The sequence below is a fragment of the Callithrix jacchus genome, chromosome 10 (genome assembly GCF_049354715.1).
Source record: "Callithrix jacchus isolate 240 chromosome 10, calJac240_pri, whole genome shotgun sequence".
Taxonomy (NCBI): domain Eukaryota; kingdom Metazoa; phylum Chordata; class Mammalia; order Primates; family Cebidae; genus Callithrix; species Callithrix jacchus.
The window spans coordinates 128480122-128551200 of NC_133511.1; the positions used below are offsets into that span (position 1 = coordinate 128480122).

At 45.3% G+C, this 71079-nt stretch overlaps 1 long non-coding RNA gene and 4 pseudogenes across 1 annotated transcript in view; 3 read left to right on the top strand and 2 right to left on the bottom strand.

The window, feature by feature from the left end:
- The window catches only part of LOC128929127 (uncharacterized), a 17392-nt pseudogene extending 16637 nt beyond the window's left edge, over window positions 1-755 (top strand).
- Window positions 756-6757: 6002 nt separating this feature from the next.
- Window positions 6758-8135, bottom strand: LOC128929128 (uncharacterized; annotated as a pseudogene).
- A 24222-nt stretch (window positions 8136-32357) lies between these two features.
- Window positions 32358-46602, bottom strand: LOC144577929 (uncharacterized; annotated as a pseudogene).
- Window positions 46603-55906: 9304 nt separating this feature from the next.
- On the top strand, window positions 55907-60401 carry LOC128929129 (uncharacterized; annotated as a pseudogene).
- A 10471-nt stretch (window positions 60402-70872) lies between these two features.
- Window positions 70873-71079, top strand: part of LOC144578203 (uncharacterized) — a 4409-nt gene continuing 4202 nt past the window's right edge. Inside the window, exon 1 of the long non-coding RNA XR_013523602.1 lies at window positions 70873-70954. This is a non-coding gene — a long non-coding RNA (uncharacterized LOC144578203). The remainder of the gene's footprint in view (window positions 70955-71079) is intronic.

A 71079-nucleotide genomic window follows, 5' to 3' on the forward strand; every position in this document is an offset into this window, starting at 1 on the left:
TCCAGAGAAGCACAACTCAAAACTGCATCACAGGTCTGAGATACAGCGTGGCCTTCATCTGAGATCTGGGGCCAAGCATCAGATCTTGCACTGGCAGCACACGGGGACACAGCAGCTGCACTGGGAACAGCAGGGCTTGCAGCAGCTCGACTGGCAGCAGGATGACCCACAGCCTGAGGAGCAGCAAGGATTGCAGCAGCTGGACTGGGAACAGCAGGGCTTACAGCAGCTGGACTGGGAACAGCAGGGCTTACAGCAGCTGGACTGGGAACAGCAGGGCTTACAGCAGCTGGACTGGGAACAGCAGGGCTTACAGCAGCTGGACTGGCAGCAGCCACAAGAGCCACAGCCTCCCTTAGAGGCTCCACAGGAGCCACAGCCCCCCTTGGAGCCCCCACAGGAGCCACAGCTGGAGCAGGAACAGGCTGGCACACAGCAGCACACGGGCTTGCAGCAGCAGACAGGCACACAGCAGCTGGAGCCACAGCCCCCACAGCTGGAGCCACAGCCCCCACAACTGGAGCCACAGCCCCCACAGCCTCCACAGCCCCCACAGCTGGAGCCACAGCCCCCACAACTGGAGCCACAGCCTCCAGAGCAGCCACAGCAGCCCATGGTTCTGGTGGGTCGAGGGTGGAGCAGGTAGAGGAGCAGATGAGAGGGAGGTGCAGATGTGGAGCCCCCTGAGCCCGGGCTCTTTATATACCGGTCCAGGGGTCAGGTGGGCCACAGGGACCTTTCCTGGTTCTTATTGATGTTTTCTCTGTAGGGAACTTGTGTGTCATTTAAAATAAAAACACTGTGTTGCCTCGTGACCCACTTCCTCCTCCTGCGTTGTTTTCCTCTGAAACCTCAGGGCCCAGGTCCTCCCCTCTGAGGACCCCTGGAATGAGCGGAGCCTCCCCCGGGTGCGGCCCCTGCCCTCACACCCCAGCCTCCCGCCACTGTCCCAGAGGATTCACCTTCAGTTTCTGTAAGTGGTGTCTTTGCCTTGTGTTTCTATCCGTGCTTACACTCCGGGTCTTCTGGCTCTGGAGTGAAACGCAGCATGATCACGATCTCGTTCACCAGGTCTAGGGGCAGGACGCTGCTAGACAGTGTCTGCCCCTCCTGGGGTTCTGGAGAACCCAATTCCCCAGGCTCCGGCGGCCTGTGACCTCCAGACTATTCTGGCTTCCTCTGCCCTTCGGGCTGTGCCCCCCAGGACTGTATCCTGGCCTCTCTGCCAGGCGAACGGGCACTGGGAGTTCCCTTTGCTCTTCTCCTCTCCGCCCCTGCTCCCTGCAACCCTGATCTTTCTCTCAATCCTCCCTACAGGTGTGGTCTGGGGCTCCTCCCAGCGCTCCTTCCTCTCCGGCTTTCTTGGTTGACCACAGATGCCTCGTGGGGAGGTCCTCAGCTCTCCTGCCCGGCTCATCTCCAGAAGGCAGCTCCTGGCTCTGTCCCGGGGCAGGAGCCTCACGCCCTCCTGGGGTTCTGGCCCACCGCCTGCCATGCCCCAGATTTAGGCACTTCCTGTCGAAACCCTCAAAACAGAGCCTTGGGGAGGAGGCGGCGGGTGGTCATGGACCAGCAATCCGGGCATCTGGGAATCTTGTCTGAGGTGCCAGCCCTCGGACATGGCTTCACTTTTCCTCCGACGTCCAGCAGGCCCCTCCCTGCCTCAGTGCAGTTGCCCCCCTATCCCAGCAGGCCCCTCCCCATCCCAGCACGCCCCTCCCTGCCTCGGTGCAGTCCGCCCCTCCCCATCCCAGCAGGCCCCTCCCCATCCCAGCAGGCCCCTCCCTGCTTCGGTGCAGTTGCCCCTCCCCATCCCAGCAGGCCCCTCCCTGCCTCGGTGCAGTCCACCCCTCCCCATCCCAGCACACCCCTCCCCATCCCAGCAGGCCTTGGCAGCAGCCACAGCCCCTCCTCTCTGGGAGGGCTCAGCTCTGTCCTGAGCTCATTCCTTGGAGTTTGTGTCCTTGCCTCCGGTGGGCTGTAAAACTCTCTGTGGCTTCGTGGCTGTTTTGGGGGTTTATCTGGCTCATTTCAATTCATGTGATAAGAGCGATGGTCCCTGGTGACGTTGTGTGTTTGAATCCTCTGTTGTCACACGCACACATGTGCACACACACAGTCACACAGACACACACTGACACATAGACACACGCTCACACACACTGGAAATTGTATTACAGAAGGGAAAGGAACACCCACATCTAGATGGAACTCGCCATGTTTCGTGAACACGGCTGGTCGCCAACCCGCTGTGGCTACGGAGCATAGACAAGAAGGGGCCCTTTGGAGACGCTTCTCAGAGGTGGGAGCTGCTCCTCGGTGATCATTCTGTTACCTTGACTATTCTCACTCGCCTAATGACATAGCTCATTAAAGAAATTGATGTTTAAAATGTCTGCTTTTAAATGTGCTGTTTAGAAGCGAACACACGCACACGTAGAAATGAATGCGGACGTGTAAACAGGAGGATATGTGGACAGGACCCCGCAGGCAGCAGAGAGAGGAGATGGGATCCAGGGTGGGAGAATTGCCGGGACGTTGGTTTAGCTCCAATGACACTTCCAGGATGAAACGACAGCGACTCCGGTGAGCAGGCGAAGGGAGAACAGGCCTTCCAAACTCAACAGTCAGACGACAACACCCCGATGTGAAGCGCACAGAACATTGGAATCTTTTTCCAGGGAGGGTGTATTAGCGGGTACTGCTCTGTGAAAAGATCTCAACATCCCTGGTCATTACAGAAAAGGAAATTCAGTTTCTCTGGTTTGCCTTCTCGAAGGCGGTCTGTTGGGGGAATCGCGTGAGATGGATCTTCTGTGCCAGGCTTCTTCCACTGGGGATAACTTGTTTGCGGTCCATCCGTGTTGTGACATTATGCGGTGTCTTTTTTTTGAGACGGAGTTTCGCTCTTGTTACCCAGGCTGGAGTGCAATGGCCCGATCTTGGCTCACCACAACCTCCGCCTCCTGGGTTCAGGCAATTCTCCTGCCTCAGCCTCCTGAGTAGCTGGGACTACAGGCACGCGCCACCATGCCCAGCTAATTTTTTGTATTTTTAGTAGAGACGGGGTTTCACCATGTTGACCAGGATGGTCTCGATCTCTTGACCTCGTGATCCACCCGCCTCGGCCTCCCAAAGTGCTGGGATTACAGGCTTGCGCCACCGCGCCCGGCCCAACATTATGTTTTATTCCTTCTTTGCTGACATCGTGCCCTTGTATGCACCGACCTCACGTGTACATTGGTCAGCAGCGGACACTGGCGACCGCTCCACTGTCTGGCCTCTGTGAATCTGCTGCTGTGGACGCGGGTGTCCAGATCCCTGTGGGGTCGTAGGCTCTCACTTCTCCTGGGTAGATGCCAGGAGTGAAACGATGGGCCGCATGGTAAATTTACATTTAACTTTTGAAGAAAGCGCAGCACCGTTCTTCAGGTCGGATGGAGCATGACTCACCGGCGATGCCTGAGGGTTCGCGGTTCCCTGTTTCTCCACGTCCCTGCCAGCGTTTGTCATCATCGTCCTTCAGGGTCGCAGCAGTTGTAGCGGGGAGACTCGGAGGCCTTGTTTAAATTTTCAGTTTGGTAACGACCAGGGATGTCGAGTGTCTTTTCATGTGGCGGTGCCCACGCACATATTCTCTTTAGGACAATGTCTATTCAAACACTTTGACCATTTCATTTTGGTTTTTTGAGACAGGGTCTTCCTCTGTCACCCAGGCTGGAGTGCAATGGCGGGTGTTGGCTCCCTGCAACCTCAGCCTCCTGGGCTCACAAGATCGTCTCACCTCAACAGGGATTGCAGGTGTGAGCCCCCGTGCCTGGCCGATTTTGTCCATGTTGAGTTGGGGTGTCTGTCATCTAGTCGTGAGCCTGAGAGGCCCATTCTTCCTTCCCCTGCTCTCCAGTGTCCCCGTTGTCTCCTGGAACTCTCAGTGAACCCACGTCCACCGTCACACCTCATCCTCCCCACAACAGATTCTGTCTCCTTCTCTCTCTCTTGCCGTCTGGGTCATGCGGGCATGAGTATCTTCCAGTTTACCAAAGCTGGATTTATTCGCATCTAAACAACACTTTAATGCACACACGGACATTTTAGAAATAAGTTTAATTATTTTTTAATAATTTTTTTAACTTTTATTTTAGGGTCGGGGTACATGTCCAGGTTTATTACATAAGTAAACTCGTGTGACCGGGTTTGTTGTACAGATTATCTCATGACCCAAGTACTCAGTCAAGTACCCAATAGTTATTCTGCCTGCTCCTCTCCTTCCTCCCACCCCCACCCTCAGGTAGACCCCAGTGTGTGCTGTTCCCCTCTACGTGTCCGTGTGTTCTCATCGTTTCGTTCACACTTAGAAGTGAGAAAGTGCGGCATTTGGTTTTCTGTTCCTGCGTTAGTTTGTAGGGATGATGGTCATAGATGGCCTCTCGCTCTGTCCATTTCCCTGTCAGTGACATGATCTAGTTCTTTTTTGGGGCTGCAGAGTATTCCATGGTGTATGTGCACCAGGTTTTCTTTATCCAATCTGTCACTGATGGGCACTGATGTTGATTCCATGTCTTTGCTGTTGCCAACAGCACTGCAGTGACTTTGTGAATGGGCCTCATGCCCTGCACTCTGTTGCGCTCATTTCTTGGGCTTCACAGTTGTGTTGAGCTTGTTTTTCATATGCTTGTTGGCTGTACGTATGTCTTCTTTTGAAGTGTTTATTCACGTCCTTTGCTCACTTGGTAATGGGGTTGTTTTACTCTTAGGAATTTGTTTAAGTTCTTTATAGATATTGAGTATTAGACATTTGTCAGGGGCATAGTTTACAAATATTTTCTCCCATTCTGTAGGTTGTCTGTTTACTCTGTTGATAGTTTCTTTTGCTGTGCGGAAGCTGTTTAGTTTAATTAGGTTCCTCTTGTCAATTTTTGCTTTTGTTGCAAAAAAAAAAAAAAAAAAAAGCAACATGTCTTCGTTGGTGTCTTCATCATGAAATATTTGCCTGTTCCTATGTCCTGGATGGTTTTACTGTGGTTGTATCCCAGGTGTTTTATAGTTTTGGCTTTTATATTTAAGTCCTTAATCCATCTTGAGTTGATTTTTATGTATCGTGTGAGGAAGGGGTCTAGTTTCAATCTTCTGCATATGCATATGGCTACCCAGTTGTCCCAATACCATTTATTGAATAGGAGTTTTTTCCTATTGCTTCTTTTTCTTATCTTTGTCGAAGTTCAGATGGTCATAGGTGTGTGGCCTTATTTCTTGGCTCTCTGTTGTGTGCCATTGGTCTACATGCCTGTTTTTGTACCAGTACCATGCTGTTTTGGTTACTGTAGCCCTGTAGTATAGTTTGAAGTCACGTAGCGTGATGCCTCCAGCTTTATTCTTATTACTTAGTGTTACTTTGGCTTTTCAGGCTCTTTTTTGGTTCCATTTGAATTTTAAAATCGCTTTTTCAAGTTCTGTGAAGAATGTCAGTAATAGTTTTATAGGGCTAGCATTGAATCTATAAATTGCTTTGGGTGGTATGGCCATTTTAAGAATATTGATTCTTCCCATTCATAAACATGGAATGTTTTTCCACTTGTTTGTGTCATCTCTGAATTCCTGGAGCAGTGTTTTATAATACTCATTATACATAAATTGATTTTTAAAATCAATTTCTCTTTAATGAGCTGGGTCACTAGGCTGGTCAGAATAGTCAAGGTAACTGAACAGTGAGAAGCAGCTCCCACCCCAGATAATCACCTCCAAAGGGGCCCTTCTCATCTACATTCTGGGTATGTGGCTGATTGGCAACCTGCTGTGTTCACGAAATATCTCAATTTTGAGAGGTGTGGCTTCCTAAGAGATGTGTGTGTTCCTTTTCTCCTCTGTAATACAATTTCCAGTGTGTGTAAGTGTGTGTGTCTGTGCACACATGTGTGTGTGAAACAATGGACTTTCCATTCTGATTCAAACACAGAAAGTCACCAGAGACCATTGCTCTCATCACATCAATAAAAATGAACCAGATAAACCCAAAAGCATCCACGAAGGCACAATAGTTTAATAACCCACCAGAGGCAAGGACATAGAGAAACTCCAAGGAATCAGGTCCCAAGAGAGCTGAGCCCTCCCAGAGAGGAGAGGCTCTGGCTGCTGCCAAGGCCTGCTGGGACCGGGAGGGGTGGACTGCACCGAGGCAGGGAGGGGCCTGCGGGAACGGGGAGGGGCCGACCGCACTGAGGCAGGAAAGGGACTGCTGAGATGGGGAGGGGCAGACTGCACAGTGGCAGGGAGGGGCCTGCTGGGATGGGGAGGGGCAGACTGCACCGAGGCAGGGAGGGGCCTGCTGGGATGGGGAGGGGCCTGCTGGGATGGGGAGGGGCAACTGCACTGAGGCAGGGAGGGGCCTGCTGGGACGGGGAGGGGCCGACTGCACAGTGACAGGGAGGGGCCTGCTGGACGTCGGAGGAAAAGTGAAGCCATGCCCGAGGGCTGGCACCTCAGACAAGATTCCCAGATGCCCGGATTCCTGGTCCACGACCACCCGCCGCCTCCTCCCCAAGGCTCTGTTTTGAGGGTTTTGGCAGGAAGTGCCTAAATCTGGGGCTGGCGGTGGGCCAGAACCGCAGGAGGGCATGAGGCTCCTGCCCTGGGACAGAGCCAGGCGCTGCCTTCTGGAGATGAGCCGGGCAGGAGAGCTGAGGACCTCCCCACGAGGCATCTGTGGTCAACCAAGAAAGCCGGAGAGGAAGGAGCGCTGGGAGGAGCCCCAGACCTTCCACACCTGTAGGGAGGATTGAGAGAAAGATCAGAGTTGCAGGGAGCAGGGGCAGAGAGGAGAAGAGCAAAGGGAACTCCCAGTGCCCGTTCGCCTGCCAGAGGGGCAAGGACAGAGCCCTGGGGAGCACGAGTCAGTGACAGCAGTGCCCTGAAGGGAAGAGAAAACAGCGACAGAAGCCTGGGGTCCTAGGAAAGGGGAAGAAATAGACCGGACTCTACTCATTCCTGGGGGTCCTCAGAGGGGAGGTCTTGGGCCCTCAGGGTTTAGAGAATAAAACTATGTAGGAGGAGGAAGTGGGTCAGAAGGCAACACAGTATTGTTGTCATTTTAAATTACACAGAAGACACAAAAGTTTCCTGGGGAAGGTACTTTAGCAGGAACTAGGAAGGGCCCCTGTGGCACACATGACCCCTGGACAGGTATATAAAGAGCCCGGGCTCAGGGGGCTCCACACCTGCACCTCCCTCTCATCTGTTTCTCTATCTGCTTCACACTCAATCCACCAGAAACATGGGCTGTTGTGGCTGCTCCGGAGGCTGTGGCTCCAGCTGTGGGGGCTGTGGCTCCGGCTGTGGGGGCTGTGGCTCCAGCTGTGGGGGCTGTGGCTCCAGCTGCTGTGTGCCCGTCTGCTGCTGCAAGCCCGTGTGCTGCTGTGTGCCAGCCTGTTCCTGCTCCAGCTGTGGCTCCTGTGGGGGCTCCAAGGGGGGCTGTGGCTCCTGTGGGGGCTCCAAGGGGGGCTGTGGCTCCTGTGGGGGCTCCAAGGGGGGCTGTGTTTCCTGTGGGGGCTCTAAGGGAGGCTGTGGCTCTTGTGGCTGCTCCAAGTGCATTTGCTGCAAGCCCTGCTGCTGCTCCTCAGGCTGTGGGTCATCCTGCTGCCAGTCCAGCTGCTGCAAGCCCTGCTGTTCCCAGTCCAATTGTTGCAATCCTTGCTGCTCCTCAGGCTGTGGGTCATCCTGCTGTCAGTCCAGCTGCTGTAAGCCCTGCTGTTCCCAGTCCAGCTGCTGTAAGCCCAGCTGCTGCTCCTCAGGCTGTGGGTCATCCTGCTGCCAGTCTAGCTGCTGTAAGCCCTGCTGCTGCTCCTCAGGCTGTGGGTCATCCTGCTGTCAGTCCAGCTGCTGCAAGCCCTGCTGTTCCCAGTCCAGCTGCTGTGTCCCCGTGTGCTGCCAGTGCAAGATCTGAGGCTCTAGAGAGAATTCTCAGGTAGCTCCTAAAGATCTCTGCTTCCCAAAAAGTGACACCCATGATGCATATCCTCTTCCAGAGCTGAAAAATGAGTCTCCTGCTCAGGGCTTCTTTCTCCAGCCCTTGAGGAAATGGATCAACAATTCCCTATGAGGATATCCCATGACCCAGGCACTCTTGCCCCTCCTTCCCACATGCCGCGATGTGTCTCAGCCAGACTGCACCTGGACACGGCCCTCATGTCAAGGAGGTGCCTGGAATTCCCCTTCCTGATAATTCCATGGGAGACAGCAAACCTTTCTTTCCTGTGTCTGCCAGGAGTTCCATGGCATTTGCAGCTGGATGTCCTATAACCCAAATGATCACGTGTATCTATGAAAATCCAAAATGGGTCTGGGTGCAGCACTAAATAAATTCTCCACCCCTCAGCCTGGGTCGCACTGACTCTTTTCTTCCAGTCTCTGTCTCATTGGCAAACTGGCCACGTGTCCTTTCCCCCACTCCCTGAGAGTTTATTCCTCCCACTGCTGTGACTGTTTGCCAGGCCCAGATCCCATTCCCCCCGGAAACAGTCATTGAACTGCTTAATGGAGGAATCACTAGTGTCCTGGATGAATGAATGAGGATGAGTGAATGAATGAGTGAATGAGTGAGTATGTCTCATTAGTACACAGGGAGCCGCAGCTTGTCTCAGTGGAATTCAGTCTGTTTTGGTCGGAATCGTGGACTCCTGGTTCTTCCCCATAGGAGGCTATGTTTACGGGAGAAGGAGACTTTTGCCCTCAGTGTCTAGGAAGGGATGTAATGGGTGGTCTTTGTGCCCAGCGAGGGCCCAGAGTGGGGGTCAAGCCGGGAGAGGGGGAAGCGGGACCACAATGAGCTGTGTCCCTAAGATGCTCTGTAGGACAGCACTGGGAACTGTGCTGCTCCAAGGACCCAAGGTGCTGTGGCCGAGCATAGGCTGAGGTGCACCCGCCATCTCTGGGCTCAGAGTGAGGAGGAATTCAGGTGCCCCATGACAATCCCCAGGCTGCACAGCTTTGGTGTGGCACAGGGAGGAACAAAAGGGACTATTCTCAGCCTGATAACGGACATCCACCAACAACAGACAACACACTTAATAGTGAAGACCCGAATGCTTCCCCCTAAGATCAGGAGCAAGGAAAGGATGTCCACACTCAGCACTTCTATACAACATTTCACTGAAGCTCTAGCCAGAGTAATATGATGGGAAAAGGAAATAAAACACATCCAGGATAAAGAAAAAGGAAGCCAAACATTCTCTATTTACACAAAACCTCATCTTATATGTAGACAGTCCTAAGGGACACACACACACACACACACACACACACACACACACACAACATTAGGCCCAATAAATGAGCTCAATGGACTGCAGGCCACAAGGCCCATACACAAAGTCAGCTGTATTTCTATGACCAGCAATGAACAAGCTAACCAGGATGTAAGGAACAATCCCATCAAAACTAATGTTATGTTTAGGAACAAAGGCAACCAAAGCAGTGCAAGGCCCGGACCTTAACATGACAAAACGTAGCTGGACCCAAGTAAGTAGGGGAATTTCCATGTTCATGTACTGAAAGATCTAATATTGTGAAGGTCAAAACTCTCCAGAAAAACATTGATCTACGAATTCAACATAATTCCTATTCACATCCCAGGTCTCCTTTAGCAGAAATTGACAAGGTGATTCTAAAAGTTATGTCAACATTCAAGAGACCTTTAATAGCTAAAACAACCTTGAAAAATGTAAAACAAAGTTGAGGACTCAATGTTCTCCAATTTCTAAATGGGCTACAAAGCAAGCAGTAATCAAGGCTGATGGTGCCTGTCTAAGGATAGAAAGATGGATCAGTGGAGTAGATGCCAGAGTCTGGAGATAAAGCCTCACAGGTGTGGTCAATGGATTTTCATCAACAGTACAAAACAATTTCATGAGAAAACAGGAAACTTTTCAACAAACGATGCTGCTGTGACAACTGGATGTCCACATGTGAAAGAATGAATGTGGATCTTTACCTCATGCCATATACCAGACCAATGAAAAACAAACAAACAAACAAATAGTCAGTGACCTAATGGACAAAGCCAAACTAGAGGACTGTTAGGAGAAAAGCAGGTCACAACAGAAATGGACACGTGGGAACTGATTACACTAAAGAGCTTCTGCACAGCAAGAGAAACTACCAGGGAGTAAGCACTCATCCTACAAAATGGGTGAAAGTGTTGACACACTGTGCATCTTACAAAGGTCTAATATCTGCAGTCTACAAGGAACTTAAACAAATCAACAAGCCAAAAACAAATTACTTCTTAAATTGTGAGGAAAGGTTATGAACAGACACTTCTCAAAAGAAGACAGGCACATGCCCAACAAATACATGAAAAAGTGTCCCACATCACTAACCATCAGAGGAATGTAAGTCAAAACCACCGTGAGATACCATCTCATATCAGCCAGAATGGCTTTTGATAAAAAGGAAAAACACAAAACAAAATAAATTAAAAACTAAAGAAAACTTCAGGTCAATATTCATGATAGACATCGATGCAAAAATATTCAATAAAATACTGGCAAACCGAATGCAAAAGCACATCAAAAAGCTTATTCATCGTGATCATCTAGGCTTCATCCCAGGGATGCAAGGCTGGTTCAACCTATTCAAGTCCATAGATGTGATCCATCACATAAACAGAACCAAAGACAAAAAACACGTGATTATTTCAATAGATGCAGAGAAGGCCTTCTACAAAATTCAACAGCCCTTCATGCTAAAAACTCTTAATACCGAATGATCAAAGATGGCCGATTGATAAAAGCTCGGGATTGCAGCTCTCAGTCTAAGCGCAGAGAACTAGAGGATGCCACACTTTCAGACAAATTCTGGCTGCTCATGGAGCAGAAGATCCCCAGTGGAGGAACCACACGTGTCGCCAGCGCGACTCTTGTGGCCAGTGCAGCAGCTTCGCCAGCACCTCGGCGCGGCAGCTCTCGGAGCAGAGTAAACAGGGCCGGCTCCCCTTCTGACCGAGGTTTGGAGCCCGGGGAAGGCAGAGTCACCCATTACAGACACAAGAAGGAAGCCAGACAGGAGAATCCTGGGCAGAAAAGCACCATCAGTCTTAACGCTGCCGTTCTGGCCCTGGGAACTAACAACTTGGACGTCCAATCAAGAGACCTAATCTGAAAGTTGGTAATTTCAAAGACGACAGGAGGATAAATTTACAATGATGGGAAGAAACCAGCGTAAAAAGGCTGAGAATACTCAAAATCAGAACGCCTCTCCCTCTACAGAGGATCACAGTTCCACATCAACAATGGAATAAGGCTTGATGGAGAAGGAGCGCATCCCAATAACAGAATCATGCTTCAGGGAATGGATAATAAGAAACTTCTGTGAGTTAAAAGAATATGTTGTAGCCCAACGTAACGAAACTAGGAACTTTGAAAAAAGGTTTGACGAAATCCTATTGAGAATAGACAGCTTAGAGAGGAATATAACTGAATTAATGGAACTGAAGAATACAATACAGGAACTCCGAGAAGGATGCACAGGTTTAAACCCTTGAATTTTTCAAGCAGAAGAAGCGATATCAGAGGTCAAAGTCCAACTTAATGAAAGAAAACAAGAAGTTTTTCTTGTTTAGAAATATTAGAGAAAGATTAGAGATAAAAGGATAAAAAGGAATGAGCAAAGTCTCCAAGAAATGTGGGACTATGTGAAAAGACCAAGTTTACGTTTGATAGGTGTACCTGAATGCGACAGAGAGAATGAATCCAAGCTGGAAAATATTCTTCAGGATATTATTCAGGAAAATTTTACTGAACTAGCAAAGCAGGTCAATATTCAACCCCAGGTAATACAGGGAACACCACAAAGATATTCCTCAAGAGGAGCAACCCCAAGGCACATAATTGTTAGATTCACCAGGGTTGAAACGAAGGAGAAAATACTAAGAAGAGCCAGAGAGAAAGGTCAGGTTACCCACAAAGGCAAGCCTAACAGACTTACAGCAGATCTCTCAGCAGAAACTCTACAAACTAGAAGAGAGTGGGCGCCAATATTCAACATCCTCAAAGAACAGAACCTTCAGCCCAGAATTTCATATCCAGCCAAACTAAGTTTCACACTGAAGGAAAAATAAAATCTTTTATGAACAAGCAAGAACTCGGAGATTTTACTACCACCAGGCCTGCTTTACAAGAGCTTCTGAAAGAGGCATTACACACAGAAAGAAACAACCAGTATTAGCCTTACTAAAAATATACCAAAAAGTAAAGAGCATCAACATAAAGAAGAATTTTCATCAATGAATGGATCAAACAGCCAGTTAACATCAAATGGCAGTAACCCTAAATTTAAATTGACTACATACCCCAATAAAAAGACAGAGCCAAAACCCAACAGCATGTTACATCCAGACATGTTTCACATGCAAGGACACACAAAGACTCGAAACAAAGGAATGGAGAAAGATTTACCAAACAAATGGAGAGCAAAAATAAATAAATAAATAAATAAATAAAAAGCAGGAGTTGCAATTCTCGTAGCGGATGAAATAGATTTTAAAGCAACAAAGAGCACTCCAGCCTGGGCAACAAGAGCGAAACTCCGTCTCAAAAAAAAATAAAGAAAGAAAGAAACAAAGATATAGTGGTAAAAGGATCAATACAACAACAGGAGCTAACGATCCTAACACCCAGATACATAGAGACTTACATTCAATGAGACAGAAAATTAATAAGGATATTAAGGACTCAAACTCAGATCCGGAACAAGTAAACTTAATGAATATTTATAGAGCTCTCCACTCCAAATACATAAAATATACATTCTTGTCAATACCACATCACACCTACTCATAGGTTTAAATTAAACATTGATTGGCCATTATTAATATCCATTTTTTTCAGAATAAAGCAATATTTTCATTCACCCTCCCTCTCTCTCTTCCTCTTTCTTTCTCCCCTTTACTCATTTTTTTCTTTCCTTCTCTCAATAAAAACTCACAATAAACTATGTATCAATAGAACGTATCATAAAATAATAAAAGATATTTATGACAAACCTACAGCCAATATCATACTGATTGAGCAAAAGCTGGAAGAATTTCCTTTTAAATCAGGCATGAGACAAGGATGCCCTCTCTCACCACTCCTATTCAATATAGTATTGGAAGTTCTAGCCAGAGCAATCAGGCAAGACAATGAAATAAACGGTATTCAGTTAGGAAAGGAGGAAGTTAAACTGTCTCTATTTGCTGATGACATGATTGTATATTTAGAAGACCCCATTGTCTTAGCCCCAAACCTCCTCAAACTGATAAGCAACTTCAGCAAAGTCTCAGGACACAAAATCAATGTGCAGAAATCACAAGCATTTCTATACACCAATAACAGAAAAACAGAGCGAAATCGAGAGCAAACTCCCATTCACAATTGCTACAAAGAGAATAAAATACCTAGGAATACAACTCACAAAGGATGTAAAGGACCTCTTCAAGAAGAATTACAAACCACTGCTCAACAAAATAAGAGAGGACACAAACCGATGGAAAAACATTCCACCCTCATGGTGAGGAAGAATCAATATCATGAAAATGGCCATTCTTCCCAAAGGAATTTCTAGATTCAACACTATCCTCATCAAACTACCAAGGACCTCTTCACAGAACTGGAAACAAACCTCTTTAAACTTCATATGGAACCACAGGAAAGCCCCATAGCCAAGACGATCCTAAGCAAAAAAAAAAAAAAAAAATAGCCAGAGGCATTACTGCCAGACTTCTAACTATACTACAAGGCAATAGTAATCAAAACAGCATGGTACTGGTACCAAAACAGAGACATAGACTAATGGAACAGAACAGAGGCCTTGGAGGCAATGCCACACATCTACAACCATCTGATCTTTGACAAACTTGACAAAAACGAGCAATGGGGAAAGGACTCCATGTATAATAAATGGTGCTGGGAAAACTGGCTAGCAATGTGAAAAAAGGAGAAGCTGATCCACTTTGTGACACTTTTTTTTTTAAATCTGGAATAATTAATTAAATATCTTTTTTTTCTTCTTGATATGTATTTTTAAGTATATATCAAATATGTATATATGTGTGTGTGTATAATGTAGACAGAGAGAATGCTGTTATTCTAACTGAAGTAACTTAGGAATGGAAAGCCGAACACTGTATGCTCTTATTTATTTTTTTTTTTTTTTTGAGGGAAAAAGAGAAAAAGAAGGGGAAAAAAAGAAAAAGAGGGAAAAAGGAATATTACTTCATTCCTAGAATGGGTTTCAATAATGGCCGATCAATATTTTGAGTGTTTAAAGTGGTTAATGCATATTTTATGTGTTTAAAATGGAGACCTCTATTGTGTTTATTTGTTCTGGCTCTGAGTTCAAGTCCTGGATATCGTTATCAATTTGCTGTCTCGTTGAATCTAAATCTCATTATGTGTCTTATGTATCTGGGTGTTAAGATCTCTTATTGTTGCATTAATCCTTTTACCCTTGCATCCTTGTAGCTTTGAAATCTATTTTATTAAGTGTGAGAATTGCAACTCCTGCTTTATATTTATTTATTTTTGCTCTCCATTTGGTTGGTGAGTCTTTTTCCATCCCCTTGTTTTAGGTCTTTGTATATCTTTAGATATATTGTTAGATTTTATGGATAATGTATATTTTGTGTGTTTAAAATGGAGAGCTCTATTGAGTTTATTTGTTCTGGATCTTAGTTCCAGTCCCAGATATCGTTATCAATTTTCTGTCTTGTTGAATCTAAATCTCATTATGGGTCTTATGTATCTGGGTGTTAAGATCTCTTATTATTACATTAATCCTTTTACCCTTGTATCCTTGTAGCTTTAAAATCTATTTTGTCAAATGTGAAAATTGCAACTCCTGCTTTTTATTTAGTTATTTTTGCTCTCCATTTGGTTGGTACGTTTTTTTTTTCCAACCCTTTATTTTGAGTCTATGTATATCATTGGATATACCGTTAGATTTTGTCTCTATCTTTTGATTGGGAGATTTGGTCGATTTAAATGTAGGGTTGCTGCCATTTGATATTAACTGGCTATTTCGTCCTTTCGTTGATAAAAATTCTTCTTTATGTTAATGCTCTTTACTTTTTGGTGTATTTTTAGAAAGGGTCATACTGGTTGTTCCTTTCTGTGTATAATGCTTCTTTTAGAAGTTCTTGTAAAGCAGGCCTGGTGGTAATAAACTCTCTGAGTACTTGCTTGTTCCTAAAAGATTTTATTTTTCCTTCAAATGTAAAGCTTAAATTCGCAGGTATGAAATTCTGGGCTGAAAGTTCTGTTGATTGAGTATATTGAATATTGGCCCCCACTCTCTTCTAGCTTGTAGGGTTTCTGTTGAGAGATCTGCTGTAAGCCTAATAGGCTTACCTTTTTGGGTAACTTGATCTTTCTCTCTGGCTGCCCTTAATATTTTCTCCTTCGTTTCAATCTTGGTGAATCTAACGATTATGTGCCTTGGAGTTGGTCTTCTTGAGGAATATCTTTGTGGTGTTCTCTGTATTGCCTGGGGTTGAATAGTGTCCTGCTTTGCTAAATTAGGAAAATTTTCCTGGGTAATGTCCTGGAGAGTATTTTCCAGCTTGAATTCATTCTCTCCGTCACATTCAGGTACACCAATCAAGCATATATTAGGTCTTTTCACATAGTCCTATATTGCTTGGAGACTTTGCTGATTCCTTTTTATCCTTTTTTCTCTATTCTTGTCTTGTTTTGTTTCATTAAGTTGGTCTTTGACCTCTGATACCCTTTCTTCTGCTTGATCCATTCGGCTGTTTAAGCTTGTACATATTTCACTAAGTTCTCGTGTTGTGTTTTTCAACTCCACAAGTTTATTTGTATTCTTCTCTATATTGTCTATTCTTTTCAACATTTCATCTATCCTTTTTTCCAAGTTCTTAGTTTCTTTACATTGGGTTAGAACAAGTTCCTTTAACGCCCAAAAGTTTCATATCATCCACCTTTTAAAGCCTACTTCAGATAATGGAACACAGTCCTTTTCCATCAGGGCTTGTTCTGCTGCTGATGAGTCCTTTTCCATCAGGGCGTGTTCCGTTGCTGATGAGTCCTTTTCCATCAGGGCTTGTTCCGTTGCTGATGGGCTATGATTTTGGGTATACTCGGCCTTCTTAGGCTGTTTTTTTCCCTTCATTGTAGATGAACCGCCTTTCTAATTAGGTTTCTGAGTCGACGTCCGACTTATTGATTCCCAGTGCTGGGATCCGAGCAACCCACTGTGGCGGCCTAAATAGCAGCGATAAGACTGATGGTGCTCTTCTGCCCGGGAATCTCTGGTCTGGCTTCCCTCTTGAGTCTGCAACAAGCGGCTCTGACTTCCCGGAGCTCCAAACTCCAGTCAGTAGGGGAAGCAGTCCCGTTGGCTCTGCATGAAGAGCTGCTGCGCCGAGACGCCGGCAAAACCGCTGCGGTGGCCACAAGAGTCGCGCTGGCGACCCGTGGGGCTCCTCCACTGGGAATCGGCTCATCGGTGAGTGACAAAAATTCGTCTAAAGATGTGGCATCGTCTCGTTCTCTGAGCTTTCACTGGGAGCTACAATGCTGAGCTGTTAGTGGTCGGCTATCTTGGATCGATCTCTCTGTGACACCTTACACTAAAATTTACTCTAGATGGATTAGAGATTTAAACATAAAACCTAACACCGGAAAAACCCTAGAAGAAAACATACGCAAGAGCATCCAGGATGTAAGTATGGGCAAGGACTTCCTGACTAAAATACCAAAACCATTGGCAACAAAAGCCAAAATAGACAAATGGGATCTAATTAAACTCCACAGCTTCTGCACAACAAAAGAAACAATCATTAGAATGAACTGGCAACCAACAGAATGGGGAAAAAATTTTTGCAGTCTACCCATCTGACAAAAGGCTAATATCCAGAATCTACAAAGAACTAAAACAGATTAACAAGAAACAAACAAACAAACCCATTCAAAAGTGAGCAAAGGATATGAACAGACACTTTTCACAAGAAGACATATATGAGGCCAACAAACATACGAGAAAATGCTCATCGTCACTGGTCATTAGAGAAATGCAAATCAAAACTACATTGAGATACCATCTCACACCAGTTAGAATGGCAATCATTAAATAATCTGAAGACAATAGATGCTGGAGAGGATGTGGAGAAATAGGAACACTTTTACATGGTTGGTGGGAGTGTAAATTAGCTCAACCATTGTGGAAGACGGTGTGGCGACTTCTCAAGGACCTAGAAACAGAACTTCCATTTGACCCAGCAATCCCATTACTGGGTATACACCCACAGGACTATAAATCATTCTGTTATAAGACACATGCACATGTATGTTCACTGCAGCACTGTGTACAATAGCAAAGACCTGGAACCAACCCAAATGCCAATCAGTGATAGACTGGACAAGCAAAATGTGGCATGTATACACCATGGAATACTACACAGCCATAAAAAATGATGAGTTTGTGTCCTTTGCAGGGACTTGGATTAACCTGGAAACCATCATCCTCAGCAAACTGACACAAGAACAGAAAAACAAACACTGCATGTTCTCACTCATAGGCGGGTGCTGGACAATAAGAACACATGCACTCAGGGAGAGGAGCATCAGACACTGGGGGTGGGGGGTAAGGGGAGGGACAGTGGGGGTGGGGAGGGATAACATAGGGAGAAAAGCCAGATATAGACGAAGTGGGAATAGAGGCAGTAAACCACCTGGTTATGTATGCACCTATGCAACAATCTTGCCTGAACTGCACATGAACCTCAGAACCTAGAGTAAAATTTTAAAAATGACTGCTACTACACTAAAAAAATAAAAATAAAATAAAAAGAGCTGAAAACAGATGCTGGCAGAACTTGAGAGAGAAGAGAACACTTGTACACTGTTACTGGGAATGTAAATGAATTGGGCCACCATGGAGAGCACTTTGGAGATTTCTCAAACAACTATGAGTTGAATTACTATTTGACCCAGCAATCTTAGTATTAAGTATATGCCCAAAGGAAAATAAATCATTCTACCAAAAAGACGCATACATCCGTCACATACATCCATATGTTCATTGCAATGCTCTTCACAGAAGCAAAGACGTGGAATCAACCGGTGCCCATCAGTGGTGGATTGGATAAAGAAAATATGGTCCATATACACCATGGAATACGACATGGCCATTAGAAAGAATGAAGTCATTTCTTTTGCAGCAATATGGATGCAGCTAGAAACAATTATTCTAAGAGAGTTAATGCAGAAGCAGAAAACCAAATACCACATATCCTCACTTATAAGTGAGAGCTAAACATTGAGTCCACATGGACAGAAAGATGGAAACCATAGACACTGGGGAACCAGAGGAGGGAGGAAGAAAGGGAGTGGGCGAGGGCTGAGAAACTACTGGGTGCTACCGTCACTGTTGTGGTGATGGATTCATTCCTACTCCAAAGCTCAGCATCACACAATACACCCGTGTGACACAACTGCACACAGACCACCTGATTCTAAAATAACAGTTGGAGAAAAAAGTTCTTTCTATACTCTAGATACTAGATGTTTATCAAACGTCGGATCTGTAGATATTTTCTTCCATTATGTACGTGGTTCTCTCACTTTGCTGACAGGTCAGAAGCCCCCTACTCCCACACCCCTTCTGACTCCATGTTTGGATCCCTTCCAGGAACACTCCCTGGTGGAAGCATCTTTCCCTCTCCTGGATTTCCCCTCTGGGTTCCCCTTCCAGGAACACTCCCCTCGTGGAAACACCTTTCCCTCTCCTGGATTTCCACTCTGGGGTCCCCTACCACACTCTCCTGTGGAAGCCTGTCTTCCCTCCTAAACCCCATCTCTATTCCCTTCCACTCAGCGTGGAAGCTCTTTCCTTCCTGGGTTCCATCTTTCTGGATTCTCTCACTCAGTGTGGGAGGAGCTTCCTGCCCTGGTTTCCCCCTCTGGGAACCTGCTCACTCAGCGTGAGAGTTTGCTTTTCTCTCTTTAAATAAATCACTTTCTACAAACACTTTTGAGTCGTATTTCCTGCGCACTGCGCCATGGTCCCCTCTCTCATCCTTGAGAGGCCGGGAGACCACGAACCTGGAGAAACGTCCTCTCAGGGGAGGTGAGGGCACCCTGAACACCTGAACCCCAATATTACATGCTTACTTGTAACAGTTTAATAGATTTCACTCTTCGCCTTTCGCCATGAGGAAAAGCTCGCTGAGGGCCTCCCGAGAAGCCGAGCAGAGGCGGCTGCCCTGCCTGTGGAGCTGCGGAACCATGAGCCAGCCAAACCTCTATCCTCTATAAATTACCCGGCCTCGAGCATTTCTTTAGAGCAAGGAAAGAACGGTCTAATACACCCAGAGAGCTGAGAATGGCGTGAGTGAAGCATAACGACCATGGATGAATTTCAAAATCTAAAAACGTAAAACTAATATTATAGGGGGAGTCAATGCAGGAACATGAGGGTGCTTCGGCAGAGGCTGTCACCCACTGGTCACATGTGGTCAGCAGAGAGCAGGAGACCAGCACCCTGGGGCTCTGTGGGAAGCACCCACAGCCTGCAGCTGAGGTTTTAATTATAGGGGCCAAAACAAATGGGGAAAAAGTCAAATTTAGCACGCAAAGAAAACAGATGCTCATCTGAGTCAGGAGGAAGTCACCATCAAAGAGGAAAAAAATAGAGCTCTGGAAAAGTAGTGAAAAGAGTCACAAGGAAGGGCCCCTGTGTCTTGCCTGACTCTGGACAGGTATATAGAGAGCCCAGGCTCAGGGGACTCCACACCTGCACCTCCCTGTCTTCTCCTCCTCTACCTACTCCACCCTCAACCCACCAGAAACATGGGCTGCTGTGGCTGCTCCGGAGGCTGTGGCTCCAGCTGTGGGGGCTGTGGCTCCAGCTGTGGTGGGTGTGGCTCCAGCTGCTGTGTGCCTGTCTACTGCTGCAAGCCCGTGTGCTGCTGTGTGCCAGCCTGTTCCTGCTCTAGCTGTGGCTCTTGTGGGGGCTCTAAGGGTGGCTGCAGCTGTGGCTCCTGTGGGGGCTCCAAGGGAGGCTGTGGCTCTTGTGGCTGCTGCCAGTCCAGCTGCTGTAAGCCCTGCTGCTGCTCCTCAGGCTGTGGGTCATCCTGCTGTCAGTCCAGCTGCTGTAAGCCCTGCTGTTCCCAGTCCAGCTGCTGTAAGCCCTGCTGTTCCCAGTCCAGCTGCTGTAAGCCCAGCTGCTGCTCCTCAGGCTGTGGGTCATCCTGCTGCCAGTCCAGCTGCTGCAAGCCCTGCTGTTCCCAGTCCAGCTGCTGCTCCTCAGGCTGTGGGTCATCCTGCTGCCAGTCCAGCTGCTGCAAGCCCTGCTGCTCCCAGTCCAGCTGCTGTGTCCCCGTGTGCTGCCAGTGCAAGATCTGAGGCTCTAGTGGGAATTCTCAGGAAGTTCCTAAAGATCTGTGCTTCCCAACAAGTGACACCCCAGACGCATATTCTCTTCCAGAGCTGAACAATGAGTCCCCTGCTCAGGGCTTCTTTCTCAAGCCCTTGAAGATGTGGATGAACCATTCCCTATGAGTATATCCCATGACCCAGGAACTCTTGCCCCTCCTTCCCACATGCCGTGATGTGTCTCAGCCAGACTGCACCTGGACACGGCCCTCATGTCAAGGAGGTGCCTGGAATTCCCCTTCCTGATAATTCCATGGGAGACAGCAAACCTTTCTTTCCTGTGTCTGCCAGGAGTTCCATGGCATTTGCAGATGGATGTCCTATAACCCGAATATCACGTGTATCTAGGGAAATCCAAAATGGATCTGGGTGCAGCACTAAATAAATTCTCCACCCATCAGCCTGGGTCGCACTGACTCTTTTCTTCCAGTCTCTGTCTCATTGGCAAACTGGCCACGTGTCCTTCCCCTCCCTCCCTGAGAGCTTATTCCTCCCACTGCTGTGACTGTTTGCCAGGCCCAGATCCCATTACCCCCAGAAACAGTCGTTGAACTGCTTAATGGAGGAATCACTAGTGTCCTGGATGAATGAATGAGGATGAGTGAATGAATGAGTGAATGAGTGAGTATGTCTCATTAGCACACAGGGAGCCGCACCTTGTCTCAATGGAATTCAGTCTTTTTTGATCAGAATCATGGATTCCTGGTTCTTCCCCATAGGAGGCTATGTTTACGGGAGAAGGAGATTTTTGCCCTCAGTGTCTAGGAAGGGGTGTAATTGGTGGTCTCTGTGCCCAGCCAGGGCCCAGAGTGGGGGTCAAGCCGGGAGAGGGGGAAGCGGGACCACAATGAGCTGTGTCCCTGAGATGCTCTGTAGGATGGCACTGGGAACTGTGCTGCTCCAGGGACCCAAGGCGCTGTGGCCGAGCACAGGCTGAGGTGCACCCTCCATCTCTGGGCTCAGAGTGAGGAGGAATTCAGGTGCCCCATGACAATTCACAGGCTGCACAGCTTTGGTGTGGCACAGGGAGGAACAGAAGGGACTATTCTCAGCCTGATAAAAAACATCCACCCACAGCAAACAACACACTTAATAGTGAAGACCCGAATGCTTCCCCCTAAGATCAGGAGCAAGGAAAGGATGTCCACACTCAGCACTTCTATACAACATTTCACTGAAGCTCTAGCCAGAGTAATATGATGGGAAGAGAAGATAAAACACATCCAGGTTAAAGAAAAAGAAAGCAAAACTTTCTCTATTTACACAAAACCTCATCTTATATGTAGACAGTCCTAAGGGACACACACAGACACACGTATAAACACACACACACTCAGGAAACATTAGGCCCAGTAAACGAGCTCAATACAGTGCAGGCCACAAGGCCCATACACAAAGTCAGCTGTATTTCTATGACCAGCAATGAACAAGCTAACCAGGATGTAAGGAACAATCCCATCAAAACTAATGTTATTTTTAGGAACAAATGCAACCAAAGCAGTGCGAGGCTCGGATCTTAACACGCAAAATGTAGCTGGACCCAAGTAAGTGGGGGAATTCCCATGTCCATGTACTGGAAGATCTAATATTGTGAAGGTCAAAACTCTCCAGAAAAACATTGATCTACGAATTCAACATAATTCCTATCCACATCCCAGGTCTCTTTTTGCAGAAATTGACAAGGTGATTCTAAAAGTTATGTCAACATTCAAGAGACCTTTAATAGCTAAAACAACCTTGAAAAATGTAAAACAAAGTTGAGGACTCAATGTTCTCCAATTTCTAAATGGGCTACAAAAAAAAAAAAAAAACAGTAATCAAGGCTGATGGTTCCTGTCTAAGGATAGAAAGATGGATCAGTGGAGTAGATGCCAGAGTCTGGAGATAGAGCCTCACAGGTGTGGTCAATGGATTTTCATCAACAGTACAAAACAATTTCCTGAGAAAACAGGAACCTTTTCAACAAACGATGCTGCTGTGACAACTGGATGTCCACATGTGAAAGAATGAATGTGGATCTTTACCTCATGCCATATACCAGACAAATGAAAAACAAACAAGCAAATAGTCAGTGACCTAACGGACAAAGCCAAACTAGAGGACGGTTAGGAAAAAAGCAGGTCACAACAGAAATGGACACGTGAGAACTAATTACACTAAAGAGCTTCTGCACAGCAAGAGAAACTACCAGGGAGTAAGCACTCATCCTACAAAATGGGTGAAAATATTGACACACTGTGCATCTTACAAAGGTCTAATATCTGCAGTCTACAAGGAACTTAAACAAATCAACAAGCCAAAAACAAATTACTTCTTAAATTGTGAGGAAAGGATATGAACAGACACTTCTCAAAAGAAGACAGGCACATGGCCAACAAATACATGAAAAAGTGTCCCACATCACTAACCATCAGAGGAATGTAAGTCAAAACCACCGTGAGATACCATCTCATATAGGCCAGAATGGCTTTTGATAAACAGGAAAAACACAAAACAAAATTAATTAAAAACTGAAGAAAACTTCAGGCCAATATCCATGATAAGCATCGACGCAAAAATCTTCAATAAAATACTGACAAACCTAATGCAAAATCACGTCAGAAAGCTTATTCATCGTGATCATCTAGGCTTCATCCTGGGGAGGCAAGGCTGGTTCAACCTATTCAAGTCCGTAAATGTAATCCATCACATAAACAGAACCAAAGACAAAAACCACGTGATTATTTAAATAGCTGCAGAGAAGGCCTTCTACAAAATTCAACAGCCCTTCATGCTAAAAACTCTTAATACCGAATGATCAAAGATGGACGATTGATAACAGCTCTGGATTGCAGCTCTCAGTCTAAGTGCAGAGAACTAGAGGATTCCACATTTTCAGACAAATTCTGGCTGCTCATGGAGCAGAAGATCCCCAGTGGAGGAACCACACGTGTCGCCAGCGCGACTCTTGTGGCCAGTGCAGCGGCTTCGCCAGCACCTCAGCGCGGCAGCTCTCGGAGCAGAGTAAACAGGGCCGGCTACCCTTCTGACCGAGGTTTGGAGCCCGGGGAAGGCAGAGTCACCCATTACAGACACAAGAAGGAAGCCAGACAGGAGAATCCTGGGCAGAAAAGCACCATCAGTCTTAACGCCGCCGTTCTGGCCCTGGGAACTAACAACTTGGACGTCCACTCAAGAGACCTAATCTGAAAGTTGGTAATTTCAAAGACGACAGGAGGATAAATTTACAATGATGGGAAGAAACCAGCGTAAAAAGGCTGAGAATACTCAAAATCAGAATGCCTCTCCCTCTACAGAGGATCACAGTTCCACATCAACAAAGGAATAAGGCTTGATGGAGAATGAGCGCATCCCAATAACAGAAACATGCTTCAGGGAATGGATAATAAGAAACTTCTGTGAGTTAAAAGAACATGTTGTAGCCCAACGTAACGAAACTAGGAACTTTGAAAAAAGGTTTGATGAAATCCTATTGAGAATAGACAACTTAGAGAGGAATATAAGTGAATGAATGGAACTGAAGAATACAATACAGGAACTCCGAGAAGTATGCACAGGTTTAAACCCTTGAATTGTTCAAGCAGAAGAAGGGATATCAGAGGTCAAAGTCCAACTTAATGAAAGAAAACAAGAAGTTTTTCTTGTTTAGAAATATTGGAGAAAGATTAGAGATAAAAGGATAAAAAGGAATGAGCAAAGTCTTCAAGAAATGTGGGACTATGTGAAAAGACCAAGTTTACGTTTGATAGGTGTACCTGAATGCGACGGAGAGAATGAATCCAAGCTGGAAAATATTCTTCAGGATATTATTCAGGAAAATTTTACTGAACTAGCAAAGCAGGTCAATATTCAACCCCAGGTAATACAGGGAACACCACAAAGATATTTTTCAAGAAGAGCAACCACAAGGCACATAATTGTTAGATTCACCAGGGTTGAAACGAAGGAGAAAATACTAAGAAGAGCCAGAGAGAAAGGTCAGGTTACCCACAAAGGCAAGCCTATCAGACTTACAGCAGATCTCTCGGCAGAAACTCTACAAGTCAGAAGAGAGAGGGGGCCAATATTCAACATCCTCAAAGAACAGAACCTTCAGCCCAGATTTTCATATCCAGCCAAACTAAGTTTCACAACTGAAGGAAAAATAAAATCTTTTATGAACAAGCAAGTACTCAGAGATTTTATTACCACCAGGCCTGCTTTACAAGAGCTTCTGAAAGAGGCATTACACACAGAAAGAAACAACCAGTATTAGCCTTACTAAAAATATACCAAAAAGTAAAGAGCATCAACATAAAGAAGAATTTTCATCAATGAATGGATCAAACAGCCAGTTAACATCAAATGGCAGTAATCCTAAATTTAAATTGACTACATACCCCAATAAAAAGACAGAGCCAAAACCCAACAGCATGTTACATCCAGACATGTTTCACATGCAAGGACACACAAAGACTCAAAACAAAGGAATGGAGAAAGATTTACCAACCAAATGGAGAGCAAATATAAATAAATAAATAAATAAATAAATAAATAAATAAATAAATAAATAAAAAGCAGGAGTTGCAATTTTCGTAGCGGATAAAATAGATTTTAAAGCAACAAAGAGCACTCCAGCCTGGGCAACAAGAGCGAAACTCCGTCTCAAAAAAAAAATAAATAAATAAAGCAACAAAGATATAGTGGTAAAAGGATCAATACAACAACAGAAGCTAACGATCCTAACACCCAGATACATAGAGACTTACATTCAATGAGACAGAAAATTAATAAGGATATCAAGGACTCAAACTCAGATCCGGAACAAGTAAACTTAATGAATATTTATAGAGCTCTCCACTCCAAATACATAAAATATACATTCTTGTCAATACCACATCACACCTACTCATAGGTTTAAATTAAACATTGATTGGCCAGTATTAATATCCATTTTTTTCAGAATAAAGCAATATTTCCATTCACCCTCCCTCTCTCTCTTCCTCTTTCTTTCTCCCCTTTACTCATTTTTTTTTCTTCTCTCAAAAAAAAAAACTCACAATAAACTATGTATCGATAGAATGTATCATAAAATAATAAAAGATATTTATGACAAAACTACAACCAATATCATACTGATTGGGCAAAAGCTGGAAGAATTCCCTTTTAAATCAGTCATGAGACAAGAATGCCCTCTCTCACCACTCCTATTCAATATATTATTGGAAGTTCTAGCCAGAGCAATCAGGCAAGACAATAAAATAAAGGGTATTCAATTAGGAAAGGAGGAAGCCAAATTGTCTCTACTTGCAGATGACATGATAGTATATCTAGAAGACCCCATTGTCTTAGCCCCAAACCTCCTCAAACGGATAAGCAACTTCAGCAAATTCTCAGGACACAAAATCAATGTGCAGAAATCACAAGCATTCCTATACACCAATAACAGACAAACAGAGGGCCAAATCGTGAGTGAACTCCCATTCACAATTGCTACAAAGAAAATAAAATACCTAGGAATACAACTCACAAAGGATGTAAAGGACCTCTTCAAGAAGAATTACAAACCACTGCTCAACAAAATAAGAGAGGACACAAACAGATGGAAAAACATTCCACCCTCATGGTTAGGAAGAATCAATATTATGAAAATGGCCATATTTCCCAAAGGAATTTCTAGATTCAACACTATCCTCATCCAGCTACCAATGACCTTTTTCACAAAACTGGAAGAAAAAAAAAACTCTTTAAACTTCATATGGAACCACAGGAAAGCCCCATAGCCAAGACAATCCTAAGCAAAAAAAAAAAAAAAAAAAAAAAAATAGCCAGAGGCATTACTGCCAGACTTCTAACTATACTACAAGGCAACAGTAATCAAAACAGCATGGTACTGGTACCAAAACAGAGACATAGACTAATGGAACAGAACAGAGGCCTTGGAGGCAATGCCACACATCTACAACCATCTGATCTTTGACAAACTTGACAAAAACGAGCAATGGGGAAAGGACTCCATGTTTAATAAATGGTGCTGGGAAAACAGGCTAGCAATGTGAAGAAAGCAGAAGCTGAACCACTTTGTGACACTTTTTTCTTTTAATCTGGAATAATTAATTCAATATCTTTTCTTTTCTTGATATGTATTTTTAAGTATATATCAAATATGTATATATGTGTGTGTGTATAATGTAGACAGAGAGGATGCAGTTATTCTAAGTAAAGTAACTTAGGAATGGAAAGCCGAACACTGTATGCTCTTATTTATTTATTTATTTTTTTTTTGAGGGAAAAAGAGAAAAAGAAGGGGAAAAAAAGAAAAAGAGGGAAAAAGGAATATTACTTCATTCCTAGAATGGGTTTCAATAATGGCCGATCAATATTTTGAGTGTTTAAAGTGGTTAATGCATATTTTATGTGTTTAAAATGGAGACCTCTATTGTGTTTATTTGTTCTGGCTCTGAGTTCAAGTCCTGGATATCGTTATCAATTTGCTGTCTCGTTGAATCTAAATCTCATTATGTGTCTTATGTATCTGGGTGTTAAGATCTCTTATTGTTACATTAATCCTTTTACCCTTGCATCCTTGTAGCGTTGAGATCTATTTTATTAAGTGTGAGAATTGCAACTCCTGCTTTATATTTATTTATTTTTGCTCTCCATTTCGTTGGTGAGTCTTTTTCCATCCCCTTGTTTTGAGTCTTTGTATATCTTTAGATATATTGTTAGATTTTGTGGATAATGTATATTTTGTGTGTTTAAAATGGAGAGCTCTATTGAGTTTATTTGTTCTGGATCTTAGTTCCAGTCCCAGATATCGTTATCAATTTTCTGTCTTGTTGAATCTAAATCTCATTATGGGTCTTATGTATCTGGGTGTTAAGATCTCTTATTATTACATTAATCCTTTTACCCTTGTATCTTTGTAGCTTTAAAATCTATTTTGTCAAATGTGAAAATTGCAACTCCTGCTTTTTACTTATTTATTTTTGCTCTGCATTTGGTTGGTACGTTTTTTTTCCCAACCCTTTATTCTGAGTCTATGTATATCTTTGGAAATACCATTAGATTTTGTCTCTATCATTTGATTGGGAGATTTGGTGGATTTAAATTTAGGGTTGCTGCCATTTGATATTAACTGGCTATTTCGTCCTTTCGTTGATAAAAATTCTTCTTTATGTTAATGCTCTTTACTTTTTGGTGTATTTTTAGAAAGGGTCATACTGGTTGTTCCTTTCTGTGTATAATGCTTCTTTTAGAAGTTCTTGTAAAGCAGGCTTGTGGTAATAAACTCTCTGAGTACTTGCTTGTTCCTAAAAGATTTTATTTTTCCTTCAAATGTAAAGCTTAAATTGGCAGGATATGAAATTCTGGGCTGAAAGTTCTGTTGATTGAGTATATTGAATATTGGCCCCCACTCTCTTCTAGCTTGTAGGGTTTCCGTTGAGAGATCTGCTGTAAGCCTAATAGGCTTACCTTTATGGGTAACTTGATCTTTCTCTCTGGCTGCCCTTAATATTTTCTCCTTCGTTTTGATCTTAGTGAATCTAACAATTATGTGCCTTGGAGTTGGTCTTCTTGGGGAATATCTCTGTGGTGTTCTCTGTATTGCCTGGGGTTGAATAGTGTCCTGCTTTGCTAAATTAGGAAAATTTTCCTGGATAATGTCCTGGAGAGTATTTTCCAGCTTGAATTCATTCTCTCCGTCACATTCAGGTACACCAATTAAGCGTATATTAGGTCTTTTCACATAGTCCCATATTGCTTGGAGACTTTGCTCATTCCTTTTTATCCTTTTTTCTCTATTCTTGTCTTGTTTTGTTTCATTAAGGTTGGTCTTCGACCTCTGATACCCTTTCTTCTGCTTGATCCATTTGGCTGTTTAAGCTTGTACATATTTCACTAAGTTCTCGTGTTGTATTTTTCAACTCCATAAGTTTGTTTGTATTCCTCTCTATATTGTCTATTCTTTTCAACATTTCATCTAACCTTTTTTCCAAGTTCTTAGTTTCTTTACATTGGGTTAGAACAAGTTTCTTTAACTCCCAGAAGTTTCTTATCATCCACCTTTTAAAGCCTACTTCAGATAATAGAACACAGTCCTTTTCCATCAGGGCTTGTTCCGTTACTGATGAGTCCTTTTCCATCAGGGCTTGTTCAGTTGCTGATGAGTTCTTTTCCATCAGGGCTTGTTCCGTTGCTGATGGGTTCTGATTTGAGGTATACTCGGCCTTCTTAGGCTGTTTTTTTTTCCCTTCATTGTAGATGAACCACCTTTCTAATTAGTTTTCTGAGTCGACGTCCCACTTATTGATTCCCAGTGCTGGGATCCGAGCAACCCACTGTGGCGGCCTAAATAGCAGCGATAAGACTGATGGTGCTCTTCTGCCCGGGAATCTCTGGTCTGGCTTCCCTCTTGAGTCTGCAACAAGCGGCTCTGACTTCCCGGAGCTCCAAACTCCAGTCAGTAGGGGAAGCAGTCCCGTTGGCTCTGCATGAAGAGCTGCTGCGCCGAGACGCCGGCAAAACCGCTGCGGTGGCCACAAGAGTCGCGCTGGCGACCCGTGGGGCTCCTCCACTGGGAATCGGCTCATCGGTGAGTGACAAAAATTCGTCTAAAGATGTGGCATCCTCTCGTTCTCTGAGCTTTCACTGGGAGCTACAATGCTGAGCTGTTAGTGGTCGGCCATCTTGGATCGATCTCTCTGTGACACCTTACACTAAAATTTACTCCAGATGGATTAGAGATTTAAACATAAAACCTAACACCGGAAAAACCCTAGAAGAAAACATACGCAAGAGCATCCAGGACGTAAGTATAGGCAAGGACTTCCTGACTAAAATACCAAAACCATTGGCAACAAAAGCCAAAATAGACAAATGGGATCTAATTAAACTCCACAGCTTCTGCACAACAAAAGAAACAATCATTAGAATGAACTGGCAACCAACAGAATGGGGAAAAAATTTTTGCAATCCACCCATCTGACAAAAGGCTAATATCCAGAATCTACAAAGAACTAAAACAGATTAACAAGAAACAAACAAACAAACCCATTCAAAAGTGAGCAAAGGATATGAACAGACACTTTTCACAAGAAGACATATATGAGGCCAACAAACATATGAGAAAATGCTCATCGTCACTGGTCATTAGAGAAATGCAAATCAAAACTACATTGAGATACCATCTCACACCAGTTAGAATGGCAATCATTAAATAATCTGAAGACAATAGATGCTGGAGAGGATGTGGAGAAATAGGAACACTTTTACATGGTTGGTGGGAGTGTAAATTAGTTCAACCATTGTGGAAGATGGTGTGGCGACTTCTCAAGGACCTAGAAACAGAACTTCCATTTGACCCAGCAATCCCATTACTGGGTATACACCCACAGGACTATTAATCATTCTGTTATAAAGACAGATGCACATGTATGTTCACTGCAGCACTGTGTACAATAGCAAAGACCTGGAACCAACCCAAATGCCAATCAATGATAGACTGGACAAGCAAAATGTGGCATTTATCCACCATGAAATACTACACAGCCATAAAAATGATGAGTTTGTGTCCTTTGCAGGGACTTGGATGAACCCGGAAACCATCATCCTCAGCAAACTGACACAAGAACAGAAAACCAAACACTGCATGTTCTCACTCATAGGTGGGTGCTGGACAATAAGAACACGTGCACTCAGGGAGAGGAGCATCAGACACTGGGGGTGGGGGGGTTAGGAGAGGGACAGTGGGGGTGGGGAGGGATAACATAGGGAGAAAAGCCAGATATAGACCAACTGGGAATAGAGGCAGTAAACCACCTGGTTATGTATGCACCTATGCAACAATCTTGCATGAACTGCACATGTACCTCAGAACCTAGAGTAAAATTTAAAAAATGACTGCTATTACACTAAAAAAATAAAAATAAAATAAAAAGAGCTGAAAACAGATGCTGGCAGAACTTGAGAGAGAAGAGAACACTTGTACACTGTTACTGGGAATGTAAATAAATTCGGCCACCATGGAGTGCACTTTGGAGATTTCTCAAACAACTATGAGTTGAACTACTATTTGACCCAGCAATCTTATTATTAAGCATATGCCCAAAGGAAAATAAATCATTCTACCAAAAAGACGCATACATCCGTCACATACATCCATATGTTCATTGCAGTGCTGTTCACAGAAGCAAAGACGTGGAATCAACCGGTGCCCATCAGTGGTGGATTGGATAAAGAAAATATGGTCCATATACACCATGGAATACGACATGGCCATTAAAAAGAATGAAGACATTTCTTTTGCAGCAATATGGATGCAGCTAGAAACAATTATTCTAAGAGAGTTAATGCAGAAGCAGAAAACCAAATACCACATATCCTCACTTATAAGTGAGAGCTAAACATTGAGTCCACATGGACAGAAAGATGGAAACAATAGACACTGGGGAACCAGAGGAGGGAGGAAGAAAGGGAGTGGGCAAGGGCTGAGAAACTACTGGGTGCTACCGTCACTGTTTTGGTGATGGATTCATTCCTACTCCAAAGCTCAGCATCACACAATACACCCGTGTGACACAACTGCACACAGACCACCTGATTCTAAAATAACAGTTGGAGAAAAAAGTTCTTTCTATACTCTAGATACTAGATGTTTATCAAACGTCGGATCTGTAGATATTTTCTTCCATTATGTACGTGGTTCTCTCACTTTGCTGACAGGTTAGAAGCCCCCTTCTCCCACATCCCTTCTGACTCCATGTTTGGGTCCCTTCCAGGAACACTCCCTGGTGGAAGCGTCTTTCCCTCTCCTGGGTTTCCCCTCTGGGGTCCCCTTCCAGGAACACTCCCTGGTGGAAGCATCTTTCCCTCTCCTGTATTTCCCCTCTGGGGTCCCCTTCCAGGAACACTCCCCTGGTGGAAGCGTCTTTCCCTCTCCTGGGTTTCCCCTCTGGGGTTCCCTTTCTCACTCTCTCATGGAGGCGCCTTTCCCTCTCCTGGATTTCCCCTTTGGGGTCCCCTTCCAGGAACACTCCCTGGTGGAAGCGCCTTTCCCTCTTTTGGATTTCCCCTCTGGGGTCCCCTTCCTCACTCTCTCGTGGAAGCGCCTTTCCCTCTCCTGGATTTCCCCTCTGGGGTCCCCGACCACACTCTCCTGTGGAAGCCTGTCTTCCCTCCTAAACCCCATCTCTATTCCCTTCCACTCAGCGTGGAAGCTCTTTCCTCTCCTGGGTTCCATCTTTCTGGATTCTCTCACTCAGTGTGGGAGGAGCTTCCTGCCCTGGTTTCCCCCTCTGGGAACCTGCTCATTCAGCGTGAGAGTTCGCTTTTCTCTCCTTTTTCTCTCTTTAAATGAATCACTTTCTACAAACACTTTTGAGTCGCATTTCCTGCGCACTGCGCCATGGTCCCCTCTCTCATCCTTGAGAGGCCGGGAGACCACGAACCTGGAGAAACGTCCTCTCAGGGGAGGTGAGGGCGCCCTGAACCCCTGAACCCCAATATTACATGCTTACTTGTAACAGTTTAATAGATTTCACTCTCCGCCTTCCGCCATGAGGAAAAGCTCGCTGAGGGCCTCCCGAGAAGCCGAGCAGAGGCGGCTGCCCTGCCTGTGGAGCTGCGGAACCATGAGCCAGCCAAACCTTTATCCTCTATAAATTACCCGGCCTCGAGCATTTCTTTAGTGCAAGGAAAGAACGGTCTAATACACCCAGAAAGCTGAGAATGGCGTGAGTGAAACATAACGACCATGGATGAATTTCAAAACCTAAAAACATAAAATTAATATTATAGGGGGAGTCAATGCAGGAACATGAAGGCACTTGGGCAGAGGCTGTCACCCACTGGTCACATGTGGTCAGCAGCGAGCAGGAGACCAGCACCCTGGGGCTCTGTGGGAAGCACCCACAGCCTGCAGCTGAGGTTTTAATTATAGGGGCCAAAAAATGGGGAAAAAGACAAATTTAGCACGCAAAGAAAATAGATGCTCATCTGAGTCAGGAGGAAGTCACCACCAAAGAGGAAAATAATAGAGCTCTGGAAAAGTAGTGAAAACAGTCACAAGGAAGGGCCCCTGTGTCTTGCCTGACTCTGGACAGGTATATAGAGAGCCCAGGCTCAGGGGACTCCACACCTGCACCTCCCTCTCTTCTCCTCCTCTACCTACTCCACCCTCAACCCACCAGAAACATGGGCTGCTGTGGCTGCTCCGGAGGCTGTGGCTCCAGCTGTGGGGGCTGTGGCTCCAGCTGTGGTGGGTGTGGCTCCAGCTGCTGTGTGCCCATCTGCTGCTGCAAGCCCGTGTGCTGCTGTGTGCCAGCCTGTTCCTGCTCTAGCTGTGGCTCCTGTGGGGGCTCCAAGGGGGGCTGTGGCTCTTGTAAGGGCTCCAAGGGGGGCTGTGGCTCTTGTGGGGGTTCCAAGGGGGGCTGTGGCTCCTGTGGAGGCTCCAAGGGAGGCTGTGGCTCCAGCTGCTGTGTGCCGGTCTGCTGCTGTGTGCCAGCCTGTTCCTGCTCTAGCTGTGGCTCCTGTGGGGGCTCCAAGGGGGGCTGTGGCTTTTGTAAGGGCTCCAAGGGGGGCTGTGGCTCTTGTGGGGGTTCCAAGGTGGGCTGTGGCTCCTGTGGAGGCTCCAAGGGAGGCTGTGGCTCCAGCTGCTGTGTGCCGGTCTGCTGCTGTGTGCCAGCCTGTTCCTGCTCTAGCTGTGGCTCCTGTGGGGGCTCCAAGGGAGGCTGTGGCTCTTGTGGCTGCTGCCAGTCCAGCTGCTGTAAGCCCTGTTGCTGCTCCTCAGGCTGTGGGTCATCCTGCTGTCAGTCCTGCTGCTGCAAGCCCTGCTGTTCCCAGTCCAGCTGCTGTAAGCCCTGCTGTTCCCAGTCCAGCTGCTGTAAGCCCAGCTGCTCCTCCTCAGGCTGTGGGTCATCCTGCTGCCAGTCCAGCTGCTGCAAGCCCTGCTGTTCCCAGTCCAGCTGCTGTAAGCCCTGCGGCTGCTCCTCAGGCTGTGGGTCATCCTGCTGTCAGTCCAGCTGCTGTAAGCCCTGCTTTTCCCAGTCCAGCTGCTGTGTCCCCGTGTGCTGCCAGTGCAAAATCTGAGGCTCTAGTGGGAATTCTCAGGTAGCTCCTAAAGATCTGTGCTTCCCAACAAGTGACACCCCTGACGCATATCCACTTCCAGAGCTGAACAATGAGTCCTCTGCTCAGGGCTTCTTTCTCCAGCCCTTGAGGAAATGGATGAACAATTCCCTATGAGGATATCCCATGACCCAGGCACTCTTGCCCCTCCTTCCCACATGCCCCGATGTGTCTCAGCCGGACTGCACCTGGACACGGCCCTCATGTCAAGGAGGTGCCTGGAATTCCCCTTCCTGATAATTCCATGGGAGACAGCAAACCTTTCTTTCCTGTGTCTGCCAGGAGTTCCATGGCATTTGCAGATGGATGTCCTATAACCCAAATGATCACGTGTATCTAGGGAAATCCAAAATGGGTCTGGGTGCAGCACTAAATAAATTCTCCACCCCTCAGCCTGGGTCGCACTGACTCTTTTCTTCCAGTCTCTGTCTCATTGGCAAACTGGCCACGTGTTCTTCCCCTCCCTCCCTGAGAGCTTATTCCTCCCACTGCTGTGACTGTTTGCCAGGCCCAGATCCCATTACCCCCAGAAACAGTCGTTGAACTGCTTAATGGAGGAATCACTAGTGTCCTGGATGAATGAATGAGGATGAGTGAATGAATGAGTGAATGAGTGAGTATGTCTCATTAGCACACAGGGAGCCACAGCTTGTCTCAATGGAATTTAGTCTGTTTTGGTCGGAATCATGGACTCCTGGTTCTTCCCCATAGGAGGCTATGTTTACGGGAGAAGGAGATTTTTGCCCTCAGTGTCTAGGAAGGGGTGTAATGGGAGGTCTCTGTGCCCAGCCAGGGCCCAGAGTGGGGGTCAAGCCGGGAGAGGGGGAAGCGGGACCACAGTAAGCTGTGTCCCTGAGATGCTCTGTAGGACGGCAGTGGAAACTGCTGCTCCAGGGACCCAAGGCGCTTTGGCCGAGCACAGGCTGAGGTGCACCCCCCATCTCTGGGCTCAGAGTGAGGAGGAATTCAGGTGCCCCATGACAATTCAAAGGCTGCACAGCTTTGGTGTGGCACAGGGAGGAACAAAAGGGACTATTCTCAGCCTGATAATGAACATCCACCAACAACAGACAACACATTTAATAGTGAACACCCGAATGCTTCCCCCTAAGATCAGGAGCAAGGAAAGGATGTCCACACTCAGAACTTCTATACAACATTTCACTGAAGCTCTAGCCAGAGGAATATGATGGGAAAAGGAAATAAAACGCATCCAGGTTAAAGAAAAAGAAAGCAAAACGTTCTCTATTTACACAAAACCTCACCTTATATTTAGACAGCCCTAAGGGACACACACAGACACATGTACACACACAAACACACACACACACACACTCAGAAAACATTAGGCCCAATAAATGAGCTCAGTGGAGTGCAGGCCGCAAGGCCCATACACAAAGTCAGCTGTGTTTCTATGACCAGCAACGAACAAGCTACCCAGGATGTAAGGAACAATTCCATCAAAACTAATGTTATTTTTAGGAACAAATGCAACCAAAGCAGTATGAGGCTCAGACCTTAACACGACAAAACGTAGCAGGACCCAAGTAAGTGGGGGAATTCCCATGTTCGTGTACTGGAAGATCTAATATTGTGAAGATCAAAACTCTCCAGAAAAACATTGATCTATGAATTCAACGTAATTCCTATCCACATCCCAGGTCTCTTTTTGCAGAAATTGACAAGGTGATTCTAAAAGTTATGTCAACATTCAAGAGACCTTTAATAGCTAAAACAACCTTGAAAAATGTAAAACAAAGTTGAGGACTCAATGTTCTCCAATTTCTAAATGGGCTACAAAGCAAACAGTAATCAAGGCTGATGGTGCCTGTCTAAGGATAGAAAGATGGATCAGTGGAGTAGATGCCAGAGTCTGGAGATAGAGCCTCACAGGTGTGGTCAATGAATTTTCAACAAGAGTAAGAAACAATTCATGAGAAAAAAGGAACCTTTCAACAAACGATGCTGCTGAGACAACTGGATGTCCATATGTGAATGAATAAATGTGGATCTTTACCTCATGCCATATACCAGACCAATGAAAAACAAACAAACAAACAAATAGTCAGTGACCTAACAGACAAAGCCAAACTAGAGGACGGTTAGAAGAAAAGCAGGTCACAACCGACATGGACACGTGGAAACTGATTACACTAAAGAGCTTCTGCACAGCAAGAGAAACTACCAGGGGTAAGCACTCATCCTACAAAATGGGTGAAAATGTTGACACACTGTGCATCTTACAAAGGTCTAATATCTACAGTCTACAAGGAACTTAAACAAATCAACAAGCCAAAAACAGATTACTTCTTAAATTGTGAGGAAAGATTATGAACAGACACTTCTCAAAAGAAGACAGGCACATGGTCAACAAATACATGAAAAAGTGTTCCACATCACTAACCATCAGAGGAATGTAAGTCAAAACCACCATGAGATACCATCTCATATCAGCCAGAATGGCTTTTGATAAAAAACAAAAACACAAAACAAAATTAAGTAAAACACTGAAGGAAACTTCAGGCCAATATCCATGATAAGCATCGATGCAAAAATACTGAATAAAATACTTGCAAACCGAATGCAAAAGCACAACAAAAAGCTTATTCATCGTGATCAAGTAGGCTTCATCCCTGGGATGGAAGCCTGGTTCAACCTATTCAAGTCCGTAAATGTGATCCATCACATAAACAGAACCAAAGACAGAAACCACATGATTATTTCAATAGCTGCAGAGAAGGCGTTCTACAAAATTCAACAGCCCTTCATGCTAAAAACTCTTAATACCGAATGATCAAAGATGGCCGATTGATAAAAGCTCGGGATTGCAGCTCTCAGTCTAAGCGCAGAGAACTAGAGGATGCCACACTTTCAGACAAATTCTGGCTGCTCATGGAGCAGAAGATCCCCAGTGGAGGAACCACACGTGTCACCAGCGCGACTCTTGTGGCCAGTGCAGCAGCTTCACCAGCACCTCGGCGCGGCAGCTCTCAGAGCAGAGTAAACAGGGCCGGCTCCCCTTCTGACCGAGGTTTGGAGGACCCGCATGGGTCCCCAGCATGACTCCTGAGACTGGCGCAGCAGCTGTGATGACACCTCAGTGCGGCAGCTCTCGGCACAGAGTAAACGAGACTGGTTCCCCTTCTGACCAAGGTTTGGAACCCGAGGAAGGCAGAGTCACCCATTACAGACACAAGAAGGAAGCCAGACAGGAGAATCCTGGACAGAAAAGCACCATCAGTTTTAACGCCGCCGTTCTGGCCCTGGGAACTAACAACTTGGACGTCCACTCAAGAGACCTAATCTGAAAGTTGGTAATTTCAACGACGACAGGAGGATAAATTTACAATGATGGGAAGAAACCAGCGTAAAAAGGCTGAGAATACTCAAAATCAGAACGCCTCTCCCTCTACAGAGGATCACAGTTCCACATCAACGAAGGAATAAGGATTGATGGAGAAGGAGCGCATCCCAATAACAGAATCATGCTTCAGGGAATGGATAATAAGAAACTTCTGTGAGTTAAAAGAACATGTTGTAGCCCAACGTAACGAAACTAGGAACTTTGAAAAAAGGTTTGACGAAATCCTATTGAGAATAGACAGCTTAGAGAGGAATATAAGTGAATGAATGGAACTGAAGAATACAATACAGGAACTCCGAGAAGTATGCACAGGTTTAAACCCTTGAATTGTTCAAGCAGAAGAAGGGATATCAGAGGTCAAAGTCCAACTTAATGAAAGAAAACAAGAAGTTTTTCTTGTTTAGAAATATTAGAGAAAGATTAGAGATAAAAGGATAAAAAGGAATGAGCAAAGTCTCCAAGAAATGTGGGACTATGTGAAAAGACCAAGTTTACGTTTGATAGGTGTACCTGAATGCGACAGAGAGAATGAATCCAAGCTGGAAAATATTCTTCAGGATATTATTCAGGAAAATTTTACTGAACTAGCAAAGCAGGTCAATATTCAACCCCAGGTAATACAGGGAACACCACAAAGATATTCCTCAAGAGGAGCAACCACAAGGCACATAATTGTTAGATTCACCAGGGTTGAAACGAAGGAGAAAATACTAAGAAGAGCCAGAGAGAAAGGTCAGGTTACCCACAAAGGCAAGCCTAACAGACTTACAGCAGATCTCTCAGCAGAAACTCTACAAACTAGAAGAGAGTGGGCGCCAATATTCAACATCCTCAAAGAACAGAACCTTCAGCCCAGAATTTCATATCCAGCCAAACTAAGTTTCACAACTGAAGGAAAAATAAAATATTTTATGAACAAGCAAGAACTCGGAGATTTTACTACCACCAGGCCTGCTTTACAAGAGCTTCTGAAAGAGGCATTACACACAGAAAGAAACAACCAGTATTAGCCTTACTAAAAATATACCAAAAAGTAAAGAGCATCAACATAAAGAAGAATTTTCATCAATGAATGGATCAAACAGCCAGTTAACATCAAATGGCAGTAACCCTAAATTTAAATTGACTACATACCCCAATAAAAAGACAGAGCCAAAACCCAACAGCATGTTACATCCAGACATGTTTCACATGCAAGGACACACAAAGACTCGAAACAAAGGAATGGAGAAAGATTTACCAAACAAATGGAGAGCAAAAATAAATAAATAAATAAATAAATAAAAAGCAGGAGTTGCAATTCTCGTAGCGGATGAAATAGATTTTAAAGCAACAAAGAGCACTCCAGCCTGGGCAACAAGAGCGAAACTCCGTCTCAAAAAAAATAAAGAAAGAAAGCAACAAAGATATAGTGGTAAAAGGATCAATACAACAACAGGAGCTAACGATCCTAACACCCAGATACATAGAGACTTACATTCAATGAGACAGAAAATTAATAAGGATATTAAGGACTCAAACTCAGATCCGGAACAAGTAAACTTAATGAATATTTATAGAGCTCTCCACTCCAAACACATAAAATATACATTCCTGTCAATACCACATCACACCTACTCATAGGTTTAAATTAAACATTGATTGGCCATTATTAATATCCATTTTTTTTGAATAAAGCAATATTTTCATTCACCCTCCCTCTCTCTCTTCCTCTCTTTCTCCCCTTTACTCATTTTTTTCTTTCATTCTCTCAGTAAAAACTCACAATAAACTATGTATCAATAGAACGTATCATAAAATAATAAAAGATATTTATGACAAACCTACAGCCAATATCATACTGATTGAGCAAAAGCTGGAAGAATTTCCTTTTAAATCAGGCATGAGACAAGGATGCCCTCTCTCACCACTCCTATTCAATATAGTATTGGAAGTTCTAGCCAGAGCAATCAGGCAAGACAATGAAATAAATGTATTCAGTTAGGAAAGGAGGAAGTTAAACTGTCTCTATTTGCTGATGACATAATTGTATATTTAGAAGACCCCATTGTCTTAGCCCCAAACCTGCTCAAACTGATAAGCAACTTCAGCAAAGTCTCAGGACACAAAATCAATGTGCAGAAATCACAAGCATTTCTATACACCAATAACAGACAAACAGAGAGCCAAATCGAGAGCAAACTCCCATTCACAATTGCTACAAAGAGAATAAAATACCTAGGAATACAACTCACAAAGGATGTAAAGGACCTCTTCAAGAAGAATTACAAACCACTGCTCAACAAAATAAGAGAGGACACAAACCGATGGAAAAACATTCCACCCTCATGGTGAGGAAGAATCAATATCATGAAAATGGCCATTCTTCCCAAAGGAATTTCTAGATTCAACACTATCCTCATCAAACTACCAAGGACCTCTTCACAGAACTGGAAACAAACCTCTTTAAACTTCATATGGAACCACAGGAAAGCCCCATAGCCAAGACGATCCTAAGCAAAAAAAAAAAAAAAATAGCCAGAGGCATTACTGCCAGACTTCTAACTATACTACAAGGCAATAGTAATCAAAACAGCATGGTACTGGTACCAAAACAGAGACATAGACTAATGGAACAGAACAGAGGCCTTGGAGGCAATGCCACACATCTACAACCATCTGATCTTTGACAAACTTGACAAAAACGAGCAATGGGGAAAGGACTCCATGTATAATAAATGGTGCTGGGAAAACTGGCTAGCAATGTGAAGAAAGCAGAAGCTGATCCACTTTGTGACACTTTTTTTTTTTAAATCTGGTATAATTAATTCAATTTCTTTTCTTTTCTTGATATGTATTTTTAAGTATATATCAAATATGTATATATGTGTGTGTGTATAATGTAGACAGAGAGAATGCTGTTATTCTAAGTGAAGTAACTTAGGAATGGAAATCCGAACACTGTATGCTCTTATTTTTTTTTTTTGAGGGAAAAAGAAAAAAAGAAGGAGAAAAAAAGAAAAAGAGGGAAAAAGGAATATTACTTCATTCCTAGAATGGGTTTCAATAATGGCCGATCAATATTTTGAGTGTTTAAAGTGGTTAATGCATATTATATGTGTTTAAAATGGAGACCTCTATTGTGTTTATTTGTTCTGGCTCTGAGTTCAAGTCCTGGATATCGTTATCAATTTGCTGTCTCATTGAATCTAAATCTCATTATGTGTCTTATGTATCTGGGTGTTAAGATCTCTTATTGTTGCATTAATCCTTTTACCCTTGCATCCTTGTAGCTTTGAAATCTATTTTATTAAGTGTGAGAATTGCAACTCCTGCTTTTTATTTATTTATTTTTGCTCTCCATTTGGTTGGTGAGTCTTTTTCCATCCCCTTGTTTTGGGTCTTTGTATATCTTTAGATATATTGTTAGATTTTATGGATAATGTATATTTTGTGTGTTTAAAATGGAGGGCTCTATTGAGTTTATTTGTTCTGGATCTTAGTTCCAGTCCCAGATATCGTTATCAATTTTCTGTCTTGTTGAATCTAAATCTCATTATGGGTCTTATGTATCTGGGTGTTAAGATCTCTTATTATTACATTAATCCTTTTATCCTTGTATCTTTGTAGCTTTAAAATCTATTTTGTCAAATGTGAAAATTGCAACTCCTGCTTTTTACTTATTTATTTTTGCTCTCCATTTGGTTGGTACGTTTTTTTTTTTCCAACCCTTTATTTTGAGTCTATGTATATCTTTGGATATACCGTTAGATTTTGTCTCTATCTTTTGATTGGGAGATTTGGTCGATTTAAATTTAGGGTTGCTGCCATTTGATATTAACTGGCTATTTCGTCCTTTCGTTGATAAAAATTCTTCTTTATGTTAATGCTCTTTACTTTTTGGTGTATTTTTAGAAAGGGTCATACTGGTTGTTCCTTTCTGTGTATAATGCTTCTTTTAGAAGTTCTTGTAAAGCAGGCCTGGTGGTAATAAACTCTCTGAGTACTTGCTTGTTCCTAAAAGATTTTATTTTTCCTTCAAATGTAAAGCTTAAATTGGCAGGATATGAAATTCTGGGCTGAAAGTTCTGTTGATTGAGTATATTGAATATTGGCCCCCACTCTCTTCTAGCTTGTAGGGTTTCCGTTGAGAGATCTGCTGTAAGCCTAATAGGCTTACCTTTATGGGTAACTTGATCTTTCTCTCTGGCTGCCCTTAATATTTTCTCCTTCGTTTCGATCTTGGTGAATCTAATGATTATGTGCCTTCGAGTTGGTCTTCTTGAGGAATATCTTTGTGGTGTTCTCTGTATTGCCTGGGGTTGAATAGTGTCCTGCTTTGCTAAATTAGGAAAATTTTCCTGGATAATGTCCTGGAGAGTATTTTCCAGCTCGAATTCATTCTCTCTGTCACATTCAGGTACACCAATCAAGCATATATTAGGTCTTTTCACATAGTCCTATATTGCTTGGAGACTTTGCTGATTCCTTTTTATCCTTTTTTCTCTATTTTTGTCTTGTTTTGTTTCATTAAGTTGGTCTTTGACCTCTGATACCCTTTCTTCTGCTTGATCCATTCGTGTGTTTAAGCTTGTACATATTTCACTAAGTTCTCGTGTTGTATTTTTCAACTCCATAAGTTTATTTGTATTCTTCTCTATATTGTCTATTCTTTTCAACATTTCATCTAACCTTTTTTCCAAGTTCTTAGTTTATTTACATTGGGTTAGAACAAGTTCCTTTAACGCCCAAAAGTTTCTTATCATCCACCTTTTAAAGCCTACTTCAGATAATGGAACACAGTCCTTTTCCATCAGGGCTTGTTCTGCTGCTGATGAGTCCTTTTCCATCAGGGCGTGTTCCGTTGCTGATGAGTCCTTTTCCATCAGGGCTTGTTCCGTTGCTGATGGGCTATGATTTTGGGTATACTCGGCCTTCTTAGGCTGTTTTTTTCCCTTCATTGTAGATGAACCGCCTTTCTAATTAGGATTCTAAGTCGACGTCCAACTTATTGATTCCCAGTGCTGGGATCCGAGCAACCCACTGTGGCGGCCTAAATAGCAGCGATAAGACTGATGGTGCTCTTCTGCCCGGGAATCTCTGGTCTGGCTTCCCTCTTGAGTCTGCAACAAGCGGCTCTGACTTCCCGGAGCTCCAAACTCCAGTCAGTAGGGGAAGCAGTCCCGTTGGCTCTGCATGAAGAGCTGCTGCGCCGAGACGCCGGCAAAACCGCTGCGGTGGCCACAAGAGTCGCGCTGGCGACCCGTGGGGCTCCTCCACTGGGAATCGGCTCATCGGTGAGTGACAAAAATTCGTCTAAAGATGTGGCATCGTCTCGTTCTCTGAGCTTTCACTGGGAGCTACAATGCTGAGCTGTTAGTGTTCGGCCATCTTGGATCGATCTCTCTGTGACACCTTACACTAAAATTTACTCCAGATGGATTAGAGATTTAAACATAAAACCTAACACCAGAAAAACCCTAGAAGAAAACATACGCAAGAGCATCCAGGATGTAAGTATGGGCAAGGACTTCCTGACTAAAATACCAAAACCATTGGCAACAAAAGCCAAAATAGACAAATGGGATCTAATTAAACTCCACAGCTTCTGCACAACAAAAGAAACAATCATTAGAATGAACTGGCAACCAACAGAATGGGGAAAAAATTTTTGCAATCTACCCATCTGACAAAAGGCTAATATCCAGAATCTACAAAGAACTAAAACAGATTAACAAGAAACAAACAAACAAACCCATTCAAAAGTGAGCAAAGGATATGAACAGACACTTTTCACAAGAAGACATATATGAGGCCAACAAACATATGAGAAAATGCTCATCGTCACTGGTCATTAGAGAAATGCAAATCAAAACTACATTGAGATACCATCTCACACCAGTTAGAATGGCAATCATTAAATAATCTGAAGACAATAGATGCTGGAGAGGATGTGGAGAAATAGGAACACTTTTACATGGTTGGTGGGAGTGTAAATTAGTTCAACCATTGTGGAGGATGGTGTGGCGACTTCTCAAGGACCTAGAAACAGAACTTCCATTTGACCCAGCAATCCCATTACTGGGTATACACCCACAGGACTATAAATCATTCTGTTATAAAGACACATGCACATGTATGTTCACTGCAGCACTGTGTACAATAGCAAAGACCTGGAACCAACCCAAATGCCAATCAGTGATAGACTGGACAAGCAAAATGTGGCATGTATTCACCATGGAATACTACACAGCCATAAAGAATGATGAGTTTGTGTCCTTTGCAGGGACTTGGATGAACCCGGAAACCATCATCCTCAGCAAACTGACACAAGAACAGAAAACCAAACACTGCATGTTCTCACTTATAGGCGGGTGCTGGACAATAAGAACACGTGCACTCAGGGAGAGGAGCATCAGACACTGGGGGTGGGGGGTTAGGGGAGGGACAGTGGGGGTGGGGAGGGATAACATAGGGAGAAAAGCCAGATATAGACCAAGTGGGAATAGAGGCAGTAAACCACCTGGTTATGTATGCACCTATGCAACAATCTTGCATGAACTGCACATGTACCTCAGAACCTAGAGTAAAATTTAAAAAATGACTGCTATTACACTAAAAAAATAAAAATAAAATAAAAAGAGCTGAAAACAGATGCTGGCAGAACTTGAGAGAGAAGAGAACACTTGTACACTGTTACTGGGAATGTAAATAAATTCGGCCACCATGGAGTGCACTTTGGAGATTTCTCAAACAACTATGAGTTGAACTACTATTTGACCCAGCAATCTTATTATTAAGCATATGCCCAAAGGAAAATAAATCATTCTACCAAAAAGACGCATACATCCGTCACATACATCCATATGTTCATTGCAGTGCTCTTCACAGAAGCAAAGACGTGGAATCAACCGGTGCCCATCAGTGGTGGATTGGATAAAGAAAATATGGTCCATATACACCATGGAATACGACATGGCCATTAAAAAGAATGAAGTCATTTCTTTTGCAGCAATATGGATGCAGCTAGAAACAATTACTCTAAGAGAGTTAATGCAGAAGCAGAAAACCAAATACCACATATCCTCACTTATAAGTGAGAGCTAAACATTGAGTCCACATGGACAGAAAGATGGAAACCATAGACACTGGGGAACCAGAGGAGGGAGGAAGAAAGGGAGTGGGCGAGGGCTGAGAAACTACTGGGTGCTACCGTCACTGTTTTGGTGATGGATTCATTCCTACTCCAAAGCTCAGCATCACACAATACACCCGTGTGACACAACTGCACACAGACCACCTGATTCTAAAATAACAGTTGGAGAAAAAAGTTCTTTCTATACTCTAGATACTAGATGTTTATCAAACATCGGATCTGTAGATATTTTCTTCCATTATGTACGTGGTTCTTTCACTTTGCTGACAGGTTAGTAGCCCCCTTCTCCCACATCCCTTCTGACTCCATGTTTGGGTCCCTTCCAGGAACACTCCCTGGTGCAAGCGTCTTTCCCTCTCCTGGGTTTCCCCTCTGGGGTCCCCTTCCTCACTGTCTCATGGAAGCGCCTTTCCCTCTCCTGGATTTCCCCTCTGGGGTCCCCTTCCAGGAACACTCCCTGGTGGAAGCGTCTTTCCCTCTCCTGGATTTCCCCTCTGTGATCCCCTTCCAGGAACACTCCCTGGTGGAAGCGTCTTTCCCTCTCCTGGATTTCCCCTCTCGGGTCCCCTTCCAGGAACACTCCCTGGTGGAAGCATCTTTCTCTCTCCTGGATTTTCCCTCTGGGGTCCCCTTCCAGGAACACTACCTCGTGAAAGCGTCTTTCCCTCTCCTGGATTTCCCCTCTGGGGTCCCCTACCACACTCTCCTGTGGAAGCCTGTCTTCCCTCCTAAACCCCATCTCTATTCCCTTCCACTCAGCGTGGAAGCTCTTTCCTCTCCTGGGTTCCATCTTTCTGGATTCTCTCACTCAGTGTGGGAGGAGCTTCCTGCCCTGGTTTCCCCCTCTGGGAACCTGCTCACTCAGCGTGAGAGTTTGCTTTTCTCTCTCCATTTTCTCTCTTTAAATAAATCACTTTCTACAAACACTTTTGAGTCGTATTTCCTGCGCACTGCGCCATGGTCCCCTCTCTCATTCTTGAGAGGGCGGGAGACCACGAACCTGGAGAAACGTCCTCTCAGGGGAGGTGAGGGCGCCCTGAACCCCTGAACCCCAATATTACATGCTTACTTGTAACAGTTTAATAGATTTCACTCTTCGCCTTCCGCCATGAGGAAAAGCTCGCTGAGGGCCTCCCGAGAAGCCGAGCAGAGGCGGCTGCCCTGCCTGTGGAGCTGCGGAACCATGAGCCAGCCAAACCTCTATCCTCTATAAATTACCCAGCCTCGAGCATTTCTTTAGAGCAAGGAAAGAACGATCTAATACACCCAGAAAGCTGAGAATGGCGTGAGTGAAGCATAACGACCATGGATGAATTTCAAAATCTAAAAACATAAAATTAATATTATAGGGGGAGTCAATGCAGGAACATGAGGGTGCTTGGGCAGAGGCTGTCACCCACTGGTCACATGTGGTCAGCAGAGAGCAGGAGAACAGCACCCTGGGGCTCTGTGGGAAGCACCCACAGCCTGCAGCTGAGGTTTTAATTATAGGGGCCAAAACAAATGGGGAAAAAGACAAATTTAGCATGCAAAGAAAACAGATGCTCATCTGAGTCAGGAGGAAGTCACCACCAATAAGGAAAAAAATAGAGCTCTGGAAAAGTAGTGAAAACAGTCACAAGGAAGGGCCCCTGTGTCTTGCCTGACTCTGGACAGGTATATAGAGAGCCCAGGCTCAGGGGACTCCACACCTGCACCTCCCTGTCTTCTCCTCCTCTACCTACTCCACCCTCAACCCACCAGAAACATGGGCTGCTGTGGCTGCTCCGGAGGCTGTGGCTCCAGCTGTGGGGGCTGTGGCTCTGGATGTGGGAGCTGTGGCTCCAGCTGCTGTGTGCCCCTCTGCTGCTGCAAGCCCGTGTGCTGCTGTGTGCCAGCCTGTTCCTGCTCCAGCTGTGGCTCCTGTGGGGGCTCCAAGGGGGGCTGTGGCTCTTGTGGGGGTTCCAAGGGGGGCTGTGGCTCCTGTGGAGGCTCCAAGGGAGGCTGTGGCTCCAGCTGCTGTGTGCCGGTCTGCTGCTGTGTGCCAGCCTGTTCCTGCTCTAGCTGTGGCTCCTGTGGGGGCTCCAAGGGAGGCTGTGGCTCTTGTGGCTGCTGCCAGTCCAGCTGCTGTAAGCCCTGCTGCTGCTCCTCAGGCTGTGGGTCATCCTGCTGTCAGTCCAGCTGCTGTAAGCCCTGCTGTTCCCAGTCCAGCTGCTGTAAGCCCTGCTGCTCCCAGTCTAGCTGCTGTAAGCCCTGCTGCTGCTCCTCAGGCTGTGGGTCATCCTGCTGCCAGTCCAGCTGCTGCAAGCCCTGCTGTTCCCAGTCCAGCTGCTGTAAGCCCTGCTGTTCCCAGTCCAGCTGCTGTGTCCCCGTGTGCTGCCAGTGCAAGATCTGAGGCTCTAGAGAAAATTCTCAGGTAGCTCCTAAAGATCTGTGCTTCCCAACAAGTGACACCCCTGATGCATATCCTCTTCCAGAGCTGAACAATGAGTCCCCTGCTCAGGGCTTCTTTCTCCAGCCCTTGAGGAAATGGATGAACCATTCCCTATGAGGATATTCCATGACCCAGGCACTCTCGCCCCTCCTTCCCACATGCTGCGATGTGTCTCAGCGGGACTGCACCTGGATAGGGCCCTCATGTCAAGGAGGTGCCTGGAATTCCCCTTCCTGATAATTCCATGGGAGACAGCAAACCTTTCTTTCCTGCCTCTGCCAGAAGTTCCATGGCATTTGAAGATGGATGTCCTATAACCCAAATGATCATGTGTATCTAGGGAAATCCAAAATGGATCTGGGTGCAGCACTAAATAAATTCTCCACCCATCAGCCTGGGTCGCACTGACTCTTTTCTTCCAGTCTCTGTCTCATTGGCAAACTGGCCACGTGTCCTTTTCCTCCCTCCCTGAGAGCTTATTCCTCCCACTGCTGTGACTGTTTGCCAGGCCCAGATCCCATTCCCCCCAGAAACAGTCGTTGAACTGCTTAATGGAGGAATCACTAGTGTCCTGGATGAATGAATGAGGATGAGTGAATAAATGAGTGAATGAGTGAGTATGTCTCAATAGCACACAGGGAGCCGCAGCTCGTCTCAATGGAATTCAGTCTGTTTTGGTCGGAATCATGGACTCCTGGTTCTTCCCCATAGGAGGCTATGTTTACGGGAGAAGGAGATTTTTGCCCTCAGTGTCTAGGAAGGGGTGTAATGGGTGGTCTCTGTGCCCAGGCAGGGCCCAGAGTGGGGGTCAAGCCAGGAGAGGGGGAAGCGGGACCACAATGAGCTGTGTCCCTTAGATGCTCTGTAGGACAGCACTGGGAACTGTTGCTCCAGGGACCCAAGACGCTGTGGCCGAGCACAGGCTGAGGTGCACCCTCCATCTCTGGGCTCAGAGTGAGGAGGAATTCAGGTGCCCCGTGACAATACACAGGCTGCACAGCTTTGGTGTGGCACAGGGAGGAACAGAAGGGACTATTCTCAGCCTGATAAAGGACATCCACCCACAGCAAACAACACACTTAATAATGAAGACCCGAATGCTTCCCCCTAAGATCAGGAGCAAGGAAAGGATGTCCACACTCAGCACTTCTATACAACATTTCACTGAAGCTCTAGCCAGAGTAATATGATGGGAAAAGGAAATAAAACACATCCAGGTTAAAGAAAAAGGAAGCCAAACATTCTCTATTTACACAAAACCTCATCTTATATGTAGACAGTCCTAAGGGACACACACACACACACGTACACACACACACACACACACACTCAGAAAACAGGCCCAGTAAACGAGCTCAATACAGTGCAGGCCACAAGGCCCATACACAAAGTCAGCTGTGTTTCTATGACCAGCAATGAGCAAGCTAACCAGGATGTAAGGAACAATTCCATCAAAGCTAATGTTATTTTTAGGAACAAATGCCACCAACGCAGTGCGAGGCTTGGATCTTAACATGGCAAAATGTAGCTGGACCCAAGTAAGTGGGGGAATTCCCATGTTCGTGTACTGGAAGATCTAATATTGTGAAGGTCAAAACTCTCCAGAAAAACATTGATCTACGAATTCAACGTAATTCCTATCCACATCCCAGGTCTCTTTTTGCAGAAATTGACAAGGTGATTCTAAAAGTTATGTCAACATTCAAGAGACCTTTAATAGCTAAAACAACCTTGAAAAATGTAAAACAAAGTTGAGGACTCAATGTTCTCCAATTTCTAAATGGGCTACAAAGCAAACAGTAATCAAGGCTGATGGTGCCTGTCTAAGGATAGAAAGATGGATCAGTGGAGTAGATGCCAGAGTCTGGAGATAAAGCCTGAAAGGTGTGGTCAATGGATTTTCATCAACAGTACAAAACAATTTCATGAGAAAACAGGAACCTTTTCAACAAACGATGCTGCTGAGACAACTGGATGTCCACATGTGAAAGAATGAATGTGGATCTTTACCTCATGCCATATACCAGACAAACACAAAACAAACAAGCAAATAGTCAGTGACCTAACGGACAAAGCCAAACTAGAGGACGGTTAGAAGAAAAGCAGGTTAAGTCTTTATGACCTTGGAGTATGAAATGGTTCTTAGAGAATGACACCGAAAGCACAAGAAAAGAAAGGAAAAGCTAGCTAGATTAACTAACTCCATCAAAACTAGTCATTTTTGTGCTTCTAAAAGCACTATCAAGAAAATGAAATGAACCAACAGAATGGGAAAAACTACTTTCAAATCACATATTTGGTCACGAACTTGCATTCAGATATATAAGGAGTTCTTAGTACTCAAGCAGGCAATCCAGGTACAACCTTCGCAGAGAATTTAAATAGGCATTTCCCAAAGAAGATAAACCAATGGCTGAAACGCACGTGAAAAGGGGCTCATCACCGATTCATGTATTTGCGTGTGACTGCTGGTCCCCTAAGGCATAGGAAACTCAGCTGCAGTCCAATCACCTGTGCGCATGATCTCACGCTCACTCGTATTGGCTGAGAATAAACCTCCACATGTATTCTACAGCATTTGCCTTTTTTCGTCAGCAGGTCACTAATTCGGGATCTTTCTGCTCTTTAAATGCATGTGTTTATGGTTATAAACTTCTGCCTCTGCCCTGCTTTTGCTGCATGGGCAAGTGTGGGTATGTTGTGTTTTCGTTTTCATTTGTCTCAAGGTATCTGTCTTGTGACTCCTCTGCCTCGTTGGTTAAGAGTGTGCTGTTTATTTTCCACATGATTGTGGATTTTCTGGTTTTCCTTCTGCTATTGATTTCTAGTTTTGTTCCATTGTTCTTAGAGAAAGCACTATGTACTTTCAATATTTAAAATGTGCTGGAATTCCTTTTGTGGCGTAACATATGTCCCATCCTGGAGAAAGTTCCATATGCGGCTATGGCAAAGGTCTATTCTGCTCTTGTTGGATGGAGTCATCTCTGTAGCTCTTTTACTTCCAGTTTCACTATAGTGCTGTTCAAGCCTTTTATTTTCTTATTTGTCTCCTGTCTGTTGATCTATACATATAGATGAAAATATTCAGACATGATTTTTCTTTGTAGTCCCCATTGTAATCATGTAAGATGTAATGACATTCTGTTTCAAACCAAGAACTATTTAACTTTAACTATACACAAAACTCTACAACTAAAGAGCTTCACTCTTCTCACTGTTTTTAATGTCACCAAATACATATTTATTTGCCTACTGTATATTATATAGCCACGGAAATGGCTTTACACTTAATTTTTGTGTGTTTTCATTTAAATTTCATACAAGAATTAGCAGTGAGCTTAAGCACCAAAATGACATTACTACGTAGTACTATATTCTTCTATGTATTCACCTTTACTGGAGAAATTTATATTTTTAGATTACTTTCTAGTATTCTTTCTTTCACCTTGAAGGACTTCCTCTAGCATTTCTTGCAAAGCAGGTCAAGTAAGAATGAACTTCCTCAGCTTTGGTTTACTGGGAATATCTTAATTTCTGCTTCATTTTTGAAGGACAGTTTTCTTGATGGATAGCTTTTATCTGTCAGCATTTTGAATGTATCATCCTGCTCCTTTCGAGCCTGCAAGGTTGCTACTGAGACATCTGCAGTTATCTGAAAGCTCCCTTGGGTGTGATGAGTTGGGTTTTTTTGGTGGGGGGAGGGAAGGAGGAACGGAGGGAGGCAGGAAGGGAGGGAAGGAGGAAGGGAGGGAGGAAGGAAGGGATGAAGGAAGGAAGGGAGGAAGGGGCAAGGGAGGGAAGGAGGGAGGGAGGGAAGGGAAGGAAGGAATTCAAGCAATGAGAGAGACATTGCCAACCTGGATCTAGAAGTTTACAAGTTGATTTCTTTTTTTGAGAGAAGGAAAGAAAAAAAAAATGAGTAGAGAAAGAAAGAGGAAGAGAGACAGGGAGGGTGAATGAAAATATTGCTTTATTCTGAAAAAAAAAAGGGGGTATTAATAATGGCCAATCAATGTTTCATTGAAACCTATGAGTAGGTGTGATGTGGTATTGACAGGAATGTGTATTTTATGTATTTGAAGTGGAGAGCTCTATGAATATTTATTAAGTTTACTTGGTCCGGATCTGAGTTGTTGCTTTATAGATTCTTTTTCTTAGAGTTCTGGCACTCTAATCATAGTATGAGTCAATGTGGGTCTCTTTAGATTTATTCTGGTTGGAGTTGTTTCAGCTTCTTGATTGCGTATGTCCATGTTTTCGCCAATATTTGGGAAGTTTTGGTTATTATTTCTTTCAATAAGCTCTCTGCCCCTTTTCTCACTCTTCTCTGTCTTGGAAAATCCCATAATGTACATGTTAATCCACTTTCTAATCCACTTTCTAATCTCCCATAAGTCTCTTGGGCTCTCTTCACTTTCCTTCATTTCTTTTAAATGTTGGCTGCCCTGACTTGATGATTTTTTTTTTTTTTTTTTGAGACCGAGTTTCGCTCTTGTTACCCAGGCTGGAGTGCAATGGTGCGATCTCGGCTCACCGCAACCTCCGCCTCCTGGGTTCAGGCAATTCTCCTGCCTCAGCCTCCCGAGTAGCTGGGATTACAGGCACGCGCCACCACGCCCAGCTAATTTTTTGTATTTCTAGTAGAAACGGGGTTTCACCATGTTGACCACGATGGTCTCGATCTCTTGACCTCTTGATCCACCCACCTCGGCCTCCCAAAGTGCTGGGATTACAGGCTTGATCCACCGCGCCTGGCCTCATTTCTAATTATGTGGTCAATTTTAGTGTAGATGTGATGTGGTGCTGAGAGAAATGTATATTCTGTGGATTTGGGGAGGAGAGCTCTGTAAATGTCTGTTAGGTATGCTTGGTCCAGATCTGAGTTCAAGTTCTTAATATCCTTGTTAATTTTCTGTCTCATTGATCTGTCCAGTATTGACAATGGAGTGTTTAAGTCTCCCACTGTTATTGTGTGGGAGTCTAAGTCTCCTTGTAGGTTGTTAAGAAGTTGCTTTATGTATCTGGAGGCTCCTGTATTGGGTGTGTATGTTTAGGATCGTTAGCTCTTCTTGTTGCATTGATCCTTTTACCATTATGTAGTGCCCTTCTTTGTCTCTTTTGATCTTTGTTGGTTTAAAGTCTATTTTATCAGAGACTAGGATTGCAACTCCTGCTTTTTTTTTTTTTCTCTACATTTGCTTGGTAGATCTTCCTCCATCCCTTTACTTTGAGCCTATATGTGTCCTTGCACATGAGATGGGTTTCCTGAATATAGCACACCAGTGGATTTTTACTTTTTATCCAATTTGCCAGTCCATGTCTTTTGATTTGGGCATTTAGCCCATTTACATTTAAGGTTAATATTGTTATGTGTGAATTTGATCCTGCCATTTTGATGCTAGCTGGTTGTTTTGCCCATTAGTTGATGCAGTTTCTTCATTGTGTCAATGGTCTTTACCATTTGGCACATTTTTGGAGTGGCTGGTACTGGTTGTTCCTTTCTGTGTTTAGTGCTTCTTTTGGGAGCTCACATAGGCAGGCTGGGTGGTGACAAAATCTCTCAGCAATTGCTTGTTAATAAAGGGTTTTATTTCTCCTTCACTTATGAAGCTTAGTTTGGCTGGATATGAAATTCTCAGTTGAAAGTTCTTTTCTTTAAGGATGTTGAATACTGGCTCCTACTCTCTTCTGGCTTGTAGGGTTTCTGCCGAGATCTGCTGTGAGTCTGATGGTCTTCCCTTTGTGGGTAATTCGACCTTTCTCTGGCTGCCCTTAGCATTTTTTCCTTCATTTCAATGCTGGTGAAGATGATTATGTGACTTGGCATTGCTCTTCTTGAGGAATATCTTTATGGTGTTCTCTGTATTTCCTGGACTTGAATACTGGCTTGCCTTGCTAGCTTGGGGAAGTTCTCCTGGATAGTATCCTGGAGAGTGTTTTCCAGCTTGGATTCATTCTCTCCGTCACATTCAGTTACACCTATCAAACGTAGATTAGGTCTTCTCACATAATTCCATATTTCTTGGAGTCTTTGTTCATATCTTTTCACTTTTTTCTCTAATCTTGCCTTCTTGTTTTATTTCATTGAGTTGATCTTCAATCTCCGATATCCTTTCTTCTGCTTGGTAAATTTGGCTATTGAAACTTGTGTATGTTGTGTTTGTCAGCTCCATCAATTCATTTATATTCCTCTCTATGCTATTTATACTCACTAGCATTTCATCTAACCTTTTTTCAATGTTCTTAGTTTCTTTTCACTGGGTTATAACATGTTCTTTTAGCTCAGAGAAGTTTATTATTACCCACCTTCTGAAGCCTGTTTCTGTCAGTTCATCAGACTCATTCTCCATCCAGCTTTGTTCCCTTGCTGGTGAGGAGTTGTGATCCCTTGTAGGAAGAGAGGCATTCTGGTTTTTAGTGTTTTCATCCTTTTTGCACTGGTTTCTTCCCATCTTCATGAATGTATCTACCTGTGGTCTTTGTAGTTTGTGACTTTCAGATGGGGTCTCTGTGTGGACATCCTTTTTGTTGATGTTGAAGTTATTTCTTTTTGTTTTATTAGTTTTCCTTCTAGCAGTCAGGCCCTTCTGCTGCAGGACTACTGGAGGTCACTCCAGGCCCTGCTTGCCTGGGGATTACCTGTGGTGGCTGCAGAACAGTAAGGGTTGCTTCCAGTTTCTTCTGTTATCTTCCTCCCAGAAGGGTACCTGCCAGATGTCAGCCTTAGCTCTCCTTTGTGAGATGTCTCTTTGGATATATGGGAGTCAAGGAGCTGCTTGAGGAGACAGTCTGTCTCTTCTAGGAGCTCAAGTGCTGAGCTGGGACTTCTATTGTTCTGTTTGGAGCTGCTGGGCAGGTATGTTTAAGTCTGCTGCAGTGGAACTCATAACTGCCTTTTTCCCTGGTGCTCTGTCCTGGGAAGGTGGAGCTTTATTTATAAGTTCCTGATGTGCTGCTGCCTTTTTTCAGAGATGCCCTGCCCAGTGAGGAGGTAGCCTAGTCACGGTCTGCCAGCAGAGGCATTGCTGAGCTGCCGTGGACTCCGCCCAGCTGCTGTGTGAAATTCCTTGTGGTTTTGTTTACAGAGATAGAGTTAGAACTGCCTCAGTAATGGTGGACTGCCTTGGTAAAGGCAGAGTGCCTCAGTAATGGTGGAGTGTGTCAGTAGTGGTAGACTGCCTCAGTAATGGCTGATGCCCTTCCTTGCACTGAGCTGGTCCATCCCAGGTCCAGCTGCACTTGTTGCAAAACTCTCAATCCAGAGCTTTTCAGATTGCTGGTCTTTGTGGGGCTCCCTGTTTCAGCCCCCTTTTTTTCAGTTCAATGGGCAGCTCTGTATCCCACATGTTACAGACACCAGTTGAAACGGCCAACAAGATTTGCATAAGTTTTTGTGTGTAGGCCCACTGCACCGGCTGAAACAGCCATGCTGGAAACTGTGGTGCTTTTCAGCCTGGGAATCTCCTGATCTGTAGGCAGTAAAAGCTCGTTTGGAAATGTGGTGATTACTCACCCTCTGCATTGTTCTTGCTGGGAACTGCACTCCAGAGATGTTCCTATTCGGCCATCCTGGATCTCCCCACATTATTGTTTTAACCTCATTTAGGCGATAATGTTTTTTTCTTATCAATTTCAAATGCTGTCATTAGAATGTGGAATTTTTCCTATTTGGTACTCTGTCTGGTGTTTCTATTTTTTTGCGTTTATCTGTTGGATCTTCATGTAATTGTGTGAAGATAGTTTAATTATCTAATTGTAAGAACTGTTTTTATATTTGGTCTCCTCTCACTTCAGGATTTTCCTGGCTGTTTACTTATTTTTTATTATTTCATTTTTTTGCTTGTTTTTTGTGTGTGTGCTCTTTCTTTGTAGAGACAAGGTCTTCCTCTGTTTTCCAGGCTGCAGTGCAATGGCACCATCATAGCTCACATTGTTACCTCAAACTCTTCAGCTCAAGCAATCCTCCTGCCTAAACCTTCCAAGTTGCTAGGACTACAGGTGCACGCTACCGTGCCTCACAAATTGTTAAGAATTTTTTTGTATAGATGGTGTCTCACCATGTTTCCTTGCTGGTCTTGAACTCCTGGCTTCAAGCAAATCTCCCAACTCAGCTTCCCAAAGCCCTGGTTAATAGGCATGAGCCACAGTGCCAACCCTGCTTATTTTCTGTGTATGAATATTTTATTTAGTATATCTAGTTTTTAAAATTTCCTTCAAATTTTTGCCTGGATCACCTTAAATGTATAAATTGATTTAGAAAGAATTGATTTAATTATGGTAATATTAACATTCCTATCCAATAAAAATTTTCTATTCATTTATTCCCAACATTTTTTTCTGTCATTTTACCATTCTCTCCACATAGATGTTTAAAGACATTTTTATTAAAACATTTATTGAAGTAGAATTTCATGGAGGAAATGCACATAAGATGACAGCTTAATGAAGTTTTGCAAACTGAGCCACGTATCTGCAGCACCTGGATTTAGAAACAGACATCGCCCAACTTCAGAGCTCTCCCTGAGTCCCCTTCCATTCTCTCCTCCCAAGGAGCCCATCCCGACCCTGCAGCATCCATCAGGTGGTCTTTTCGTGCTTCAGGTAGAAGGAGTCGAACAGATGCACCTTTGTCTGTCTTCTTTCTTTCGATATCCTGTTTGTGAGATTCTCATAGGGATGTAGTGTTTTACTCAGTGAATTTACGGTAGTGACTTTTTTTCCTACTATTAATGGGCATTTGGGCAGTTTCTAGTTTTAGTATGAGGAGTTTCTTCATATGCATTTTTAAAACTTTTTCTTCTGAAGTTTGTGTCTAAGGGGTGTTGTGTGTTTGCTGTGTGTGGGAAAAGACTACTGATTTTGCATATTAATTATAGACCCAGCCTTCTCGCTGAATTCACTTACTTTTGGAGTATTTTTTATTTGACTTTCTGTGTTTTTCATTGTAGGTGTCCCATGGGACCATCAGAAATAATAATATTTTTGCCTTATCTTTCTGGTTGTCATACATTCTGTTTCATTCTCTTTCATAACTATATTGGATAATGTCACCAAAGCAAGGAAAATAAGTGACGCCTGTGAAATTCTAGTGAATATTGTCAATTTTACCTTCAGAAAAGTAGATTTCACCCACTCCTACCCCCATCCCTTGCATCCCACGTGGGATTTTCCATTGGAGTGTGTGTAGAAAGCATTGTGGAGATAGAGTCTGGGGCAGGAATGTGTTTATTGAGAGCCGGTGGCAGGCCCCATGTGGGGGTGGCAGTGAGAGCAGCACAGGCAAAGTCCAGGAAAGGCACCGGGCTGGGTCAGGTGATGGGAGGGGAAAGGCCTGCCACTTCTGGGGCTGGACCTTAGATATTGGCCCTGGGGGTGGCCAGGCACAGCCCAGGACCATTTGGGGATGAGGGGCTTTGAGCCTTGGGAGTCAGACCCTTGGGGGGACTGAAATGGTTGAGGGGAGCATGGAAAGGAGGGGACTCATCCCCAAAGCAAAGAAGGTGGAAGACTCCAGAAGGAGGAAAGAGGCCTGGGAAGCCACACACTGGGAATGCAAATATGGCTGCCCATCGTGGAAAGGACGGGCTCAGATCTGCAGTCTGTGGCTCAGATATCAGGCACTCATCACCTTAAGGCACCCTGAATCTGCTGGAGCCACACGGGGTCTGCATCAAGCCTCAGATCGTGCACTGGCAGCACATGGAGAGCCAGCAGCTGGACTGAGTAGCAGGGCTTGCAGCAGCTGGACTGGAAACAGCCGGACTTGCAGCAACTGGACTAGGAGCAGTGGGGTTTGCAGCAGCTGGACTGAGAGCAGCGGGGCTTACAGCAGCTGGACTGGGAGCAGTGGGGCTTACAGCAGCTGGACTGAGAGCAGCGGAGCTTACAGCAGCTGGACTGGGAGCAGCGAGGCTTACAGCAGCTGGACTGGGAGGAGCAGGACTTACAGTAGCTGGACTGGAAGCAGTGGGGCTTACAGCAGCTGGACTGAGAGCAGTGGGGTTTGCAGCAGCTGGACTGCGAGAAGCAGGACTTACAGCAGCTGGACTGGGAGCAGTGGGGTTTGCAGCAGCTGGACTGGGAGCAGTGGAGTTTGCAGCAGCTGGACTGGGAGCAGTGGGTTTGCAGCAGCTGGACTGGGAGCAGCAGGACTTACAGCAGCTGGACTGGGAACAGCAGGACTTACAGCAGCTGGACTGGGAGCAGTGGAGTTTGCAGCAGCTGGACTGGGAACAGCAGGACTTACAGCAGCTGGACTGGGAGCAGTGGAGTTTGCAGCAGCTGGACTGGGAGCAGTGGGTTTGCAGCAGCTGGACTGGGAGCAGCGGACTTACAGCAGCTGGACTGGGAGCAGCAGGACTTACAGCAGCTGGACTGGGAGCAGCAGGACTTACAGCAGCTGGACTGGGAACAGCAGGACTTACAGAAGCTGGACTGGGAACAGCAGGACTTAAAGATGCTGGACTGGGAACAGCAGGACTTACAGCAGCTGGACTGGGAACAGCAGGACTTACAGCAGCTGGACTGGGAACAGCAGGACTTACAGCAGCTGGACTGGGAACAGCAGGACTTACAGCAGCTGGACTGGGAAAAGTAGGGCTTGCAGCACCTGGACGGGCAGCAGGTTGGCCCACAGCCTGAGGAGCAAGAGCAGGGTTTGCATCAACTGCTCTGAGACTGTTGTTCAGTATGAAGTGAGTGGTGCAATCACCGGCCACTGCAGCCTCCACCTGGTCTCAAACAATCCTACTGAGTAAAATATCTACAGGTGCGTGTCGCCATGCCCAGGTACTTAAAAAATTGTGTGTGTATGTGTGTGTGTGTGTGTGTGTAGAGATGAGGTCTCACTTTATTGTCCAGGCTGGATTTGATCTTCTGGCCTCAAGTGATCCTCCTGCCTTGGCCTCCCAAATTGCAGGGATTACAGGCATGATCTACCACATGCAGCCTCATTTATGTCTGTATCATTTCCTTTCATTATTGATTAGCTCCTTTGGAAACAGTAGGCTACCACTGCGATCTGTTTCATGGCAGATCTTCCTGGCATTCTTTTGTTGCCTGTACGGACTTACCAAGGGCCCTGGCACCCACTTACCACTGGAGAGAGGAAAACCTTCCCCATTTCAGGAGTCGAATTCAAAATTCATGCTGTGAATTTCCAGCAAACACCTGTTGGTGATTGTGAAGTTCCCTGTTTTCAGCTCTGCTAGATGGTACTTTGCTTTCTCCTGCACAGACCCTGAAACCCTGGGTGACTGTGGCTCTTGGAAATTCACCCCCACCTCCTTGTACTTTGAGGATCACTTTTTTTTTTTTTCTTGAGACACCATCTCGCTTCATGTTGCCCAGGTTGGAGTTCACCGGTGCAATTACAGCTCACTGCAGCCTCGAACTCCCAGGCTAAATCCATCCTCCCACCTCAGCCTCCCAAGTAGCTGAAGCTGCAGGTGTGCACCACCAGGCCCGGCTTTCCTGGCTTTGCTGTAAGTCTCCACCATGCATTTTCGGTTTTGTTACTGAGTTGCTTGGTGCCTTGTGGGCTGTGGGAATGTACAGGGTTCAGATGCAGTCAACCCTGCGTTCACGTGTGCTGCCACCTTCTGGAGTTTCCAATTCGGATTTCTGAGTAAACCATCTGAAGCAACATTTCCCTTTAACGCCGGGAAGCTGACAATAGCCATGTCCCCTACAAGATGCGCCTTGGACACACTTTTATTCCCAGTCCTACATGTGGTTGAAACAATCTAAGCCTTTATTTCTAGATTATTTCACTTTGCTGCACGTCTTTTATCTCAGAAATTTGTCTTTGAAATTTCCACCCTGTTCTTCCCCAGCAGTATCATCCGTCGCTCAGATCTGCGGGCGTTCCGTGGTGCTCCCTTCTCACCAGCGCTCCCGTGTGCTCTCGTCCCTCTACCTTTTCCCTCCATGTTTGCTTGGCAGGAGACGGTCTTCAGATCACTCTTGTCCCCTCCTCCAATGTGGCATAATGTCTAAAGCCTTGCCTGTGTCGCTGTGTGGTGATGCGTCACCATGAAACAGATGGACTTGGCTCAGGTTCCCCAAATGTGTCACTTCCCAGGAACTCCCCTTTCCTGCTGGGAGACTGAGCTCTGAGCACACCTTGGGCTATTCTATAACTTCTGGTCGCTTTTAGTTATGGGAAGTCCGTGGACTTCGTAATTCTAGAAGGTGAATTTTGCGTTTGAATCAGAGGTGCACTGTGGCTCAGTGGTGCTTCGCTCCCCTCCCCCGACCTTGCCCTGTCCGGGGTCCTTCCAAGGTCCCTGAAGAGAGTGGGAAGCTGGCAGCCAGGAGTCCTGGGCCACGCACTGCTCAGCTGGTCTTCAGTACTCAGGGCCCTCCTGCCCCTCAGTGTCTCTAGGGCAGGCATTGAATGCCGAGTCCGCCCCAGGCTGAGCCCTCTTCTCCTGCAATAGAGAGGGTGAAGATATTTGAGGCGGCGAGGAGGGCATAAGTGAACGGTGGGGTGCTTTGTGAATGCACCAGGCCTGCTGGCAGGCATTTCCCAGCTTAGCAGACAGATCCCAGAACACAGACTCAGTCACCACACAGGAAAGGGGCCGGACAGAATTGCACCAAGTGTACAGTTGGTTTACAGACAGGAGAGGCTTTATTACAAGGAAATTCACTGGTTATTTTGGTTTTCTTTTTTCAACAGATGGAGACAACAGGAAGGAAGGAGCCCTTCCTGGTCACAGGTGGGTCACAGGAGAACAGGCAGCGGCCCAGGAGGACCCAGTGTCCCGATGGTGTTGAGGAGCTGGTTCTTAGTGATCACTCAGAAATGCTGGCCCGGCCTTGTGGGGTCGGAACTTGCGTCTCAGTCAGTCAGGCGGGAGAAGATGATTCACACCCAAAGGTGGGGAACACTGTGGCGGTTGGCTCGGTGCCCGCGTCCAGGCAAGGACATCTCCTGCATCGAGGAAACAGGTGTGTCTGGAGTGAGGAGACCGAAGCCAGGGCCCAGGGGAGAGCTGAGCCATGGAAGGAGGTGTGTGTGTGGATATGAGCTGGAGCAGGCTTAGGAGCCTCAGGGAGGATGTGTGGGATGAACCGATTCGGGAAAACCATAAGAAACGCTTTCACCAAACAGGAGAAACCTGACAGTCTGGGTTCAGAGCCTCAGATCTTACACTGGCAGCACACGGGGACACAGCAGCTGGATTGACAGCAGCAGGGTTTGCAGCAGCTGGACTGGCAGCAGGATGACCCACAGCCTGAGGAGCAGCAGCTGGGCTTACAGCAACTGCACTGGGAGCAGCCACAAGAGCCACAGCCCCTCTTGGATCCCCCACAGGAGCCACAGCCCCCCTTGGAGCCCCCACAAGGGCCACAGCTAGAGCAGGAACAGGCTGGCACACAGCAGCACATGGGCTTGCAGCAGCAGATGGGCACACAGCAGCTGGAGCCACAGCCCCCACAGCCAGAGCAACAGCTCCCACAGCTGGAGCTACAGCCCCCACAGCCTGAGCCACAGCCCCCACAGCCTGAGCCACAGCCTCCACAGCTAGAGCCACAGCCTCCAGAGCAGCCACAGCAGCCCATGTTTCTGGTGGATTGAGGGTGGAGCAGGTGGAGGAGCAGGTGAGAGGGAGGTGCAGGTGTGGAGCCCCCTGAGCCTGGGCTCTCTATATACCTGTCCAGAGTCAGGCAGGACACAGGGGCCCTTCCTTGTGACTGTTTTCACTAGTTTTCCAGAGCTCTATTTTTTTCCTCTTTGGTGGTGACTTCCTCCTGACTCAGATGAGCATCTGTTTTCTTTGCATGCTAAATTTGTCTTTTTCCCCATTTGTTTTGGTCCCTATAATTAAAACCTCAGCTTCAGGCTGTGGGTGCTTCCCACAGAGCCCCAGGGTGCTGGTCTCCTGCTCTCTGCTGACCACATGTGACCAGTGGGTGACAGCCTCTGCCCAAGCGCCCTCATGTTCCTGCGGTGACTCCTCCTATAATATTAACTTTACATTTTTAGATTTCAAACATTATCCATGGTCTTTACAGGAAACACGAAGCAGAAAACTAATTGCTTATTATTGTGTCTCCTGGAGATGGATTTGGTAGATTTCTGCAAGCATAATATAAATATAAACGTTCATGTATATTATATGAAGTAATACTTTACTCGTGCCATTCTCAGCTTTCTGGGTACATGAGACTGTTCTTTGCATTGCCCTAAAGAAATGCTTGAGGCTGGATGATGTATAAAGGACAGAGGTCTGACTGGCTCATGATTCTGCAGCTCCACAGGCAGGGCACCCGCCTCTGCTTGGCCTCTCGGGAGGCCCTCAGCAAGCTTTTCCTCATGGCGGAAGGCGAAGCAGGAGCAGGCACGGCACATGGTGAGCATGGGAGCAAAGGGGGGGGGACACACACTTGTGAACAACCAGATCTGAGTGAACACACTCATCACCGAGGGGACGGTGCTGAGCCATTCACAAGGGATGCACCCCATGATCACGATCAAAACACCTCGCCGCAGCCCCTCCTTCAACACTGGGGATTCCATTTCAGCAAGAGATTTGGAGGGAACCTCCCAGCTACATCATGATACCCGTGATCCCTAAAGTCTCATGTCCCTACATTGCAAAATATAATCATCTCTTCCAAACAGTACTCCCAACGTCGACTCATTCCAACATCGAGTCCAAAGTGTGAAAGCAAAGATACATTATTTCCTTTCAAGATACAATGAGCGTGGAGACAGTGGGTAAACATTCCCATTCCAAAAGGGAGAGATCCACCAAAAGGAAGGGGCTGCAGGCCCCATGCGTGTCTGAAATCCAGCAGGGCAGCCATTAAATCTCAAAGCTCAAAATAATCTCCTTGGACTCCCTGTCACACATCCAGGGTGCACTGGTGTGAGGGCGGGCACCTAAGGCCCTGGGCAGCTCCACCCTCATGACTCTGCAGGGTTCACTCCATCCAGCTGCTGTCATGGGTTGGAGTTGAGTCCTGCAGCTCTCCTGTGCTCAGGATGCAAGCAGCCAGCGGCTCCACCATTCTGGGACCTGGAGGATGGTGGCCTCCTTCCCACAGCTCCATAGGCAGCACACTAGTGGGGGCTCTGCTTGGGACGTCCTACCCCACATTTCCCCTTCACACTCCCCTAGTCATTGTTCTCCATGGGGGCTCCACGTGGGACGTCCTACCCCGTTTCCCCTTCACACTCCCCTAGTCGTTGTTCCCCGTGGGGGCTCCGCCCTGCAGCGGAAGTTTGCCTGAGCACTCAGGATTTCTCACGGACAGTCTGAACTCTAGGTGGAGGCAGCCAAACCTTTGCTCTTGCACTCTGCATGCCTGCAGGGTTAACACCACGGGGAGCTGCTGAGGTTTATGGCTTCCACCCTCTGAAGCAGTGGCCTGAGCTGTACCTGGGCCCCTATGAGTGGCCCAGATGTGGAGAAAGATGTCCTGATGCTGCACAGAAGAGTGGGGCTCTAGGCCTGGGTCCTCTAGCTTGTGACGGGAAGGGGCAAAGATCCCTGAGATACATTTGAAGTCTTTTTCCCATTGTCTTGCTTATCAGCACCTGCCTCCCTTTTATTGATGCAAATCTCTCTAGCAAGTGGTTGCTCCATAGCCTTCTTGAATTCCTCTCACGATAATGCTTTTTCTTGCTGTGTCACTCGGCCAGGCTGCAAGTTTTCCAAGCTTTTACGCTTTGTGTTTCCTTTAAATATAAATTCCAACTTTAAGTCATTATTTGTGCCAGCATCTGAGTGTGGGCTGTTAGGAGGAACCAGGTCATGCCTCAAATGTTTTGCTTCTTAGAAGTTACTTCCAGCGGATACCCTAAAGCATCCCTCCTAAGTACAAACGTCCACAGGTTCCTAGGGTGTGAACACAATACAGCCATGCTCTCTGCCACAGCGGAAAAAGAGTGACCTTTGATCCAGTTCTCAGTGAGTCCCAGATTTCCGCATGACCCTCGTCAGCCTGGACTTCACTGCGCTTCACACTTGCCAGCATTTTGGGCACAACCTTACCCCATCTCTGAGAAGCTCTAAACTTTCCCTCATCTTCCTGTCTTCTTCTGAGCCCTCCAAACTGTTCCAGTCTCTGCCCATTACCCCGTTCCAAAGTCCTTTCCACACTTTCAGGTGCCTTTGTAGTAACACCTCACTCCTGGTACAATTTTCTGAGGCTGTTCAATTTGTAAAGAAAAGGGGCTTAACTGGCTCATGGTTCTGCAGGCTGTAGAAACATGGCTTCAGTATCTGCTTGGCTTCTGGTGAGGCCCTCAGGGAGCTTTTACTCATGACAGAAGGTGAAGCAGGCCCAGGCACTCCACATGGTGAGAACAGGAGCAAGACAGAACAGGTGGGGGGGGGGGGTGCTGCATATTTTTATTTTATTTTTATTTTTGAGACGAAGTCGCATTCTGTCTCCCAGGCTGGAGTGCAGTGGCACAACCTCGGCTCACTGCAACCTCACCTCCCAGGTTCAAGTGATCTCCTTCCAGAGCCTCCTGAGTAGCTGGGATAGAGGCACCTGACACCACGCCCAGCTAATTTTTGAATTTTTAGCCGAGATGGGGTTTTGCCATGTTGGCCAGGCGGGTATCAAACACCTGACCTCAGGTGATCCGCATGCCTCGGCCTCCCAAAGTGAGCCTCCTCTGCAGGCATGAGCCACTGACAATCAGATCTTGGGTAAACTCAGTCATCAACAAGGGTATAGTGCTAAGGTGTTCATGAAGGGTCTGCCCCTATGACCCAAACATCTTTTTTTTCTTCTTTTATTTTGAGACGGAGTCTTGCTCTGTCACCAGGCTGGAATGCAGTGGTGCAATCTTGGCTCACTGCAATCTCTGCCTTCTGGGTTCAAGCGATTCTTCTGCCTCAGCCTCCCAAGTAGCTGGGACCACAGGCGTGTGCCACCATGCCTGGCTAATTTTTGTATTTTTACTAGAGATGGAATGTCACCATGTTGGCCAGGATGGTCTCGATCTCGACCTTGTGATCCACCTGCCTCAGCCTCCCAAAGTGCTGGGATTACAGGCGTGAGCCACCGCATCCAGCTGATCCAAACATCTTTTATCCCACCAACCAACATAAGAATCGGAGGGGACATCAAAACAATATAATTGGAAATCCCCTCCTTTTTTTTTTTTTTGAGACAAGGTTTTGCTCTGACACCCAGCCTGGAGTGCAGTGGTGTGATAACAGCTCACTGCAGCTTCTAACTCCTGGGCTTAAAAGATTCTCCTACCTCAGCCTCCTGAGTAGCTGGGACTATAGGTGTGTGTCACCATACCCAGCTAATTTTAAAATTTTTTGTAGAGATGGGTCTTGCCATGTTGCCCTGGCTGGTCTCAAACTCCTTGTCTGCATCAATCTTCCTTGGTCTTCCAAAGTGCTGGGATTACAGGCATGAGCCACCATACCCAGCCAGTACTTTTTCCCTTTACCATACAAATAATAATATAATGTCATTCTCAAGTGTTTTCGAAAATCCCACAGATCTCCCTGCTGTTGTTTTCTCTTCCCCATTCAGAGGGTTCACCTCACTTAGGCTGCTTCTTCCAGCTGCCACTTTGGGTCCCTGCTCAGTTTTACTCCATGGGGGAAAGAGAGGTTCCTTCCTGCCATGGCTGCATGTGTCCTCCAGCATTCATGTGTTGGAAGCCTCATCCCCAATGCAAGAGTGCTGAGAGGTGGGCCCTAGTGGGAGGTGCTTGTCATGGGCTGGTGTTGCCGTAAGAAGGACTTGAGGGAAAGCATTCACCCTCTTCTGCTCTTCTGCCATGCGAGGACACCATATTCATGCTCTTTTGTCCTTCTGCCTCCCAACATGTGAGGGCACAGTACAAAGGCCCACACAAGACACCAGCACCTTGATCTTGGGCTTTCCAGCCTCCGGGGCTGTGAGAGAGTAAGTATCTGCTCTTTATGAACTGCCTAGTTCAGATATTCTCTTATAGCAGCAATAACAAACTAAGGCACTGCCATCACCCAACCACTGCTAATCCAAGGATTCTTCGTTTAAGGGATGCATGCTGCACCCTGAGGAGAGCACAAGGAGCACATTACTGAAAAGAAAACTGAAGTCTGCTTAGCAGATGTCCCTGCTCCCCAGTTCTCCTGGCCACGCTCTTAGGCATTGGTTCCCATTGGCTGCCTTCTTTCTCAGGCCCCAGGCGCAGGTGCCCTTGCCTGGGACTCCTCCCTTTCGTATGAGAATTGCTCTCCTTTCCTTCTGCTCCCCATCAGTCCCTACTTCTGATCCCAGTCCTGATGAGGTGCCCTCTGCATTGGCAAACTATATGTTAATCTCTGCAGAAATGCACCTGCTTCTCATAAAGGCAGCATTTTACCTGATTAACTGGTGAGTTTAGAGCTCAGTCAGCAGCATCTGCGTTTGGGTTACTCGCCCACCTCCAGGCCTCCCTAGAATGGCCAGGCAGTCTCTGCTTCTGTGTATGGAACTAGCTTTCCTGGTATTCAATCACCCTGGCCGGCCTGCAATGAATCCAGATTGGTCACAGTGTATGTCTATTTTGATTCCCTGTTGAATTCTGTTGACTAACATTTAGAAATTTTGCATGTCTTTTCAGAATTGAAATTTGGAGGGTGTTTGTGGGAGATGGTAGCTTGAGTGGTACCTCTCCTCTCCTCTCCTGCTGACCTTCACTCCAACCCATTTCAGCCTCGGCTCTGCCGCACAGTGGCTGCGGAGGTTCTGAGGCTGTAGGTAAGGTTTTAGGCTGCACTTGAAACCCTGGGCTGCACAGAACTTGGGAAAAGCATTGCAGACCACAGTCTGGGAGAAGATTGGAATGTGAAGGGTTTGGAGGAAGACCTGGACCACAAAGAGCCACAGAACAGAGTGGGGATCAGTGTCTGTCCTCTTCTCATTATACTTATCAAAACCTGATAAGTTTTTGGGGAGTGAGGCCCTAAGCCTGGGTCCTCTAGCTTGTGATGGGGAGGGCCAAAGACCCCTGAGATACATTTGAAGTGTTTCCCATTGTCTTGGTTATCAGCACCTGCCTCCCTTTTATTTTTTACATAGAATGTGCAACATGGAATGTGAACTCCAGTGTGGACTAAGGACTTGGGGTGATAATGATGTGTCCATGTAGGCTCATCAATCGTAAGGAATGTACCACTCTGACATGGCATGTTGACAGTAGGGGAGGCCATGCATGTGTGGGGTCAGGTGGCTGTGGGAGCTCTTTTTACTTTCTGCTTAATTTTGCTGTGAACCGGAAATTCTTCCAAAAAATAAAGTCTATTGAAAAACAGTGGCAAAGAAACTGAAGATGATCATTGAGATTCAAATTCGTGGTCTTGAAGATTAAGGAGAAAGAAAATCCTGAATTGACAGGAACACAAAGAAATTGAAAAGATGAGAGAAAAGGTTTGAAAATGGACCTAGGACATCAGGTGCAAATAACATCGGAGCTTCAGAAGGAGGAAAAGAGGCAGATGGAGGAGAGGCTGTGATGGAGCACAAAAGAGAAAATTTCCTGAAACAAAGGAAAAGCTGAATCAGCCTGTTAAAAGGGCTAACCAAGTTTTGGGTACAACTGAGAGTGAAAATGAACCTTTAGGCCTGTTCTGGTAAACTTGTATGAGCTGCTAGACATGAAGAAAAACAATACAGCAACATGCCCTCAGTGTACTTCCCCAAGAATACAGCAACATGTCACCAATGGACTTCCCTAAGAATACAGCAACATGCCCTGAGTGTACTTCCCTAAGAATACAGCAACATGTCACCAATGTACTTCCCTAAGAATACAGCAACATGCCCTCAGTGTACTTCCCTAAGAATACAGCAACATGTCACCAATGTACTTCCCTAAGAATACAGCAACATGCCCTCAGTGTACTTCCCTAAGAATACAGCAACATGTCACCAATGTACTTCCCTAAGAATACAGCAACATGCCCTCAGTGTACTTCCCTAAGAATACAGCAACATGTCACCAATGTACTTCCCTAAGAATACAGCAACATGCCCTCAGTGTACTTCCCTAAGAATACAGCAACATGTCACCAATGTACTTCCCTAAGAATACAGCAACATGCCCTCAGTGTACTTCCCTAAGAATACAGCAACATGTCACCAATGTACTTCCCTAAGAATACAGCAACATGCCCTCAGTGTACTTCCCTAAGAATACAGCAACATGTCACCAATGTACTTCCCTAAGAATACAGCAAAATATCACCAATGTACTTCCCTAGAAATACAGCACGTCACCTATGTACTTCCCTAAGAATACAGCAACATGTCACCAATGTACTTCCCTAAGAATACAGCAACATGCCCTCAGTGTACTTCCCTAAGAATACAGCAACATGTCACCAATGTATTTCCCAAAGAATACAGCCCTCAGTGTACTTCCCTAAGAATACAGCAACATGTCACCAATGTACTTCCCTAGGAATACAGCAACATGTCACCAATGTACTTCCCTAAGAATACAGCAACATGCCCTCAGTGTATTTCCCTAAGAATACAGCAACATGCCATCAGTGTACTTCCCTAACAATACAGCAACATGTCACCTATGTACTTCCCTAAGAATACAGCAACATGTCACCAATGTACTTCCCTAAGAATACAGCAACATGTCAGCTATGTACTTCCCTAAGAATACAGCAACATGTCACCAATGTACTTCCCTAAGAATACAGCAACATGTCACCAATGTAATTCCCTAAGAATACAGCAACATGTCACCAATGTACTTCCCTAAGAATACAGCAACATGTCACCAATGTACTTCCCTAAGAATACAGCAACATGTCACCAATGTACTTCCCTAAGAATACAGCAACATGCCCTCAGTGTACTTCCCTAAGAATACAGCAACATGTCACCAATGTACTTCCCTAACAATACAGCAACATGTCACCAATGTACTTCCCTAAGAATACAGCAACATATCACCAATGTACTTCCCTAAGAATACAGCAACATGTCACCAATGTACTTCCCTAAGAATACAGCAACATGTCAGCTACATACTTCCCTAAGAATACAGCAACATGTCACCAATGTACTTCCCTAAGAATACAGCAAAATGTCACCAATGTACTTCCCTAAGAATACAGCAACATGCCCTCAGTGTACTTCCCTAAGAATACAGCAACATGTCACCAATGTACTTCCCTAACAATACAGCAACATGTCACCTATGTACTTCCCTAAGAATACAGCAACATGTCAGCTATGTACTTCCCTAATACAGCAACATGTCACCAATGTACTTCCCTAACAATACAACAACATGTCACCTATGTACTTCCCTAAGAATACAGCAACATGTCAGCTATGTACTTCCCTAATACAGCAACATGTCACCAATGTACTTCCCTAAGAATACAGCAACATGTCAGCTACGTACTTCCCTAAGAATACAGCAACATGTCACCAATGTACTTCCCTAAGAATACAGCAAAATGTCACCAATGTACTTCCCTAAGAATACAGCAACATGCCCTCAGTGTACTTCCCTAAGAATACAGCAATATGCCCTCAGTGTACTTCCCTAAGAATACAGCAACATGTCACCAATGTACTTCCCTAACAATACAGCAACATGTCACCTATGTACTTCCCTAAGAATACAGCAACATGTCAGCTATGTACTTCCCTAATACAGCAACATGTCACCTATGTACTTCCCTAAGAATACAGCAACATGTCACCAATGTACTTCCCTAAGAATACAGCAACATGTCACCAATGTACTTCCCTAAGAATACAGCAACATGTCACCAGTGTACTTCCCTAAGAATACAGCAACATGTCACCAATGTACTTCCCTAAGAATACAGCAAAATGTCACCAATGTACTTCCCTAAGAATACAGCAACATGTCACCAATGTACTTCCCTAAGAATACAGCAACATGCCCTCAGTGTACTTCCCTAAGAATACAGCAACATGTCAGCTATGTACTTCCCTAATACAGCAACATGTCACCTATGTACTTCCCTAAGAATACAGCAACATGTCACCAATGTACTTCCCTAAGAATACAGCAACATGTCACCAATGTACTTCCCTAAGAATACAGCAACATGTCACCAATGTACTTCCCTAAGAATACAGCAACATGTCACCAATGTACTTCCCTAAGAATACAGCAACATGTCACCAATGTACTTCCCTAAGAATACAGCAACATGTCACCAGTGTACTTCCCTAAGAATACAGCAACATGTCACCAGTGTACTTCCCTAAGAATACAGCAACATGTCACCAATGTACTTCCCTAAGAATACAGCAACATGTCACCAATGTACTTCCCTAAGAATAAAGCAACATGTCACCAATGTACTTCCCTAAGAATACAGCAAATGTCACCAGCATATTCACCTAAGAACACAGCAACGTATTCTTCCCCAAGAAGTACAGTACTTCCCCAAGAATATAGCAACATGTCACCGGCGTATTCACCAAAGAATACAGCAACATGTCACCCGTGTATTCACCTAAGGATACAGCAACATGTCACTGGCATATTCACCTAAGAATACAGCAACACGTCACTGGCGTATTAACCTAAAAATAAAGCAACATGTCACCGGCGTATTCACCTTAGAATACAGCAGCGCGTCACCGGCGTATTCACCTTAGAATACAGCAGCGCGTCACCGGCGTATTCACCTAAGAATACAGCAACGGGTCACCGGCGTATTCACCTATGAATACAGCAACGGGTCACCGGCGTATTCACCTATGAATACAGCAACGGGTCACCGGCGTATTCACCTAAGAATACAGCAGCGCGTCACCGGCGTATTCACCTAAGAATACAGCAACGGGTCACCGGCGTATTCACCTAAGAATACAGCAGCGCGTCACCGGCGTATTCACCTAAGAATACAGCAACGGGTCACCGGCGTATTCACCTATGAATACAGCAACGGGTCACCGGCGTATTCACCTATGAATACAGCAACGGGTCACCGGCGTATTCACCTATGAATACAGCAACGCGTCACCGGCGTATTCACCTAAGAATACAGCAACGCGTCACCGGCGTATTCACCTAAGAATACAGCAACGCGTCACCGGCGTATTCACCTAAGAATACAGCAACGCGTCACCCGCATATTCACCTAAGAACACAGCAATGTGTCAACAGTGTAATTGCTCAAAAACATAGCAATATATCACCAATGTGCTCACCTGCAGAACTCCTTGAGGAAATGTTCTAATGAGAAAACAGAATCAGGAGTCCTCAAGAGGACACTGAACTCTGGTAAAGATGGAGGCTGTTGAATGCAACACTGTGGCCTGTGTTTTCCAAGAAATCCACTTAAAACAAAGTGACAGAGACACATTGAACATAAAAAGGGAGATGGCTAACAGCAAAAGGGAAAAAAAAAAATAGGAAAAGAAAATTATCAGAGCAGCAAGGTGGCAGGTGGTACTTAGGGTCAAAGCTCCAAACAGGCCGGGTGCAGTGGCTCATCCCTGTAATCTGGGGAAACTGAGGCAGGAGGCCCACTTGAGCCCAGGAGTTCAAGACCAGCTTTGGTAACATAGCAAGACCCCATCTCTATGAAAAAATTAAAAACAAAATAGCTGGGCATGGTGGCACCCACCTGTAGTCTCAGCTACTCAGGAAGCTGAGGCAGGAGGATCACTTGAGGGTAGGAGTTTGAGGCTGCAGTGAGCCAGGATCACACGACTGCACTCCAGCCTGAGTGACAGGGTGAGACCCTGCTTCTAATAATGATAATAATGATGATCATGAGGGAGCTTTCAAGATCTCACTTTCAGAATGGGGGACATCATTAGGCAAAAGCAAGTCAGGACTTAGAGGAATCGAATAATCTGAGAAGCCCAAAAATTCAGTGTGGGAAGCAGTCCCAGAGGATAGGTGATATCTTCCCCTCACCACCAGCCCACCCCGCCCCCTCTTCCAGAGCCTCCATCTCTGCTTCTGTTATGGCTGGCTGCTAGCCACGTCACCCTCTCCTCAATTTCTTCATGATTTTAGCTTCTGGCCCAAAACTACTTTCTCTGACTGTAGAAAATGATGTATATGGTGGTCCATTTTCAAATTAGAATGCCTCATACAGGCATGGGTCCTCAGACTACAAAATAACAAAATACGCTAACCCCCTGCCTAAAGAACCAGTGCCTGCTCATCAGGGCCCCTGTAATGGAACAGAAGGAGTTAATTATGTTTACAAGTCATGGACAGACTTTATGTTGTCTTCATTTCCTTATCATTGGGAGCATTCCGAGCTCAGAATTTTCCCAATGCAAAAAAAGGCTCTGAAGAGTTGGATCTGGGAACCTGGCCAGTTCCTTGATCCAATTTTTGGTAAACACCTCAAAGATGTTAGTTACATGATGAAGACATAGACAGTGTCCTGACTTGACCCTTCTTTGTTTTAAAAAGTATAAAAGATTGTTTAGCAGAAGCCGAGCTGAGCTTCGGTGGTGACTTGGTCTGGACTTGCGAAAACCCGTGCTGCTTTACTGCCGGTGTTGAAGTTTGTGAGCATCTCTAGGTATCCTTGTAAATAAACTCTCTTTCTTTTCTCTATATATCTCGGCTGGTGTTTTTCTTCCCACGAATCTGCCTGAAAAGATTAGAAAATCCAAGCTTGGTACTGAGCAGTGCTCACACAAAATT